The following is a 72,089-nucleotide window of genomic DNA, read 5'->3' on the forward strand; positions in this document are numbered from 1 at the left end:
GAATCACTTGGATCATTTCAGCCCTGGAATTCCCAATCTAAAAATAAAAGGTAGCTGTTAAGTTGAAAACTACAGCTTTGGAGATGTAGACAGGGTAATAACAAGATTACTCAATGTATGAATAAAAACAAAACACAACTCCAGGTATGTTTTTGATGGCTTTAATGAACATGTTTTGAACATGGCTTTAATCTCACAGAAGTCAATTTTTGCGACATTCAACTGTATTGTAATATAGTTAACCTTGCTCAAGTCAATGCTCGCGCTGACGTCTGGTACAGAAGAATGAGGCCTAAGGCAAGAGGTATTAGCTCATTGTTAGCTCATTGTTAGCTAATACAAGGAGTACTATGGTTTCAGATTACCAAAAACACAAACACGTGGTTATGTCATTATGTGTCAGGGCGCTGGGAACTTCAGAGCAACCACCATACCAAAAACAACAGTCCACACGTATGCTATGGTCTTAAATACAGTTGTAGGTCAGTAGTATGTCTCTACTGTAGGATCCAGTGGGGACACAGTACCACAGTGAAGTGTTTCAACTGCCCAAACAAAGCATATCTAACGGTGCTACTTTTGGCACTTATAGGGATGGGATGGTGTTGGTACAAAATTGAGCACAGAAAATACATTTATAAAATATCTCTGTGATTACTATGTGGGTTTAAAGAAGATTTGTTTTGTTTTGGGGGATATTCAATATGGATGTATAATATATGAATCATCATTTCACATTTTGTTCATTGTAAATTGTCACATTGATCTAAAATGGATTAACACCAGAAACAGGTCCATCCACCGATTTTGAGGGAACTTCATTATATCGTGATTAAAAGCTCATAAAAGCTTACACTGTATATTTTTGGTTCCCTTTTGAAAAAGCAAACTGCTCTGTACACTTTGTTCTCTTTTCTTTTTTTATTCATGATGATACAAGTGGGATTCATCAGGGCCAGGTTGCCTTTTTGGCTCAAATGAATGATCTTGCTTAGCCAGGCTGGCGCCACCTAGTGCCTCCGCTCAATTTCATTTTTCTCTAGCGACTAGGTCAGAAATCAGAATACACTAGACAGTTTGCAAGAACCCTGGAAGTTGTAGACCATGTACCAGCCAATCAGCAAAGAGCTGTGAAGCCATGACGTCACACTCAAGCGTCTGTCTGGGTCCTATTGTGATGCAGCACAACAGTAAACCAAGCGGTCGAGATGGATGTAGACAAAACCATACATTCTGCGGCAACGATTCCCAAAATCGAGGATTTAAAGCTGAAACATTGAGAATGTTTGGTGAATTTTATCAAGGGCAAAGATGTTATTGCCTTTTTTCCTACAAGATTTGGCACATTACATACATGACCAAACAGTAGCGATTGGTTAAATAAAAAAAAAAGGTACCTGCCTACCGTCAAGCTAATTAATCCTAATGTAGACCGACGGTTTCCACAAAGTGAAACCGGCTGATGTTCCGGCTGATGATGATCAGGCTAGATCTTGTTACCATGAATGTATTAAATAACAGAAATCAGCATGAGGCCCCATCCACACTAGTATGTATTTGAGTTGGTTTCGTTGTGGGTGCAGTGTTCGTCCACACTAATTCGATGGAAAATGGCTCCAGAGACGGAACAATCTGGTGCCGCCAGCTCCCACGAATTCATCTGAGTACAGATCTGATCCAGCACTGACACCCGAAAACATTGATACACTGACATAGGTCTATGCGCTGGAAAGTAATTCTCCACCAAAATGCTAAGAAGCTAGAATATATGTCCATTCATATATATGGTCTATGTGTATGTGTATGATAATTTCTGAAAAGTTTAATATGAACCATCTCCAATGTGATGAAAGCACAGAACAGACTCACCATTAGCAGAACACACCTCTGTCACAGGAAGAACGCATATATTCCATATATATTCCTTTAGTTCGACAGAAGCTGATAGCGCACAATAGCGAACTGTTTTTTGAGCGCTCAGTTTATGCAGATTAGCTAGTTTTAAGTTTTGTTTCTGTAAATGTAAACAAATAAGCTCAAAGCTGTGTGGATAGGGAAGGCTTGCAGACACAGAAATGATGTGTCTGGACACAAATAGTTTCTGAGACGGTGATATGGTGATTTGTTTCAGTGTAACCTAAGTTTAGAGACAATTGTGCATTAGTGCTAAAACTTTGGAACTGTAATTGCTATTAAAAAGGCTAGAGTTATTGTAACAATGTTTTTTGCAAATCTAGGCAGCACTCTAATAAAAATAATTTTTAGACAAATAAGTAAATGCATTGCTGACAAACAATTTACTTAAGCTCCAGTCATTTTTATTTAAACCTTTTTACATAGACCAAAACAATGAAACAACACAGGGTAGTCCACGGAAAAGAACAAAATTTATGTCACCAACTCACAAAGCCACCTCCCAAAGTAAACACATCCATTTGGCTGAGGGCTCCCTGCTGTTGATCTCCATCCACCCCCACGCCACCCCACCCCTCTCCCGGTGCATTGTGGGAGGACAAATAAACAGTTGAAGGCAGAGGAACAAGAGCTATCATGAGTCAGAGTGAATCGGAACAGCCTGTCGCTTTAAACATCTGTGTGTCCAAGCAACCCCTCGTCACCATGTGCACTGTATACTGTATACTTAAGAGTCCAACAGCCCGAAGGCTTCAGGAGAATGGGGTCGGCTCTGAACACGGGGTACTGTAAGGGTCAAGGGGTGTGCTTTAAGAGACTGTATTTTACTTTTTTGGGCTATTAACTGCTGACATATAACATTTAGATCACCTTTTCTGTTTTGCAAAAGCTATTCACAGAAAACAATGTATTAACATGTTTCGTAAGTCCTCACACATGCCAGATCAGTAAATATTCACGTCCACATGACAACGGAGCACTGAGTGAAAACGATGTAATACATATGCCACACCTGTATGTGGTGCTGTTAACAATGATAATATTTAATAATGCATATATCATCACCCTTTTTTAAACTTAAAGGTAATTTAGCCTATTTTAGATGTATCCCTGAAATATAGTCATTTTGTTTTGCAAAACCATATGCCATATGATCCACTGAGTCGTGTCCTTTAGTCCAACAGAAGCTGAACAGCATCAGCGCACAATAGCGAGCTGTTTTTTGAGGGCTTAGTTTATGCTAATTAGCCATACGGTTTTAAGTTTTGTTTCTGTAAAACGTAAACAAATACGCACACAGCTGTGTGGATAGGGAAGACTTGCGGACACAGAAACGACATGTCTGGACGCAGATCGTTTCTGATACAGTGATGTGGTGATACGTGGATTTGTTTCAGTGTAAACATAGTCTTTGTTATTGATCCGTGTGCGTAATCTGTGGTGCATGTTGTTAGTATTGGCGCTAACAGCGTGTCTCGGTTGCTGCTCCTTAGGCTACACCTGTCCCATTTCGGCAATGCTGTTGCGGTCTGTGCAGGCTAGTTAGAGGGCTGCAGGCTTTGCTGCATCAGAGGACCCTGGGGATGACGGGATCGTGATGTCATCGTTTTCCAAAAGCTGCGGTTTGCTCCACTCTGGAACCCGTTCTCAAAAAACTCCATTTTCGCTCACCCGAAACGCCGGCTCCGTGTGGATGAAAGGCTAAAATGAATACAAACTTCTCCATTTTGACCAAAAAACATTGTCGTGTGGACGGCCCCTAAGTCACTCTTCCTTCAGAGCACTATCACAACATAATCAGCATCCCACTAAGCAAACTACAGCACATCACATCAGGTTTGTCATGTTATGTTTGGTCCCACAATAAAGCAAAGTTCTGCAATAGCAGGAGAATAAAAAGCATGCAATAAAAATCAAGATAGATAAGTATTGAAAGACATAACAACAAACATAAAATCTAACACAACACCCTTGTCAGAGTAAATCTAAAAGGCTACAAAACTGCTGTGTATAAGAAGTGGCTACTATAATTATTTCGATGCTATTGGTTATGTACAGTGCAGCATATGGACAGAATAAGGACAGATGACTCTTTTTACTGACTTTACTGACTCAAAGATGCACAAAGTAGTCAAACCTTTTGGTAGGAAGTCCATCACCCTTGTCCCTAGAATGTTTCAAAGTATGGAATTAAACTTGTCTATGTTGCAATTATCCAATTACAGCCATGCTAATTGCAGAAAAGCAATTTGAAAACAGGAGTTGATACTCATCTCCTAGTTAGCCAAAGTGTTGAGACGTGTGGAGACACTTTTAAAAATATTTCATCCAGTCCTTGTATTTGCAGAGGTCACTGGTGCTAGGCTAGTGCATGTCAATGGCCATAGTTAGACTGTCACTAGAAACAGTTTTATTCACTCCACAAAACACCCGAAGCAAAACTATTATAACAGCAGAGTGTCGATGTGAATGTCTGTGTCGATAGAATAATAAGAAATAAAAAATAATAATAAAACCAACCTTGCAGTTGAAGGATTTATGTCTGAGCAGCAGTAGCGGGTTGTACTTCCTGATAGAAAGCTTGGCAGCGGCAGACTGATATCACCTAGCACCTATCTTACCTGCAAAGTAAAATTCCGCTGCTGCTCAGAAAATAGTCCCTCAACATGCGACGATTCATGTGATGCAAGGTTAGTTTGATTTCAAATATTATTCACCTCGACAGTCTGGCGTAATAATTGTTTTGCCCTCTGGTGCTTTGTGGAGTGGGTGTTTTTTAGTGGCAGGCTAACTATGGCCATTGACATGCGCTAGCGTAGCACCAGTGACCTCTGCAAATACAAGGACTGGATGGAGTATTTTTTAAAAAGTGTCTCCACACATCTCCAACACTCTGGCTCACTAGGAAATAAGGTCCTATGTCCAAAATTCCAGACTGTCCCTTTAATTAACCTATTAATTAACCAAAGAGCTGTTAACATTATAGTTTGTTAGTGAAGTCAGTCACAATGACTCCAGTGAGGGTGAATGGACTTTAAAAACATGAAGAACCACTTCATGGATTACCACCTGATGACATCATGCTGTAGGATAAAGTGTTTTAACCTCTGAGGATAATAGACTCCCAAAGGAAGAAGTTACAACCTTACAACCTTTTCTGTATAAAGAATTTACCATTAAAATATAATCTAGATAAAACTCTAAATGTCCACAGGACGTTTAACCTGCGTTCTTAATCTTTACCTTTAAAATGACCTGTAACATCACAAACATGTTTACCTCGACCTCATGCTGCTCCCCGTATCTCCGGCTCAGATCTGCGCCTGGCCGTACAGTGGAGCTGACAGTTGTTGTGCTGAATTCCCAGAACGTTAGCCGTGCGTCCCGCTGCTCTGGCGCACCGTCGCCATGGAGACCCCCGGGGAAAGGTCAAGAGGCACCCGCTCATGTTTACAGGTCTGCACACGGCCCATTCAGGCTCATGATTCCAGACTGCTCAGCCAGTTTTGGAACAAAAAAAAAAAGCAAAAAAAACAGTGTTACGTACAAGAGGCTAATCGCACAGTTTCAGAAAGGTTGGCAAATGGACAGTGAAGAATGGGTCAAATACAACACAAAACATTTGAGTTGAGTTATTCATAAGTATTCTTGAATGTAAGTCTGATTATGCAAAAATGGTGTTAACAATTCACCTTAGGGTAGTTTAGCTGACTTATTCTTAGTTCAGTTGACCTAGAGTGTTTTTCAGTCCAGCTAGATCATCCCTCTGGCGAGCAGTCATGTACCAGAACTCTGTCAGAACTGGAGAAGCCTCTTGGATGACTGGCAAAATATAGTCTTTCTTAAAACACACACACACACTTTTGTCTAGTTGACAGAATTCAGTTTTCTTTTGAGGCATAATCTACCTGGACAACTGAGGGACTACAGATATATTCTTGAATATAAATGTACACAGTATTATAAGTGTGGTGATTTTATTCTTTGTAGTTTTCATGATTTAAAAAAAAAATAATAATATATATATATATATATATATATATATATATATATATATATATATATATATATATATATTTCCCCAAAATGGGCATATTATCTGCTAAACTAAGAATCACATGCATTGTAGAACTGTTTGTAGGGAGGCTAAACTACAGGGTTAGTATGTTGCATAATAAGTCCCAAAGGAGAAAGGCTATTAAAACGACATTGTTGTATGACCTATTTTGCCTTTGCAGTTTGCTATTTACGATCACTCAAACTGCTATTTTGATTCTGTGATAGTGACAGTTCAGCTTGCATGGATGGTTCACTGGTGACGTACAATGGGCTCATATTACCTGCTTTTGTCTTCTTCAGAACAGATACTATTAAAACAAAGTGATTTTCAAAGAATTCTATTAGGCACAGGGACAGGATTTCAGGACTCTCATGGGGGAATCGTATGTGGAGCTCCAGTCATCCGAAGGGCACTCACGCTCTTTTAAAAACTACTTCACACTCTTACTGTTCAGGCAAAAGCACTTTTCCAAAAAGGCTCCATTTAACCATGAGTTATTAGTTTTTGGTGTTTTTTTTTTTTTTTTTCTGCTTGTTGCTAATGTTTTTTTTTTTTTTTTTTTTTTTTTCTGCTAGTTGCTTATATCATCTCTTCATCTTGACTTTTTAAATTGTGCAGATATATTCTTTGCAGTGCAATCATAACTAAACCTGGGATAAAATTATCTTTGACATACAAAGGACACATCATATCATATGTTGTTCTGAATGGGAACTGAATGCAAATTTGCAGGGCAATACCAAGTATCGATCAAATACCAAGTTAAAATGATTTTACCTTGTGTGATATATATATTTTTGCCCAATTCCAGTTTTAACACATTTTAAAACTAAATGTATGTGCAGATAAACTGAGGTTACGTTTACACTGAAACAAACGACCATATCACCATGTCAGAAACAATTTGCGTCCAGGCATGATCCACACAGTAATGCAAAACAGCTTGAAACACTAGTCATGACATCACGTCATGTGGGTGGTAAAAACAAGGAAGTGGAGCCTCCTGTCTGACGTTGCAGCAGCCAATTTCGAGCCAAGGAAGATGTGAAGTGTGAAAACAGTCTTTTCTACTAGCAAGCAGTTCTAGCTACGCTATTTCCCGTTTGTCTATGGTCTGTTTAAACTGTTTTCCGGAATTGCGTCACATGATCAATGTCACAACCCCAGAGAATCAGGAAGGCGCAAGTCACAGTGATGTGGTCCAATAAAGACGGCAACTAGAGCTCCTACGTCAGCGTATCAGCATTTTCAGGTGTCCACACAGTTCAAATCCATACACATGAATGAATTCGTGGGAGCTGGCTGCACCAGATCATAATGTCTCTGGAGCCATTTTCCATCGGATTAGTGTGGATGAACACTGCATCCACAATGAAAACGACTCAAATATGTACTAATGTGGATGGGGCCTGAATTATAAATAATATATTATTTATTAAAAAAGGTTAGTGTATTTAAATACATTTTAAGAATGGATTTATTTTATTTTTTTTGTATGAGAACCACTACTTTTTGTTACCCCAGTTAATATCAATATATCAATATTTTTTGTGTCCACAGTACAGTTTTAGGCTGTTACTGATAAAGAAACAACTGGGTTATTAGGTTATTTTAGTCTGGGGATGACTCAGTTCAGAATATGCTCTAAAAAACTACTACATCCTATTATGAATCATGAAGTAGGTCTAAACAAAGAATCACTGCAAGAATAAAAATACTAACTAGCGATCTCAGTTAGATGGATAATAAAGATGTAAAAATATGACTCTAATATACTGTATTTTGTAAGAATGACTTTGCTTGAACCAGAATATTAAGCAGCAGTGATCATGCAGTGGCTTTGGGGCTGGTCAAAGTCTATGAGCAGTTTGTTGATGTTTTACAGAATACAGCTGTCTCTGTGTGCGTATGGGTGGGTGTGTATGGATTGTGAAATGTGTGAAATACAAAGTCCTGAATCAGCACATGAGGAGATGCCTGTTTCGTCAATGGAACCTTTTAAATGGCCTGTGTATTCCACAACAAAATTCTTCCAGGGTTGGGAATCAAATAGCAATGGACAGTAAAATTTTCACCTGATATGATGCCAGTCAATACAGCCGCTGCTATCCACTGTACAGATTCAAATACCACATCTACAATGCATTTCACTATTTTATTGTTACTTCATAATTTCTGGAATAACTTCAAATGTGTCCTTTATATTTTAGGCATGAGAATACATTATATTTCAAATGCATGTAGAAGTGCATACTCTGGTAAACAGGAAACAGATGTTGCAAATGTGCACTAGTTTTGATTTGGTAAGCATGTCAGCTCAACACTTAAGTTACCATCCCTTGAAATACAGAGGCTTATCACAAGATCAAGTCTTCTTAATGCGCTGTTTGTTGTCCAAGTGAAATGTTAACACCCCCAAAACAGGCTGATACAATTGATTTAAAGGCCTGTTTACACACAAATGCTTGCAGGTAAAAACAACTAAATATTTTATCGGAAGTGCCTTTTGTTTAGACGGTGGTGGCGTTTTGGGGGCTCAAAAATGCAAAAATCTGAAACCCCCCTCCAGAGTTGAAAAGTTGAATATGCTCTGCCGTGAAATTTCTGTCTACACTGCCCAAGATGCAAAACTCTGGTCAGATCTGCTCACGTCACATACGCGTTTACATCACATACATCACCACCTAGTGTCACCACTGCCTGGCGTGCATACGCAGTCGAATTCCACACACTTTTGCATCACCGTATGCATGTATATTTCCTCCCAAAAATGCTTGTGTAAAAGCGAATTAAAAAGTGAAGAAGCGGCGCCACTTTTGCGTCTTCTGTTCAGACCGTCATCATATAAACATAGCCTAAGACAAAACAACAATACCAAACTGTGCCAAAGTGAACCAATCGAAAGATGACACACACATTTTTTCAATACTTTACAAAAATGTGACTGACAGGTGAATTAGCCAATCAGGGACACTCATGAAAAAAAATATTACTGAAAAAAACATTACAGATTTCTGCTGAATCAATGAGTGAAAAACGTAGTAGTAGTAACAACATAAGTCTTACAGAGCTATTTTCTAGATGCATTATTCATTCACTCTGTAGTTGGGGTAGTAAACTGCTAGCCAGGCTGGCGCTACCTAGTGCCTCCACTCAGTTTCATTTCCTTTCAGTGACTAGGTCAAGAATTGGAATATACTGGACGGTTTGCAAGAACCCCAGAAGTGCGAGTGCAGGCACCAGCCAATCAGCGAAGAGCCAGACATTCTGTATTGGCAACGATTCCCGAGATTGAGGATTTAAAGCCGAAACAAAGAGAATGTTTGGTGAATTTCATCAAGGGGAAAGACGTTATTGCCTTTCTTCCTACGGGAGTTGGGAAAAGATTAATATACCAGTTAGCCCCATTAGTGGCACATTACATACATCACAACCAAATAGCAGTGATTGGTTAATTTTTTTTTTTTTTAATACCTGCCTACCATTGAGCAAACACATTCTACTGCTGCAAGGTCAGACAGTTTCCATAAAGTGAAACCAGCTGATGAATCAGGCTAGTAAGCTCCTACTGTAGCCACAGCTGCCCTGGGGTACAGACGGAAACCACCAATCTGCACCATCGGCCCCTCCAACCACCACTAATCACTCACACACCACATGCATACTATAGGGAAAATGGGTGAAGTGTCTTGCCTAAGGACACAGCAACAGTCAGAATCACTGCTCCTCCACCGTGCACCCTGTCTTCCTGGCGGTCTCCCATTCAAGTACTAACCAGACCCAGCCTTGCTTAGCTTCCCAGATTAGAAAAAAATCTGAATATAAGATACCTTTTCAGTCAATTTATTTTCAAACACTTGGACTATAAAATCCGCATGCAGAAAATCAGAATAGACTTGAATATCCCATGTTGTCACCACACCAAAGCAGGCCCGTCAGCTCTCATTAGGACCTCTATACGCTTGTCACATAGAAGAGGAATCCACATTATAATCACTCATACATTTACGTGGCTTTGTGCTGCTCCCCCACATCAGCTGTCAGAACACACTCCATCCTGTTTACATCACGTCCCCGGTTTCTGACAGGTGCCACAACAAGGTAAGGACCCTGCACCTGACAGCCTGCCATTGAGTGGAGGCATAGTCAATATATTTATTTACTGGGTATAAAAAAACAAAAAAAACAAAACAAGATAGGCACAATTTAGAACAGGCATGTGTACCTCAACGGTGCAAAATCTCATATGTTTTTATCGCAGCCTGCTTACCTCTATGGAGATGTTGTTGCTTAGCCTGAAATATTCCACAAATTTGTACTAAACTTTAAAAACATTTATTATTCTGTAAATTCTTAATAATCTGAGCCACTAAATTTAAGAAGAGCCATATATAGGTTTATTTTAAATTACATAAATCTAAAATTCTTATCTCAATCTCCTCACTACGATCATGATTCAGTGCTAGTGCAGCCTCTGCAGCTCAGTGAGTGAATTCTGGAGGTTCTAAACTCTTTTCATGTGATTCATGACCTGTGTATATACTGAGAAAAACGTACATGTGTCCTCTATCTCCAGGTTAAAGTTTAAATTGTGATTGTAGTACCTGTTTTAAAACTGTTCCTTTAAGTTAGAGTTTAAGAGTTTATCATTTTTTGATAAAAGCAATTCCTTTTTCCTGGAACTCACTTATGATCCACAGGCTGCATGTGTGTTGTTTGTGCCTGACCCACTTCCATCTCCATCTCTAAGCACTTGTAATGTAGGGCAGCAGTCATGCAGCTCCCTCTCCTCAGGGGCGAAAGCTTTAGCACGGTGAAAAGATCACTTCTCTGTACATGCATATGCACACTCATACATGCACGCTCCCACATACACACTCATACATGCACGCTCCCACATACACACTCATACATGCACGTTCACATGCACACTCATACATGCACGTTTCACATGCACACTCATGCATGCCCACATACACACTCATACATGCACGTTCCATATGCACACTCATACATGCACACTCATACATGCACGTTTCACATGCACACTCATTCATGCACGCTCCCACATGCACACTCTTACAGTTATATTCATGTGATGTGTACATACTCAACTGATCCAAACTATTTATGTGTGCTTGTTACTTACCAGACCAGTGGCTAATGCACTTGTTAATGTTAAAGTTTAGCATTTTTACTGAGCTGGCCCCGGTTGTGAGCAGAATATTTTCAGATACACGCTTTAGCATTTATTTGCAGGGCTGATTGCTTACTTACTCCCCAAACAGTAAATACCACATCACTACATTACTCATGGCATGAGTAATAATAACACATCTATTTTTATAGGCCTCTTAGCCCCTCGTTTGTACCTATCCTGTTCTTTGACCTGCTGTAGGCTGCTGTAGAGTGGTCTGAAGTTTTGGGGTGAAGCTGATTTGAATTTGGTTCTTAATACTCACCGGGACTTGTAAACGTAGCACACTCTGTGTGCAGTCATGTGAGCTGGCTTTAGCATTTGTTTCTCTTTTCCACTCTTTTGAGTTTTGACCTTTCTTACCTCCATGATGCCAGCTCCACTCGTCCGCCTGTACAAAGCCTGGTCTCTCCATCTGTGTGCTCCCTCCAGGCTCCTGTACCTGCTGTACCAGCAGAGTTCTCCTCTGATTTACACTACAGGTGAACTAAGTAGGGAATGTTCAAATAACTAAAAACATTAAATTGTCTAGCTATTCCAGAATGACATTTCTGTGGATTTTTTTTTTTTATACAGAAGGGTATTCTAGTTCCTGCTTGAGCCAGAATTTGTATGTAGTGACACGTGAAACAAATGAGCCCACTGGTCACTCATCATTTTGAATACAATTACATTTCTCTCACCATAGACTTTAATGCTTTGCTCAATGATTCTGCAGAAATCCAAATGTTTTTTTCAGTCAATCTGTGATATCTTTCTTTCTAAAATATTTCAGTAGTGCAAAGAAAATGTACAAATGATAAATATTGCCCCCCCAAAAATATAGTTCCAGCTTTCATATACTGAACGAAAGTCAATATGGTAATTATTGTCACAGGCCTATTTAGATCCCCTTTTACAACTAGGCATACACTTTTATTAGATAGTTTTGAATGTGTTGCTTTTCCTCAGACAGAGCAGAGCCTGTAGTGAGCATCACACCCTTGGGGGATGTTGATGTTATCAGGTGCAAAGTATCAATAGGGAAAGTAGGTGTCTTGCCTAAGGACACGGCACCAGTATGCCGTAGTACTAATCAGGCCCAACCTTGTTCAGCTTCCAAGATTAAACATAAACAAATGAATATACAATACTCCTACCATTTTTATCACACCAATGCTTAGACAATAGAACATGCAGAATGTTCACATTTAGCTGTGCATATACTTTTTTTTTATTATCTAGACTTTTATGTGCTACTTTTGTTCCACTCACCTCCTACAGAAACTATCTATACTATGTTTAAAAATATGCACATATTCACTACAGCCTATGCATTTGAGCCCTGTTCACCATTTTAATTGTGTAAGTACTTATAGCTGGACCTGAGTGGAAAATGGTTGTGAAGTGCCTTATATTTTGCGTTCAGCCGGCCATCAGGTGAATATGTTAGAGTAGCCCCAACTACTTCACTGAATAGCATGCGAGATTGGAAGATGTTGCTATAGTAACAATGAGCAAGTGTTCACAAATATAAGCATTATGTACAATAGGCTGATGTTGTTTACACATGAGCAAGCTGGGCCAGTCTCCTATACAAATACATGTAACTAATTGTGTTGACTTAATATTCAGAGCACAGTGTGAGTTTATATTCAAAGCAGCAAGCTAATAAAGTGTTGTTACAGAAGTTATGTTGGACCATCTCTTCTCTGCATTCCTTGTATTAATTATTAAAACTTTAATTTAAAAATGTATCTTTGTCAATGTTGTGCCCAACCACTAATCACACTGACACGTTCCTACATAGTCAAGGTAAGTTCAAGGAGCACTATGTAGCTTTTCTGATGGTAGGTTTGTTACCTGAGTGCCTCCAAGGAGATGTTATTGCTTTGTCAGGGAATATTCCACAGTATAGGAATGAACTTGTCTTTTAATAATAAATACAAAAGACTTCAAATACTTCAAGTAAGATATATCGAATTATGTAGCAAAGAAAAAAAATGTAAATAACTTATTGTGTATGTTTTTTAGTGCATGTGTCTGGTTTTTCTTGTCTTGGCTTATCCAATCTACTTTTAAAAATACTTTGAAACATGAATTCTTACTGTGAGTTCCCTCTCCTTAGCCAGGCTGGTGCTACCTAATGCCTCTGCTCAATTTTATTTCTCTTCAGCGACTCGGTCAAGAATCGGAATACACTAGACAGTTTGCAAGAACCCCGGAAGTTGTAGACCGCGCATCGGCCAATCAGCAAAGAGCTGTGAAGCCATGACATCAAACACAAGCGCCTGTCTGGGTCTTTTTTGTGGTACAGCACAACAGTAAACAAAGCGGTCAAGATGGATGTAGACCAGGGGTGCGCAATACGTCGATCCCGATCTACCAGTCGATCGCCAAGGTTGTGTGGGTAGATCGTCGTGTCTCGTCTCGGACTCGATCGCGTTTGGACTCAGTCTTGTCTCTCACTCAAGGTCTGACACTCAACAAGTGCGATCATATTTCATCACAGCCGCTGCTGTTGGCAGTAAACGTGTACCGGGGTGCAGGAGTGTGTGGGGTGTCTCAGTGCAGCCTGTGCGCTCAGTGCAGCCCGCGGAGACTCTACGGCACATCACAAATACACACGTTCCCTATGCACGACTCGTCTGCAACAGCGTGTGCCCTCGTGTACCAGCGTGCATCACAGGGCAGGTTAAACTTCCTAAACATCCTACCTGTCCATCTGCCTCACGTCAGCACTCCGCCCTTTGCCTTTTCATGCTCTCGCTCCTTCCTGCGTACAGCAAACACAAGCCCCTCCCACAGTGCGCTGATTAGAAGAGCAAGACCAAACGTGAAGCAAAAACCAGTCTAAATTTGTGTTACAGTGTTGGCACAAAGCAGGTCTACAGCATAGAGCAGATCTACAGAACAGACCTACTGCCACATTTGGCTGAAGTTTGTCTAACAAAAGTGCACAAATGCATCTGTGTTTGTCACGATGTGCGTTTGGTTTGGTAAATGTGCAGAGGCTGGTAAATATCACTGCAAAACCAGAAAAGAATGAAACTCCAGTTTGGAACTTTAAAAAACAGGTTTAAAAATCTTCCTTCACTTTTTTCACAGTTTTGTGTAAAGTGCCAGAGGAAGTTCTCTTAAAGAAGGGGTTCTCAAACTGTGGGTGAGGGTCCAAAAAAGGGGCACAGAGTGTTTCAGTGCAGTTTGCTTGGCTTTGTATTAAGGTAGATCATTTTGACTTGGTCATTTTGTAAGTAGCTCGCATGAAAAAGTGTGAGCACCCCTGATGTAGACGAAGCCATAAATTCTGTGTTGGCAACGATTCCCAAGATAGAGGATTTAAAACTGGAACAAAGAGCATGTTTGGTGAATTTTATCAAGGGGAAAGATGTTATTGCCCTTCTTCCTACAGGATTTGACGCATTACATACGTCATGACCAAACAGCAAAAAAAAAATACCCATCTACCATCGAGCGAACAAATTCTAATGTTGCGAGGACGGTTTCCGCGAAGTGAAACCGTCTGATGAGTCAGACTAGGCTCTCGTCTCCATAGATACAATATGTAACTTTCTAGAGGTGATATGCAACCTGTGTGATTCCATGGAAATAGAGTTATTATTAATTAGAGTTAGTTAGAGTTATAAGTTAAAGCCATACTTTGGAACATTCTCCATGGAAATAGCTATAGTTTTATGCTATACTGTGGAAGATTATAGCTGAAGTTTTACCATGGAAACAAGCAGGGAGCTAAACGAGAGTCAGGTTTGTGGAGATGCAAGAATTGATGCAAAACAGTTAACAAAACACTCTTATATTTTAGTATATTTTTAGGCTTAAAAGTTACATACTGTGGCTTTAAAGGTCCTATATTCCACAAAATTGACTCCTGTGAGCTTTAAGTCATGTTATAATGTTGTTACCTCTTCAAAAACATACCTGGAGTTGTGTTTTGTTTCATTCACACATGTTTGATTAACCTTTATTATTAGTCTGTCTATATCTTCAAAGATCTAAATGCTCTCTTCCACCTTGTGATGTAATGCAGTGGTCATTTTCAAACTATCAGCTACCTTATACCTTTAGTTCAGTAGAATGGGGCACAGCTGAACGATACAAATGATTCTAGTGAAGGTATATGGAGTTTAAAACCACAGTGGAGCACTTCTTGTATTACCACATGACACCACAAAACTTAATTTGCAGGGTTCGTGTGTTAAACATGTGTGAAAGAAACAAAACACAACTCTAGGTCTGTTTGTGACGAGGAAACATCATAACATAGATCAGAACGTGGTATAATACGGGCCCTTTAATTGCCTTCAATACCCCGAATACCTCACATCTACCAGCTGTTGTTTTGACTTCAACTGCTTCACTCCTCAACACATCTTTTTTGTAAACCCCCGGAACGCTTCGGTTTAATCATGTCTCCGTATCCAGTGGCTGTGTCTGACCATACTGGGAGACACACGTACACAGCTCATTTGGCTAAGGAGCAGAAGCAGTCTGACGGGGGGCTGGATTTGAATAGAGTGAACTTAAATGACACCAAACAACTCCTTAGATAAACTTGAGCGCGAGAAGGCAGCCACAGGGGAGTGCTCACTGTCATTACCAAATACAACAGAGGAACAAGCAGGGCATACTAATGGGCTACGGAGCTGTTGTGTTTGCTTTCAAGTGGAAAGACAGGTTTTTGTGTAATATTCCACGTTGCGTTCAAATCATGTATAGGAGATGCATAATTTGAGATGATGGTATAAGCAAGGATATAGAATTATGTTCATGTTACCAGTCAGCTGTAATATTCAATTTACTCTTTTGAGCTTTAAGCCGTGTTTTAATGTAGTTATCTCATCAAAAAACATACCCGGACTTGTGCTTTGTTTCATTCACGTCCATTCATGTTTGAGTAATCCTTTATTTTGAGATTATCTACATCTCCAAAGATTAAAACGTTCTGTTCCACCTTGTGATGCCATGGAGCGATAGTTTTCAGGTTAACAGTTAACAGGTTACCTTTTGTTCAGTAAAGATTGCCAGTTCCAGGGCTGAAATGATCCAAATGGTTCAGTGTATGTGTTTGAAATTTAAAAACACAGTGCAGTACTTTTATTATCACATGACGTCAGGAGAGTGTTTTCAGTTTGAGAGAAGAACTCAGCCCAAATATGCAGAGTTTGGTTATAAAACGTGAATAAAACAAAACAACTCCAGGTACGTGTTGGATGAGGAAACATTATAACATAGATCAGAAAATAGAATAATATGAGCCCTTTAAATAATTAAAGGTGCACATTTGAGCAAATTTTGTCTTGCCCCAGTACAGACATTTTGTATAAGCAGCTCTTGAGGTCAAAATACATCCACTGTGTACTGTCTGCATCTAACCATAAAGTGTTTTATTGCCCGATAATCAGGAATTATGCTGTTAGTCTGCCATCTTTTAGCATTACCATAACACTTTGGTCACTGAAAGTTACAAAATGTGCTTATAACTTGCGAAAAATGCTCAAAATAAGAGTAAGTGAGGAATAACTTTGAACCACTAATCCATTTTTTTCCCCACGTTTTAAAAAATTAGGTAGAGCAAGGCCCTGATAAAAGCAACCAGTTAAACAAACACTAATGAGGTGTTTTATTAGAACATTTAACCAGTGGTGGAAGAAGTACTTGATTTTGTTACTTAAGTAAAAGTACAGATACCAGAGCAAAAAAACAACAAAAAAAACTCAGGTAAAAGTAAAAATATCACATGAAAAAATCTACTTAAGTAAAATGATTAAATATGTGTTTAAAAACGTACTTTAAGAGTAAAAAGTATTTCATGCAGATTTTGAGATCGAATAAAATTTCAAATGTAGTGATTTTCGAAAAGATTTGTGCTGAATTTTGTTCAACAGAAAAAACTGAATTGATTTTTTTTTTGTGGCTGTTTTTATTTGAATATATTAGTTTGCACAAATTCTGAACATGTTAAAAATAAACTCTCTGGCTTTTCAGCAGGTCACAGATAATAAAAAAAAATACTTTTGCTTCTCAGTCCTGCTCAAAAATGTAGCGGAGTAGAAAGTATAGATACCTGCTCTCGAAGTCAAAGTAAAACATATCCACTTTAAAATGTACTCAAGTAAAGTACAAACACCGACCTGCATACCTACACACAGCTTGTAATTTCTCTATATGGACATTACGGAAACAGAGCAGGAAAAAAAAAGGATAAAAATGACCTTTTTTATAACGTGAAAGTCCCACTCAGAAATCAGTACAGCATTAAACAAATAGATCTTGTATTTATTCAATTACACTTGTTTGTATTTCTTATTAGATATTGTATCGATTCAAAAGCCCGTATCAGACCAGCTGTACCTGCGATTCTCAATATTTCCAAGCGTCTTTCCAAAACAAAAAGTCAAAAATCTCTATAAAGAAGCAGACTTGGCAACTATGATAAGGGCCACTGCTCCTCTCTCCTCTGGTGCTTGTTTTGTCAGGGTCAAAGCTCATTGAACTCTAAAGGACTGTACTGTGTGTGCCTGGAGAGTGGAGAGTCTGGGCCTGCATCCAAGTGGACTGAAGTGGGGTTTGTATGACTGAAAATCAACAGGATTGCATCTTAAGCACCATCTTTGTGGATGACTGTGTGCTGTGAGCAAAATAAGAATAGGGTGCTCTAAAATATAGAGTTTTACGGGATTGGGGAATTTAAAGATATCATTCATTTGACATTATAATAAGTCACTTCCTTTTGCTTGCTTGTGTTAGATGCATGTCTCTCTCCAAGTACAAAGTGGAACATGTTCAAATGGCTTATTAGTGGCATAGTTATTAGCACGATCAGAAATATTATATTATTAATACTAGTCAAGTCATATTCAGGTGCATAATGTATGTAATAATGCATTTAGCCAAACCCACTCCAGTACATAGAGAGAGGTTAAGAAGTGAAATAAATGCAGAAAAAACTGATGACAAACAATAGGGATGGACAAAAAATGTATTAAATCGATTAATCAAATTTGAAGTTCAAATCTATTTACTTGGAAGAAAATCAGCTTTAAAACTGCCTGCTTTGAATTCAGTGATTCTGATTTAATGCAATAGTTTGTTTTCGTCTCATTAAACAATTTCTCCTGCAGCCAATGGGTTAAACATGATCAGTGAATACAATCTTTTCAGTTTGAACATTGTCTGTAGTTTGCAGAATGTTTTTAGTGGATTGGGGAAAACAAATAAAAAATCAAAGCAAAAATTGAAAATTTTGAGAAAAAGTCAACAATTTTATTTTCAGGCAAAATCACCAAGCAATACAAACTATAAGTAGTGTCCTGTTAACTGTAACTTTATCCATGTCTCACAGCACCACAAACTTGGAATTACTAAACATATTTTGGAGAATTGCAGAACCCTGCCCCTGGACCTGATGCCCTGCCGAAGCATGGACATGAGAACTGTACCAAAGAGCTCCGAGGAGACCTACTAAAGCTAGAGCTTCTCAGTTCTGTCATTTGAAACAGGAATCCTATTTTGATTATTAAGACATTTTAGGTGAATGTTGTGAACAAATGAAAAACTATTATCTATGTATATAATGTATTACAATGTACTGGGAAAAACATAATAGTATGTCTCCTTTAACTACTTAAAATCTCCACTGATTGAATATACTAATATGCAGTGTTGGGGAGTAACGGATTACATGTATAGGGATTACGTAATCAGAGTACAATTTATGAGTAACTGTATTCAGTTACAGTTACTGTTTCAGTGAGTGGTAATTGGATTACAGTTACTTTGTTGAAATAAATGGATTACACAGTGGTATTTTCCTGTTTTCACATTTTGGGCTAAACCAGGACTAAACCAGGTCTAAACTAGGACTAAACCAGGACTAAACCAGGTCTAAAACCAGGATTAAACTAGGACTAAAACCAGGAATAAACCAGGACTAAAACAGGACTAAACCAGGATTAAACCAGGACTAAAAACCAGGAATAAACCAGGACTAAAACAGGACTAAACCAGGTCTAAACTAGGACTAAACCAGGTTTAAATCCAGGACTAAACTAGGACTAAACCAGGACTAAACTAGGACTAAAACCAGGAATAAACCAGGACTAAACCAGGACTAAACCAGGTCTAAAACAAGGACTAAACCAGGACTAAACCAGGACTAAACTAGGACTAAAACCAGGAATAAACCAGGAATAAAACAGGACTAAACCAGGACTAAACCAGGACTGAACAATATGACACTAACAGTAGAGTGAACATCATTTAAAGCAGCAGTGGTTTCATATAGAAATAATTTCTCTATCAATAAAATTTTTAATATGTTTAAGTAAAGTCTGGGCTTTTTATTTTCTTTAAGCAGACAAAACAAATATCTCATGTTAAGATTTCCTGGTCTTTGCTTCTCTACAGCAAACAGTTGTCTGTTCATGGAGACTTGGGCTCAACAGAGTTGGTACATTCATGTTGTTTTAAAAAAACATGACAATACAAGTAATCCAAAGTATTCAGATTACGTTACTCACTTTAAGTAATTTAATGGATTACGTTACAAACTACATTTTGGGGTATGTAATCTGTAATCTGTAGGGGAATACATTTTAAAAGTAACCTTCCCAACACTGCTAATATGATAAGATAACTTGAATGAATTTATTAATGAATGAAATGAGGTGTAACAAGCCATCCAGATCATTATAAATTCCATGTAACAAACTACTTGTAGAACAGAACTAGTACTTGTTAGTTTGTTTAAGCTGCATGCCCTCCCTTAAGTGGCCTCAAGGTGCAGGCAGGATCTCCTAATGCCTGTGTGTTCAGTGGAGGAGGGGTCAGACCTTTATGTTCCAAATGGGCCCATGCTGAGGAATGTGAGCTGTGAAGGGCACCAGAACAAAAACAAAACAAAAAAAGAGTTTGAACCCATGGATTAACTGGTGCCACTTCACAAGATCACTGGTGTGTGTCATGTTTTATTCATTGTTCTTTTAATCACGGCTAACTGAAGTCTTTGTATTCTGAGGTGCCAGTCGCTCACACTCAAAAGGAAAGTTTACATGCATCTGGGAATTGGGATTAGAGAAGGTGCTAACATCCTACACCGATACGATTTACAATTCTGGTAAATTACACCTGTATAATGAGTCTGGAATGGGGAAGAGCAGGTTAGAATAACATTTGTAATAGCCTTAAACTTGGTGTCCACTGCACAGTTTTCTCGTCTTATCGGATTTTTGGATGTCACATTATACAATCTGAGGAATTTAAATACTAAGACAGTTAGCTGAGGCTTGTGCTAGATGCTGGCTGTGTTTCCGCATTAATAAAGTTTGTAAATGAAAGGGAAAAGGGGGAGAGACTTCGGCAGAGCTCTTCTGCTGTGACTTTGATGGTGCACTTGTGTTTACTGTTCACGTTTGACAAAGATTATTCGTAGACTCGGTGATTGGAGGGCTCACTCCGCAACCAAGATTCCAAATTATCAGAGATGCTTGATATCAATCACAGCTTGTCTTAAGTGGTGTGACTGTTTAATCTTCATCCCTGTCCCACTGTGAGATCTACAACCCACGATTTTGAGCCAAGATTTTTTTTTCCATGATCAGAAATCTTTCACCACAGACGGCCAAAATCATGCAGTGGACAGAAAGCTTTGTAAAAATAGGCTATGAAGAAAGACTTAATACTCAATGAACAAATGATTTATTAAGATCAGGATTAGAAAGTACTTCATTAATAACCTAACCATAACTCCTTAATTCAGTAACAGCTAGACCTGGCTACGTCCACATGACAACACTCCTGAATATGTTATTAGGTTCTTTTTTCAGACCAAGAGTTTGTTTTCATACCTGACAGTTTCGACTGCTCACTAGCGGCCTTCTTCAGAGTGGTCACGTGATGTTGCTGTGACGTGTCCGGTCAGCTGATTTAAACAGGTTTTGGCGCTGTCTTCCTACCGGTGGAGGCAGGACGACAGCGCCATCTGCAGTCCAACTTCCTCAAGACAGTATCCCAGGTGTGTGAGAGTAAAAAAGCCCCCTCGTCCCGGTTTATAGTCCCATGGGCACGTTTCCATATCTTGACTGGATTAAAGAGGCAATCGAGGCATCTGACCGACACGTCACAGCAACATCACATGACCACTCTGAAGAAGAACGCTAGTGAGCAGTCGAAACTGTCAGGTATAAAAACAAACTCTTGGTTTGTAAAAAGAACCTAATAACATGAAATATCTGAAGACCAAATGAATCTCATTGGATTATAACGCTCCTGGATTTTTATTTTTTATTTTTTGGCAGTTGAAAAAAAATTGGCGTCCACACATGTCGGAGCACTAAGTGAAAACGATGTAATACATATGTCACACCTATATGCAGTGCTGTTAACAATGATAATAATATTTAATAATGCATATCTCATCACAGTTTTTTTAAACTTTAAGGTAATTTAGCCTAGTTTAGATGTATCCCAGAAATATAACCATGTTGCAAAAGTTAAACATACATTTTGTTTTTATCTGTAAGATTTGGATGAGAATTATTAGAATAACTTGGTCTCAAAATCCAACAGTTTAATTACCTGTGCATAATCGTTGTTATTGATCTGTGTGCGTAATCTGCGTGTGCATAATCTGTGGCGTGGTGCTTTGTGGTCAGCGGAGGATAGTTTGAGGGCTGCAACGTCATCGTTTTCCAAAAGTTGCGGTTTGCTTGTCCAGACGACAACGCAACGCCGGTGTTCTCAGATTTCTCCAATCTGGAACCCGTTCTCAAAAAATACCGTTTTCACCCACACAATACGCCGGCTCTGTGTGGACGAAAGGCCAATACGAAAACAAACTTTACTGTTTCGACCAAAGAACGTTGTCATGTGGACAGGCCCTGAGTGATTCTTAATAATTTTTAGTTCATCTTCGTTCATCCTTTATCAAGGCTAATTAAGATATAGTTATTATAAAGTGGTGTCAAACTTGCCTTTTAACTCTAGGAAACTGGCACAGACTTCAATGGTTTCACTTTCCTCACAAACAAACTAGTGATAAGTGAGAAGTGGTTGCAAAATTCAGCCACTCAACCATGTATATGTTCAGTTCAAATGATTTAAATGGGCACTTTGTAACTTTTATGGTGGAAGGTCTGTCATAGATAAACTTAGACAAACTTTATCTTCATCTTTAACTTCATCTGCTTGTCTGTTTGATTGAGATATGGTTGTTTTACTTACAATGTCCCAAACTGGTATAAACTCACCTATCATCTACTCTTCTCCATTGACAGAGATAGGTTTTATTTCATATGAAACACTCCAGGCAAAACAATAATATCTCCAGGGAGACAAGAAGATGGCAAAAGCTACACAAAAAGATAGAGTATCTTAACATTTGTATCTCTAACAAATTACCAATTATTTTGAGCATGAGTGGATTTTGTTTGCTTCAAAAATAGTGGATTTCCAATTTAGTCAACTATATTTCCCAGGCTGATTCAGAACAGTTTCTTATTGATTACTGCATAGCTGTACAACATTTCTGGTCTGAATATTTCCTGTTCTTTGACGCCCAAATTTTGCAAAACAACACTTCTGTATATCGGCTATGTCAATGAACCACTAAAGCCGTTAGGTTCGGGAAAATGAAATATTGTTTTGCTGGTAAACAATAAAATACTTCCTCACCTGCACAAACATTTATTTTGGTGCAATTGACAGTAAAAATATGTGTTTGAAACGACGGATGAGTGCTGGCCACTGGGGTTATCGAGCAGCTCATATAAAAGGGTCCATTAGCGACTGAGAGCTGCTGTAATTACCGCACTGTCTCTGCTCTGGTAGTGTAAAAACGCATATTTGTTCAGGCAGTGGGCTACGCTGTGTTTCGAAATGTCTTTTGGCTGAATACAGGATTGTTTACATGATTACACAGCAGAAATATAACAGTCCTCTTTTGGTCTGTTTTCAGTGATAGTGTTTTGTGAAAAAAGACATCAGAAGCAAAAGCTCAGTCTGGTACCATTTCTTGTCTCCCTGATTTCAAAGTATGTGACTGAAAGGCGGATTAACCAATCAGAAGTTAAGAAATTATATATTTTGTTCTGAATGTTATGAGAATTTTCCAGAGATGTCTTATACATTTGAGAGACACTTGATACAAATTAGCGGCTGAGGTTGGACTGCTCCATAATCTGATTCACACAAAATGCAGAAGAGACTGAAGAAGAAAATGTGCTACAGATACACAAATCTTTTTTCTGTAAATTTCCACGTTTGTTCTGATCGGAATAGACCATGTGTGTCTGTAAGTCAAGGAGTATTAATATAACAAAAGCACCACAGTTCAACAGTCCACTGTATTTTTGAGTGTCCAGAAATAAGGTCATTTTGGGAAGTGAAATGCTTAGTCTGCAGTTTGAAACATTTCTCGTTTTCAGTTTGTGGCTTTAGGGGAATATTTATGGGTTGTGTAAAATTAGCAAATCTGTGACTGGCCACAAATGAAGCAAGTATTGAAGTAGAAACTCTTAATGTTGAGATCTACATGCCAAAGTTTGATACTTAAATAGCATTCACTAGATCTCAATGAGATGTCATTAACAAGTTGTAGCTGTACCATCTTGACTATGCCCAGTACAGTCTGAGCTTGGAAGTTAATCAGGGTTGGACCTAGCTAGAACTTGGATAGGAGATTGGTGGGAAACCCAAGTGCTACAGTGGGGTTAGCAAAGACTCTTTAGGCTTGTCATGAAACAACAAAAACTGAACCATGTTCTTCCTTCATGGTTCAAAACAAACCAAGTCAAGTTTATTTTACAGTGTAGATCTCAAACTTGAAGTAGCCTTCTACTATGAGTATCAGCAGGGATTTACTCCAATGACCAGACTTCAGTTCATTTTCCATCCATCCATCCACTCATCCATTTTCTTCTGCTTATCCGGGGCCAGGATGTTGGGGCAACAGTCTAAGCAGAGGGGCCCAGACTTCACTCTCCACACACACACTTCTTCCAGCTCTTCCAGAAGGACCTCTAGGCGTTCCCAGGCCACCCGAGAGACATAGTCCCTCCGGTGTGTCCTGGGTCTTCCCTGGGGCCTCCTCCTGGTGGTACATGCCTGGAACACTTCTCCAGGGAGGCGTCCAGGAGGCATCTGAAACAGATGCTCGAGCCACCTCAGCTGCTCTTTTCGACGTAGAGGAGCAGCGTCTTTACTCCGAGCTCCTCCCGTGTGACAGAGCTCCCCCCCCATAAATCTAAAGAAGCACCCAGCCACCAAATGTGGAAACTCATTTCATACGCTTGTATCCACAATCTCGTCATTTCAGTCATTACCCAAAGCTCATGACCATAGCTGAGGGTAGGAATGTAGATTGATGGTAAATCGAGAGCTTCGTCTTTCGGCTCAGCTCTATCCTCACCACAACAATCCGATACAGCGACTGCATCACTGCACGCTGCACCAATCCACCGTCAATCTCACGCTCCATCCTCCCCTCACTCGTGAACAAGACCCCGAGATACTTCTCACTTCAGCTCATTTTCAGTTCTTTTTATTGATGCGTTGAGTCATCTTTGCAGAAAAAAACAAACAAAACAAAAAAACTCAAAATAAGAAGAAATACAAACACATCTTAATATATTACAAATACATCTTTACATTATATAAGTTACGCAACAATGGGCCTGACAACCTGGATGACTTTGCTGCTCTAATTGGCAGGAGGAGGCATGGGGAGCTCAGCAGTAGAGACCCTTTAAAGACACCATCTATAACTGGACTGTCCAACCCACCCCTGTTGTATTCTCACATATTCTCACAAGTTGGTCACAGGCTTGTAAATCAGCTCTGAGGCCTGTAGAATCATTATATAAAAGCGCTCTAAAGACCCATGACAAGAAAAGTCGGCTATTCCACCGCTGTCATATTCTTGTGAAACAGCATTTGAAGCTTTGAAAACCTGATAATGTATGCAAATGTTTGTCTGCTGTATAAGATCATTCGTGATACTGCTGCTCCTCCGCTGAAACAGTTTGTTTCTCTGAGCTCTGAAAACACCTCCCGAGCTGCTTGATTCACTGTACACGGCGAGTGCAGGATCCCCAAACGCAGGACAGCATTTGGGAAGTCAACCTTTTCATGCAGGGCCATTCATCAGTGGAACATGTTACCAACAGAGCTGATCACATGGACAAACTATGGCACTTTCTCACGCCTGGGCGAAACAGTGGCTCCTTTGAAACCTGCACCCATAATGTGGACTGATGTCAGGAGTGAATGAACTGAATAATGATTTTGATAAGGATGTTTTTAAAGTGCTGAGATTACTGGGAGTGAATGATGATACAGAATTGTTATGATGCTCCGGTCAATATAAAGACATTCTTTTTGTATGTTACATATAACATCAACCTGCCCAGGGACTACAGGCAGAAATTAGCACTGGCGCTACACCTTGGTACAATGCATCTTTCCTGTTAAGGGTCATGTACCGTATTTTCCGCACTATAGGGCGCTCTGGATTATAAGGCGCACTGTCATTGAATGGTCTATTTTCAAACTTTTTTCACAAATAAACTATATATAAGGCGCATTAAACAAAACACAACAGTTAGATGGGTCAGTCGGACTTTGTTTGGCGCGTTCACGGTGACTCTCAGCTTTGTTCAGTTGTGGCGCGTAGGGAGGGTGCTGTCTGGGATTGTTGGCGTGTTCGCAGTGACTCAGTTGTTCAGTTTTGGCTAGAAGTGTCACATTGCATTCTCTTTTTCGGTTCGTTCCTCCGTTCCATTCCTCGTCCTCGTGGAGTGATGAGTGTGACTGCGGGTGTTTGTCGCTGCGCGGTCGCTGTTTGCTCTGTGCGTGTTTGCATGCACTGTGGGTGGTGCGGCTTTGTAGTTTACTGAAATCGTGCTGGGACACCCAAGTGGATTTGTGTCTTGGGCGCTCTGGATTGCGGGGCGCTCAGTCATTTTTTGATGGGGTTGGAGGCTTATGAGCGCGCCCTATGGTGTGAAAAACACTCTAACCCACTTTAAAGTCCATAAACGAGAGGTCTCCAACTTGTAGCTCGGGAGCCACCAGTAGCTCTCCATGCCTTTGCAAGTAGGTCGCCAAAGGATTTCTGAATCATATGTAATGTACTGAATAACTCAAATTTGGTTAATTAACACTGTAAATGTGTTATTTTGAACTTTGTGCACTAATAAATGGATAATGTTTTAAAGTTTTATAGACATCTAACTGTATAACATCTAAGGCTTGCCCTCTTATATCGACTCTAAAATGAGTAGCTCTCCGGCATTTTCATTTTGTAAAGGTAGCTAGTTCAGTGGACACAAAAGGTTGGAGATCCCTGCTATAAACTTTCACTGGTCTAATTTCAGCATCACAACTTCCTGCTAGAGGCTATTGTTTTAACCTTATTTTAAGTGCTTCACTCCATAGTTTATAAGAGAGTCTGCATGGTATATTGTGCACTGACCCTGTCTCGTGAAATAAATAAATTAAACTAAACATATCAGCACTAGGCGCTATCTACGTTACTGTTGTATGATCGTGTGGCAGCTCTGACTGAAGAAGACCAGAGAGCACAGGTGAGACTGAACAAAGGCCAGGTGAGGGGAGGGAGAAAAGGTTTCTGACATCTAATGGTGAAAAAAAAAAAGAATAAACTTACAGATGCAAGCTTTATTTATTAACTTTTTTCTTTAAGACAACTGAAAACGTAGCACCTAAACCAAAATAAGCATGTCTACCTTTTATTGACATGATACATATTGGCTATAATGTAAATGTCTGGAGCTATGAATGTCATTTCCATATTCGTCGCGTCAACCTTTTTATGTATTCTTTGTTTGAAGCATTGCCAAGTTAACTCTGGCTAGTCACAATGGGATTGACATATGCCAGAATCTCCTTCGAATCCCAGTTCATCTCATTACCATGGAACAGTCCTCACCTTTTCTGTTAGATCTCTTTGAGTGAGCGCTCGATGGCTGGATGAAAACGTAACAGGCTATGCTAACACTAAAACATCTGGCGCTCTGCTGAAAACCATGCAGCTAATCAAGTGTAATCTGGTACATTTGGCGTATGTTGTCAGTGAGCACAGATTGGTACAGGTGCCAAGGTGCATGCATAATTTTGTAGTGTTTTACCATTAAATATAATTACAGGCATAATTTGCAACATTTGCAAAATTGCCGTAAGCTCAAAGTACCACTTTATTTTGTTATTTTACATGTTTGCTTAATCAAAACAAGCTGCAATTTTCTCTAAATGGGATCTGAAGTAATGGTGTGCCCAAGACTTTTGTAACCAGGTTTTAAAGGAGTACAATTTGACTAAACAAGGGTTGGTTAAGAAAAGTAATCCTAACTAAAACAAAGCCTCGTATTCTTCTCCCACCTGTAATCATGCAAGATACTAGGTCTGAGTTTTCAAATACTGTAGTGCTATTGTAGATAAAATAATTCTGTTTAACTTTTCGGCTGTTAATACATTTAGGACAAAAATAATTGGAAAATCTTCAGACCTTCAGTGCTTTCCGTTTCTTTGTTATTTTGTTGTTTACCAAATCAAAACATGATGCGATTTTCTCCAAATGGGATATGAAGTAATGGTGCTTTACAATTTGCAGACTAAACAGATCGGTTCAAGAGGGGGTATTATGTAAACTACATTTTTTGAGCTTTCTACCATGTTATAATGCTGTTCCCTCATCAAAAACATGCCTGAGGTTTTATCTGTCAGCGATACATGTTTCAGTAATTTAGCGTAATTCTATTTATTTCTCTCAGGCTGTATTTGAACCCTCCTTACGGTTAAACTGTAAGATTCTGTGCAATAACAAGTCCCACAAGCCTACGTCACCCATGCTCCCACATGACAATTCTCCATAAATATACAAATGCATGATACAAAAGCATTTTCAAAAGAATAAAAGTTAATGTGGGGATCTAGATATGTTATGTGTGAGTAATTAATACCCCATAAAAATAAAATACCCTCTCTTTAAAATGCTAAAAACATCCTAAAAGGTATTCAGTTTTTCTTTAATACTTTACGAAGATGTGAGTCTAGTCACTGTTGAATCTCTCTGACTTCTGATGGGCATGATTGACAGATCGATTAACCAATCAGGGACATGCATGGTCTGTTAGTATCAAAACTAATATGGGAGCTTATGAAATAAGAAAGTAAAAACAAAATAAAACAGGAGACTGAAAAACACTGCAGATTTCTATAGAATTAATGAGCAAAATCTGAAGTGAGACAAATATTGTTTTCAAAATGATAGATGACCAGTCAACTCCTTCGTTTCACATGCATTACAAGTAAAAACAAAAACAAATAAAAAACAAAAACATAGCTGAGTTTCCAGGCTCAAGATACAAAGAAAGGTGTGAGGACTGTCCTGATACATTGCTTTATAAAAAAAGTATATAGTATATTCTAAACTTAGCAGGTGACATTCTATTGAGTCCGATTATTTTTCTATTAAACACATCTCATTCTAAAATGTTCCTTAATCTATCTGTAAACCTGTCACTCAGCAGCATGCAGAATACTGTATAATGGATGTAATACATTGTTTACATTTCACTCCTATTATGGGTGTTTTCTATTCGCCTGTCATCTGGATTTCCTTCAAGTGAGACTCATTGTTGTTATACAATGCAAATCATCATGTATTAGGATTCCTGGAGCGAGCTTGAGTTTTGAAGTGTTTTCTTTTCTGTCCATCATGTCATTATTATAAAGTCAAGGTTTGATCATTCATACTCCATTTTTAAGATGTTGCCACATTGTGAGTGTCTGTCATTCAAAATAAGCTTTTAAATGAGAGTAATAAGAGAATTCATTTGGAACGTCTAAATATAGAGACGATACATTGACAGATTACTAACATCTATATTCACAATGACATTTTAAAGGTGCTGTACTCTGTGTTGGGAAAGTTAATTTCCTACATGAACTAGTTCAAAGTTCAGTTCACAAATTTCAAAAGGAACTAGTTTGTTCATAGTTCATAATTGTTTATAGTTAATAGTTTTTTTCATAGTTCCAAAAAATGTATTTTCGCTCTTATCATTGTTCTTTTTTTTTTTTTTTTCTAATACTTTGCTGTTATTTTTCAGTATTATTGCCAAAGCCAATCTAGAACCACAGACAGCAATTATTTTATTAGTTTTAACAATGAAACTATGTGTGTTTCACCTTCACTTTATCCAACCAGGGTTCACATGAGCATTTAGGGAACAGCATTTCAGTGTTGCTGTCCGTTCAGTCCACACTAGTCCACCCTACAGCATAGGATTATTTATTTATCAACACAGCAGATGCGGCACAGTCTGAGTGCAGACAGTGCCGCTGCCTGTGCGATTAACATGAAGTTGCAGCATTAGCTATCTAATCTAGAACTAAATCAGTTTATGACATAATAAATGCAGGTGGGTGCATAAATGCTGAGAAAAAATGTTTCAAACTTCAGTAGTCAAACATCCACTCATACCTGATCGATACAACTAGCCCCATCCCGAGGAGAGCCTGAAATGTGCTGAAATCCTACAAGACACTGACATGATACCAGACAGAACAGCAGCTCTTTCTGCAGGAGACATGCCCAGTACAGCTTGAAGTGGCATAGTCTGATAATCCCTCTATATTCTTTTTTGTTTTGCCTTGTTTCAATGACACATGCAGCGATGTGATGCTGGTGGCTAGTGTTGTTGTCAGATTAAATGTTTTTCCACTACATATTAAGGGCTCTTTACGATGTGTTTAGCTGGGTTTTCATTCTATTTATTCCCCTTTATGAGTTTATAAGGGCTTTTCACAACTTTGAGAGACGAGAGTGGAGTTTACAGTAGCGGTTAAGTTAGCAACAATGAGCATGCCAGCACCGCACTTCCTGATTGTCAGACAATAACACACATTATAATAACATGCAGACTGCAGCGGTCTAGTTTTGACCCCACATACTCCGTTTGTAATACATCTGTGCTGGGGCAAAACGATTTACGCTCAGTTACTAAATTGGGTACAACCACTTTACGCCATTTTCTGATCTGTTATGATGTTGTTTCTTCATCACAAATATGCCTGGAGTTGTGTTTTGTTTCATTCACACATGTTTAACACCCTGCATATTTAGGCTAAGTTCTTCTCTTGAACAGAAAACATTCTTTTTCACCTCATGATGTCATGTAATATAGAAAATATGCTACTGTGTTTTTAAACGCCATACACCTTCACTAGAATCATTTGTATAATATCAGCCCTGGAACTGTCAATCTTGACAGTGCAAAAAGTAAAAGGTAGCTGTTAACTTAACACCTATACCACTGCATGACATCACAAGGTGGGACCATAGACTGTATAAAGACGTGGACCAAGGCTTCAGTCAAATGTAGCTTGTGATGCTAGCGGTTACAGGTGCAAATTTTTTAAATGGACAATATAGCGAAATTAAAACTCCAGGATCATTTAGAGCAGGTTGATAAGAACTTTACAAAACCAAAATGACGAGGCTCACTGCAGCAGTTATAGAGAGAGGGGTGACAATATTCCAGTGTACGTCAATGGGAGCCAGGGTCCGAAGGTGCTATGGGCAAAACAAAGCTGAACTTTGGAGATACACAGGTAGACGTGTAAATGAAACAAAACACAACTCCAGGTATATTTTTGAGGAGGTAACAACATTATAATATGTCTTAAAGCTCACAAGAGTCATTTCTGTGTAATGTTGGGATCTTTAAGTGTGACTGAAGTCTAATGGAATTATATGTATCCTCCTCTCCACCTATCTACAAAGAACGCACATCTTAAGAAAAAGCGAGTTGGAAGTAGCCCTGGTTGTCCTTTGTGGGCTTGACTCAGACAGATATATTTAGCCATACTTCGTCTTCGGCATTCCCCCTCTCTGTCAGAGCTTCTGTGTTCCAACCGGCACAGCGACAAGGGGTCTTCCAAACTATCAGGGTCTTTGTTGAAAGAACAGCGGCTCTGAATCGCTCCCTTATGTAGTGGACACAGGAGCTGATTCACTAGCTTAGGTTGTTGGTGGGCGCTCCGTGTGTCCGTACAAAGGCCACTGTTGTTGGCGATAGGAGCCTCGCTGTCTTCCCATGACCAGTATGGACAGCCCATGTCTAAAGCCGAGTCAGGCCAGGGCGAGGGGAGCGGTCACGGGCAGGAGTCACGGGTGGACACTGGTCTCCTGGAGCATAGAGAGGGGCTTGTACCTAAAGGGATACTTGATAATGGGGGTGAAGACACAGGCGGATTCAGAAAGCAGGATGTTGGAGAGATCAATACATTGGCCTATCACGATAACACATTTTGAAGCGTAATACATTGTTGAAATAAATATAGATATAAAAGGTAATATTGAAACTAATTTATACTTCTTAATTATTAATCATTTAATTTATACAACACCTTTCAAGACAGCCAAAGCGCTTTACAGTATATTTATTCATTCACAACATACTTGGTGGCGGTAAGATGTCAAAAGTGCAATCTGCGCTGTTGGCCCCTTTCACGTTCACGTACACACGACTTTCATAGTAGCAAATGTGGGTGACGTGCCTTGCCTAAGGACACAATGACAGTTTTAGCCACTGGTGCCGCACTGTGACAGCTTGAATTCCCAGGGGTCCCCATCCAAGTACTAACCAGGCCCTGACTTGCTTAGCTCCTGAGATGTGACGCGATCAGGCTCTGAACCCCCCAAAAAAGGTACAAAATGTTAAAAAAAAAAAAAAAAAAATGTATGAGCTGCAATAAATAACTACCAGAATGAAACACTGTAGAATTTAGTTTGAATCTATAATGAGTCATAGACGTTATTTATTCAAGCCTCTACAGTTCAAACTCATTGTATTCCAAATGAATAAATAACCAAAAAGTTCTCAAAGTTCTCACTATAACAAAATATTATTCCATCTATTATGCATTGAATGATTAGTCAATATAGTAATTATCATGACAGGCCTATCAACACAAAAGAAGTTGTAATGGTAGTGTAAGAGGAAAATGTGTATGTGATACTACTAGAAACTTAATGTTAGCAGTTGATCTATTTTGTGAAGGCGTGGGCTTTTTTCCCACTCTACGTAAAGCACCATGAACAAGAATCAACTCTCTGGGAATTCTCAGGCAGTTGGTTTCCCATGATTCTTGGCAAATAATGTGCATGTTTGGGCGACAACTGGTGTTGCTGTTTGTAGCTTCTCTATTAGTTATAACCCAAACAAATGCTTTGAAAATGCATAAGGTATGTATTTCAGTCTCATTGTTCTTCATTTTCTACATTTATATAAGGTCAAGGTTCACTGTTTAATCCCCATAAGGAACTTTGTCCTCTGCATTTGACCCATCCGTCAATGCTGCTGGGGCAACCTATAGTTAGGCTTGGTGAGAACTACTTTAGCTGGAGTATTTTTACTATGGTGCATGTTTTGTGTTTATGAGAGAAACCAGAGTGACCAGAAGAACCCACCCAGACATGGAGAGACATTTCTAAACCAGAAGCATCTTGCTGTGAAACGTGAGTACTAGCCACTCAGCCATTGTGTTGTCATAAAGGAAAATGATCTTATCCAGAAGAAACGAAAATCAGTCATTTTATTTAGCATCTTTGACATGTGGGCGAAGGACGGCTGATTGAACATCTCAAACCTGCTTTCTTGGATAGGTGGGAATTAGAGTGAAAAGACTCCCATCTAGCAGCAAATAGTATCTTTAATAAATCTTAGATATTCAAAAATGTTATATATTATTATTCCTAATTTAGACTCCAAAAGTATATTAATTATTTATGATTATAGTAATTATTAATATTATAGTCAATTTTGTATAGTCATAGCTGTGATGGCCTCCATTTTCCCCCAGTTTCACAACAACCAATCAAAATGTCAGTGTAATCTTTCAGTCATCAAGGAGCAATCCATAGCAAAACAAAACAAAACAAAACCTAAAAATAATTGTCAACTGGATCTTGGACACAGTGTTTGGTTTCTCTATTTTCTACATTACACTGAACAGATACTAGTGGTAAGTGATGGGGGTCAAAATGTGGACACCCTGTTAACTCAATACACTCTGTCAGTGGTAGTGATGATGGGTGTTGACTGTTGACTAGCTAAGGTGAATCAGTCTGACAGCCGGAACCATATTTCAACATTGTGCGGGCTTTTGTCACTGCGGGGGAAGTCCTTAAGCCCCTCACCACTACCACACCTCTCAGGCCAAAAGACACACGGACTAACTATACAAACTACTGTTGACAAAAGGAGACTTAGGACAGAAGTGAGACAGGGGACAAGTTTGTTAAAGATAGCAGGGTACATTAACATGACTAGGCGCCCGCTCAGTAGGGGCCTTTCACACGGACACTGCCCTTATTAAGCAAGATGAGATGGAACTGATAGAACTGATAGATGAGTCTGCAATTGACAGGCTAGTGTCAGGGAAGCAATCATAAATATATTGGCTTAACACCAAGTGCAAATGTACTTTGAGTTTTCTGTGTCATTGATCACCAGGGCAACCAGATGTTATGAGTAAAACAACTAATGATTGATGTATTGACCTATCAGTATTCTAATGATTGTTAACTACTGTATTTTCAGTAAGATAAACTATTAGCTATGGCAGCTCATTGCATTAACTTGAATAAAAAAGATTTCTATTTTCATGAGAAATTATTCTCTTTTAACAAGAAAAAAATCTGATATTATGGTAAAACAACCCTATAGATATGTTTTTACAAGTAAAATAAGTTTTTATAAAAACAGCGAAGAGTAAACTTATCTTGGGTGTAAGCTTATGTTTGGTGGGTATTAATGTAAGCTATTTATTTTACAATCAAGTTGATTTCTAAATAAAGTCTTTCTTTTGGAGTCAGTGAAAAGAGTCTGGCTGTAGACCTCCGTCCAGAGGACCCTACCCCCCAACATTCAGTATCAGGCATGATTCATTGAGCCAAACAGACACTTTCTCTAAACTCTGGGTTAATTTGGTATTGATGGCAGCAGGGGTTTTACTGGACACATCTGAAGGCTCACATCAGGACACACTTCAGGCAGATCGTTCACGTAAAGGCAGAAAAGAATAGGCTCCAGGATCGTTCCCTGGGGGATGCCCGTCTTAATTTTTATGTATTTATTTATTTATTTTTGTTTGTTTTTTTGTTTTTTTTACATTTTCAATTACCAAACACTCTCTGTAGATATAATTCAAAACCAAGAACTGAAAAATTAAAAGATGATCATTTTGAGAGAATAAGATCAAAATGTACAGTATCGAATGCCCTCTTTAAGTCCAGGAACACTGTGCCCACCAAGTTTCATTTATCCATGGGATGAATGATGTTTTCCATCAGGGCACAGATGGCCGATTCAGTGGAATAATTCTGTCTAAAGCCGTACTGTTGTGTTAATTTCCAAATGTTTAGTGAATTGCTTCTCTTAGACATCACAGGAACTAAGCTTATTGGGTGGTAATTACTGGCATCTGCAGTGCTCCCAGACTTAAAGATAGACATCATTCAAGTTTTTTTCAGGTGTCTGGAAGTTTTCCAATTCTGATTTAGACACTGACAATGTGGGTCAAAGGCTGAACCAATATGTCAGTGTATTGTTTAATAAAAGCTACATCCATGTTAAAGAAGTCTCTAGATGGTGTGGGTGTTTAGATCAGTAACTGCTTTTAATACAAAATAATAAAATTAAATAGTAAAATAATTCTTGTTATTTGTAAGGATTGAATTTACATGATTTTTGGCTACATCATCAGGAAATTTAGAAGATCCTGTACTGACTGACTAAATAAAAAAATAAAAAAATGTTGAATCAAACTGCAATTTGAACATGATCTGAAATGTGACATTAAAGGCAATAGCAAGAGGAACACGAAGCCCAACCAACCTTGCATCATTTTGCCTTACAGATATATTCACAGCATGAATTTCCAAATACATTTTCTTAATTTGGACTAACTGCTACAGAAGTATCAGAGAAGATTTTGCTTTTATTTCATCAATCACAAAAAGTCCTACTTAAACAGTTATCTTTTGAAAATGGATTTGCAATTTCAGTGAAATACCTTTTATGACTTGAACCATTTTTTCCCAAGAGTGTAACAAATAGCTCAGTTGATATTATAAAAGTAATCAACCTACATTAAAGCACTCTACAGTATGAGCTGCACAGTTATTTAACACTGTAATGGGCCTGATCGGGCTAAGAGAATAACTGCTGAAATAATTAAAGTCTTCCAGAGTCTAGCTGTAGCCTGTACATTAACATCTGGAATCAAACAAGATACACAACGTGCAATCCTTCATGCTTAATCTACATCGATTATACAGCGCATCAAAATGTAAATATCCCTATAGTCTGACTGGGCCTTTGAAATGCAAGGAAATGCATAAAGTGCTCAAATGTGATTCAGTTGGCGTATTACTGTGTCTTGTTTATTTTATCATTATCCTTGCATTGGTCTACACATGGAATTATAAACAATTTATACTGTGTGAGGCTGTGGGAGATTTTTCATAATTGACAAAACTACTGAAATATGAACTGAAACTAATACAACAATCACATTTCAAAACATGTTTGTACAGATCCGCCTGCATTCAAATTGCAATTTCTACATTACCGGCAGCCCTACTTAAAAAAAACATGTGTACTACTGTGTGTAGATGTTCTAGCAGAGGAGGCCCCTCAGGGCCTTCAAGGTATTCAGTGAAGGCTCAAGAAAAAATATTGAAAGAATTTTTGTAATACTAATATATTTTTTTCAATATTTTTTATTCAGTGAGTAATAAACACTACACTAGTAATAATTTCTAGATCATTGTTATAAACTTGGACTAATATTTCTTTGGAAACAAAGGGTTAACATAATGGGATGGCAATGGACCAATCACAGTTTTTCTTCCAATGGTATCTGGGTAAAACAATGACTGCCCCTGCAGACAGTGAACTAAAAAACACCTGCAGGGCCTTCGGTGGTTGAAACGAAGGCCCGTGTAATACAAGTCAATGTGGGTATGAATTTGAGATTGACAGTTGTCTTAGCCAATCATATTTCATTGAGTTATAGGTGGGATCATATCATGATATCTTCTGGGCCTTCGCGAATACCCTGTGAAAGCATATATAAGCGAGACCGCAGAGTCAAAAAATGCACTGGGCGCGTCTATTTGGACACCTCAGGGATTTCAGAAAGAAGGAACAACCCGGGAACCGGAGCTCAGAGCCCGCAGCCAGTTAAAAAGTAACAAATGATTATTATTAAGAAATATATGAAGTAAGCTTCATTTAGCTTCATTTTTTTTTTAAATAAATGATTTCATGATAGCCAACAATTGATCCTAGTGAAGGCCCAGGGTCCAGGTCCACGGTTCGCCACTGAGTTCTAGTACAGGTATTCTGGTACTAGAGGTTGCCAGATCTGATTGGTTTAAACTATTTTGTTATAGTAGTTTTATTCTTATAGTTAAGAAGTTTGAAGGTTCATTTCTCAGACAGGAACAATACAATTCTTGCCCAACCCTTTAGCTGGAATTAACATGACATTGTATGGGGAAGTGACTTGTAGAGCAGCATAAGTATTAGTATTTTGTTTGGTCTATAAAAAAAGACTTATTATAATATTGAATCAAAATGAGTTGTAGAGGATCTTCTCTTTCAAATGGGTCAGTTCCTCCTATTTCAAGTAAATGGCTCATATTATGCTCTGTACTGACCTTTGTTATAATGTTGTTTCCTCATCACAAACATGTTGTGTTATGTTTCATTCACACATATTTAACACACAAACCTCACATATTTAGGCTGAGTTCTTCCCTCAGACAAAAAACACTGCATTCCACCTTGTGCTCCACTATGTTTTTAAACTTCACACACCTTTATTTTTACTGCCCTGGAACTGTCAATCTCTACTGAACTAAAAGTAGAAGGTAGCAGTTATCTTTAAAACTACCACTACATGACATCACAAGGTGGAACAGAGTATTTTGATCTTTGGAGATGTAGACAGAAAAAATAAAAAGGCTACTTAAACGTGTGTAAATGAAGTGAAACTCCAGGATTTTTTTGGAAGTGGTAACAGGTGGTTTAAAGCTCACAGTCATGAGTTTTGCATAATATAGGATCTTTAAATCTATTAAACAGCACTAAACAATAAGTGAGAATAGCGTGACTAAACTAAATCTTACATTTTAGCTGCTGATTGAACTTGTTAATGGCTTAAGATGAAGTAGACACATTTTGATACTATAGTGTGTAGATTCTGACTGCTTCTGTCAGAGCTGGTTTTACAGGTGAAGATGCTTTTATCTCTGCAGTGACACAAACAGTCATCTGGATTAAGGACATGTTAAAACTATTGTTCTGAAAGAAACCCACAGAAACCCACTGTTACCAAAAGTGTAGGAAAATTGTATTCAAAATGTCAAACTAATGATGGGACGATACCATATTTAAAACATCAGATTTGATGTGATCTGAAAACATTTGACTAGTGGTATGTATTAGTATAAATAGTAATTTTAAGATGTTAATTACATAAAACAATATTTCCATAAACAACAAGAGTTTCAATAGAGCTAAATAGCAGTATACCTGACAAAGATGGAACACTCTGATAAGATGTTTCTATGCCCATGTTTAATGTTTAATATACTTAAAATCCCTATTTCAAACTCATAACAGATCAACAACAGTAAAATATGTTACAACTATGGTGTTGTAAAGACAGAAAAATAGTAACAAGTTTAAACTCCCACAAGTGGCAAGATAAATATTCATATTCAAACAAAAGGCAAATACACATTTCATTTTCTTTTTTTCCTTTTTTTATTGTTTGTTTCAATTGTGCTCTGTCGTGATGGATACTTTTAAACACACACACAGGTAAAAATCCAACAACAATTTAAAATAAGCAGAAAGAAGAAATAATCTTATAAGCCCTTTTAATAATACACACATGCTAATGGTGGTTTGAAGTTGTTTCTTAAACATGTGGATGTTAGAGGATGTCTTTAAAATATATTCCACAGTTTTACTAGCCAGGATGGCGCCACCTAGTGCCTCCACTCAATTTCATTTCTCTTCAGCGACAAGGTCAGGAATCAGAATACACTAGATGGTTTAGAAAAGCCCCAGAAGTGCAAGTTCGGGCACCAGCCAATCAGCAAAGAGCCATATCTTCTGTGTTGGCAACGATTCCTGAGATCGAGGTTTTAAAGCCGGAACAAAGAGAATGTTTGGTGAATTTTATCAAGGGGAAAGACGTTATTGCCCTTCTTCCTATGGGATTTGGGAAAAGCTTAATATACCATTTAGCCCCATTAACAGTGCATTACATACATCACGACCAAATAACAATGATTTGTTAAATGAAAAAAGTACCTGCCTACCGTCGAGCGAACGAATTCTAATGCTGCGAAGTCAGACGGTTTCTATGAAGTGAAACCGGCTGATGAATCAGGCTACAGTTTTACACCAGCCACAGACATTCCCATTTGTTTCTTTGAGGTTCTGGCAAAGAAGAGAGAGAAGCGAAGCTTCCGTCTGCTGTCATGATCAGATCGAAGGGAAAACAAGGTTTGTACAGCTGAAGGCAACACTCACTTCCTTGCTTTATATCACCATGAGTGTTTGTAATTTAACGAGACCTGGCAATTTAACATCTCTTCTCAGTGTGAGTGTACTTTATGTCTAGAGCTTCGGTGCATGTGTAGTTATGACACTTTTAAAAACAGACATTTGCGTTTCTATTCACATATAACTGATCCCATTATTTTATGAGCAAAGTGCTGTTTGTATTAGAAGACATGGGATAGGGCTGAGGTTGCGTGTTAGTCTTTGTGGGAGGATGGTAGTTGCTGTTTATGTACACACTGGCTGAAACTTGATCTGATCTGTCACTGCCTTCCCAGCCTGACCAGTCTGTCAGACTCACTGTACTGGTGGTTGCTTCTGTGTTGTCAGCACTATTGTTGTCACGATACTAATTCCATATTTAAACAAAATAGTTCAATTCCTATTTCTAAATAAATGGTTCTGTTTAGTTCTATTTATATGATTTATTACAGTATTGTTTAAATCAATATCTAGTTTGACACTAGTTTTAGTATAATTTGTTGACAGCCCTAGACAGCATATAGCTCTTGCTGATGTAGGAAAGGGTGTATGTCCCTTTTACACGATTACAAATTTCTATCCGATGACTTTCTCCTTTTAAAACTGCAAAACCAAAAAGAGTAAATTTCTCACATTGTTCATTTTGCTTTCTTCAAAATTAAATACAGTTAGAAACTTGTTATAGATTTATGGTAAAGGGTATGGCCAGTTCAAACTCTCCGCAGGTACAAATAAGAACACAATACAAATGCGTTTTTTATTTTAGCTATTTACAATTTAATCAGCTACAGCTACAGTTATTTACAATTTAATCAGCTCCAGCTATTGGTCAATGTGATTCTACTGGCTGAAAGCTGATCTAGCAGAGTGTCACTGTCCGTCCAGCCTGACCAGCCTCTCAGTTAGACTCTCCCCTCCCCCCACCCGGCCGCTGCCTGTTGCCCTGTTAGCCGCCGCTCTCTTCCCATGCAGCCCTATTATGTAAGCTGTTATCCAATCGAAGCTTTACTGGATCACCCAGTCCTCTGCGAGCATGTTTGTTTGCATAGTTTGGAGCTGACAGCAGTACAAAGAAACCTGGATGTTTCAAAGGGCTTTATGTAACTAAAACATACATCTCTACCTGAACTGTAGATAGATACAGACAATTTATAGTGTGGTGTACAAATGATCCATGTGCGGGTGATGTTACATTTCTGAAGTAATTACATTTTGTCATACACAAGGAAAAGTACCTATAGTGGACCTTGTATTTAAAAACATTGCTGTGTTTAGCAGTGTTCAGCCATTTGATTTGATGTCACTATTGGATGCAACATGTTTTAGAGAGCATATACTAGGGGTGTAATGATATCCAAGTCTCACGATACAATATCGTCACGGTATGAACCTCGTGGAATGATATTTATTGTGATATCATGGGAAAGCTCACGATATGGTGGGAAGGCTCACAATTAGGGATGTAACGATATCCAAACTTCTTGGTATGATGTTTTTACAATATACATTTCGCGGTATGATATTTTTTGAGATATTTCGTAGAGGCTAACAAAACTGTGAATATGCAACTTTTTTCCTGTTAAAATGCCTTAACAAGACTTAATCCAAACAACTAAAACTTAAAAGTGCTTAAAACTGTTATTTCTTCATGTAGTCTGCACTGGCATGGAGCAAAGGATCATGGTCTATGTCAGGGGTCGGCAACCCGCGGCTCCGGAGCCACATGCGGCTCTTTAGCATTCCCTTTAGTGGCTCCCTGGAGCTTTTTCAAAAATGAGTGAAAATGGAAAAGGAATGATTTTTTTGGTTGTTGTTTTAATCTGGTTTGTTTAGGGGTAAAACCCTCGTTCATCTCTGGTCATGGATTGATCCATCAACTGTGTGCAAATGCAAAGACATTAAAAGTGTTTCAGCAGAACAGGTGAGCTGAAGCGGGGGGTGGTGTCCACCTCCACCTGAGAAGCGCTTTCCCCGAAAAAACAAACAAACAAACAAAAAAAAAACACTTGCGCAGACGGACGCTCAGAACAACATATAATGAACCAAACGGGATTCACGCTTCTGTTCGGATGCTGCACCACATCGGAACCAGCCGCGGCCGAGCGCGGAGGACCGGAGCAGCCCGGACCTGTAGTCCACAGCGCATTCTCGCTTTTCCCGCACAGAGGATGACACGGAACCGTTCGAACCCAGTTCTTTGCGCGCTAGTCTTGCTCGCCCCCGTCTGGAACCAGGACACGGAGGACGAAGCCTCAGGACAATCTGACCAAATCTTGAGGAGCTGCGCTGACTGCTCACGTGTGTTTTGCGCTGCTGCCCGAGCTCAGAGCTTCTCCGGGCTGATGTTTCGTACAAAGTTCTACATGCTGCTGTTTTCTGAGTGCTCCTATGCACGATCAGAAGAAATGCCACTGCTGCTCTGAATACTTCCATCATCGTCGTCAAAGCAACAGGTAAACGTCGGTCGCACTTTCAGCGCGTCAGCTCCTAAAACTCCGTTTATCTCAGTTTACACGCAAACGTGAAACCGGAGTTTTTAGAAAGATTCATTTTCAGAGGCGAATTCCCCGTTTGCGAGTGAACGATGTGAACAAATGAAGGGAAATGTCTCCGTTTTTAAAAATACCCATGTACGTGTAAACGGGGCCTAAATGACAAAGGAATAAACACTAACCACCATGATTTCAGTGGCTACAGACGGCGCACCGAGTATGAGAGGGTCGCAAAAGGGGTTTGTGTCATCATGATGCTCATTTTGTATTTGTAGCCGACTTAGTCATTTTAATAGTCGGTTTATACAGCTCATATACTGACAGCCTTTGTTGCCTTCATATTAGGCTTATATAAGACTTTTAATTTTTTGCGGCTCCAGGCAGGTATGGTTTTTGTTTTTTTGGGCCAATATGGCTCTTTGAACATTTTGGGTTGTTGACCCCTGGTCTATGTGGTTTCCTCTGTCTTTTTTTCACTATTGCTGCACCATAACTCTTAATTTAAGCATAGAGACTTGTAATTCAAAATTTTGTGATGGTCCACGATACTATTGTGAGAACTTTGACGATATGATATGACAATATTTCGGCTATTGTTACATCGCAACATATACATGTACACAGACAATAAAATAAGAATTATGATGTTCTGAATGCATGAGGTAAGTGAGGAATAACTTTAGCTGCAAACTGTGTAGAATAAATGTTTTTAAAGGGCTCCTATTATGTTATTTTCTGATCTATGCTATAATGTTGTAGCCAGGCTGGTGCCACCTAGTGCCTCCGCTTGATTTCACTTCTCTCCAGCAACTAGGTCAGGAAATGAAATATACTAGACGGTTTGCAAGAAGTTGTAGACTTGCTGTGGTACAGCAAAATGGTAAATAAAGCAGTCGAGATGGATGTAATCAATACAAACTTAGCATTTTTAGTGCACTTTTAATTTGCAAGTTCACCTCGCAGAAACAACAATGATCGTTGACAGACATGTTCACCTCTCTGCTTTGTTTGCTGTTGTGTCAGCAATTACTTGGACACCACTGAGCGTTCTGGCACATTACATACGTCACGACCAAAAAGCAGCGATTGGTTAAATAAAAAAAGCACCTGCTTATTACTGTCAAGCGAACGAATCAGAAGGTCAAACGGTTTCCACGAAGTGAAACTGGCTGATGAATCAGACTAATAATGTTGTGTCTTCATCAAACATACCAGGAGTTGTGTTTTGTTTCTTTCACAGATGTTTTGGTTAACTTCATCTCTCAGACGGAAAAATCATTGTGATGTCATGAAGTGGTAGTTTTCAAGTTAACAGCTATCCTTTGTAGAGCGAGGCGATTCCAGAGCTGAAATTATCCACATGAAATCACAAGGTAACAAAGTGTTTTCTGTTTTGAGAGAGGAACTCAGCCTAAATTGTGTGTTAAACATGTGTGAATTAAACAAAACACAACTCCAGGTGTGTTTGTGATGAGGAAACAGCAGAGTAACAATGATCAGAAAATAAGGCATGATACAGAAAAGTCCTTTATGTAACCAAAACGCCCATCGCTACCTGCACTGCAAATAGAATGTATGTGTACATGCGGCAGTATGGGGTATACAAATGATCCGAGTGGGCGGTTTTCTATTGACTGAGCTTTTATTCCGAAACGCATCCGCTGCTCGTCTCCATCCGTAGTCATAGCAGTGGCTGAAGAGGGATTTATGCCAATTAGACTGCAAAGAGGGAGCAGTGGGTTCAGTCTCAAAGCAGAGACAGAGTTTAGTACAACAAAAAGGAGGACAGAAAATATCAAATGGTTTCAACATCCAGGTACGGGTGTTTATGAGTGCGCAATAGCAGATAAATAGGTAATGAGCAAATCAGGAGGTTTTAGAACAGAACAAAATGTGGTTGTACAGAACATGCATGGGAGGTCAATGTCAAGAGGGGATTTCATGAAAGATATTGATCTTTTAGCAACCGAATCATTTGAATGCTTCCGTCGCAACTAACATGCTGTAAATGCCATAATAATCTACTCTCTATGGAAGATTTTAAAGGTCCTATATGACACAAAATTGATTCTTGTGAGCTTTGAGCCATGTTAGAATGTTGTTACCACATCAAAAACATACCCAAAGTAGTGTTATGTTTCATTCACACGTCTGAGTAATTCTTCATCTCCAAAGCTCAAATGCATGTAGTGGTCGTTTTCAAGTTAAGAGCTTTTTTTTTTTACCTTTAGTTCAGAAGAGACGGGCAATCCCAGGTCTAAAATGAGCAATTAGAGTGTTTTCTGTTTGAGAGATGAACTCAGTCTGAATTTGCTGTATGTTAAACATGTATGTATGAAACAAAATACAATATTTTTTGGTGAGGAAAACACATTATAAAATAGATCATGAAATATGGGCCCTTTAATTATTTTTTCGGCACATACTCTTTCTGTTTCTAATTGAAATGTTCACTGGTGGAACACAATGGCAAAGAGGTTAGTACTTATGTAACAGTTTGGCCCATTAACCGAAAACATGCACAAAAGGCTAATCCTCCAGGTAAGTACTCTAGTGTGGGATTTTGGCTAGAATGATTCTCCGAGCAATGTGTGGAAATTGTCCACTGTTCCTGATGAAAGGTACATGCAGAGGGCAGATGTATGAGTAATGTAATGGTACAAGTAATGTACCGAACATAGTCATAGTTTTTTGCTCACTGATGCTTTCTTTTAGACCTTTTGTTTTTCTTCTGAGTATGGCAGGAACACCTTACATCATGTTGCATCACTGACATCTTGTGCCATTCAAGAATATTTTTTTTTTCTTTTTAGGCTTCAAATAAATCCCCAAGGGTCCCAGCCGAAGGAGCGATGTGTTGCTGTCCTCCCGTGGGCCCATCCCCGGTGAGGATCTGTAAGGGCCTGGTGCAGAGATCTACCCCGCGACTCGGCCCCACATAAGATGAAGACAATGAATAGATGGACAGATAAAAGTAAATGTGCTGTACCTGATTTTTACTGTCTTAAAGTTTTGAAAAACAGAACTAAGTTATAGGTCAAGTTATTCCTCACTTAGCCTGCCTTATGCGTTCAAAACCTTTAGGTTTAGTAAGTTTCGTAGCTCATCCAAGCTACTTCTTCAGTTCTGGCCAGACGCTGGTGAACACTTCTATATATATCTGCCTGCAGGGAGGAGGTAACTACACTGAAACTACTCTGAAACTAACACTACTTGTTTACAGTTTCTGTTTGTTAGTTAAGCCTATTCATCTGTCCTGAGTGAGGGGACATATTAGCATAATCATTCTGGTGCAAAATGAGTGTTTTCACACCTATTGCCCTGACCTGGTTAGCCCAAGGAGAAAATGTCTGAGCCCTCCATTTCTGTCCAAGGAACAGAAATGTAGGGCTTTCCTCAGGAGGCTACAACTACAACTCCATCCTCAAACCTAAAACCTAGAGTGTGTAAACCCCTCAGTCATCCAGGTAGAATTCATGGCAAAAGGAGAAATTCAATTTGTCAACTGGACAAAAGTTTATTTGGTCAAATACGTTTCACAGCTCATCCAAGCTGTCTAAGGTGGTGTCCACACGACAAAATTTTTGGTCAAAACAGTGAAGTTTGTCGCATTGTCGTGTGGACAAGCAAACCTCAGCTTTTGGAAAACGATGATTTCACGACCCCGTCATCACCACACGACCAGAAGAGAACCCCCCGTAACAACCGGTAACAACCATAATAACAACCATGGGGGACAACAGAGTTGAGTGTGTGCTCTCAGTTTATTTGCACTGTTGCATCAAAACCTCTTTATCTTTATTATTTAGACTATATGAACATGTTTTCTTTGTAGTATTGTGTGTCCTGTGGCTCTGGCTGTATCCTGTTCACAGCATCATATATAGGTGTGGCATATGTATTACATCATTTTCATTCAGGGCACCGTTGTTGTCTAGATGTGGATATTTATTGATCTAACACGTGTGTGTACACACATTTTTTTCAACCTGCAAAAAAAATAAAAAAAATCCAGGAGGGTTGTTGTGTGGACGTAGCTTTAAACAAAGGGCCAGACGTGTGAAAACCCTCATTTTGGCCTGAATGATTATGCTACATTATGCTGCTATTGGACAATAAAACACTTCATAATTAAATGCAGCTAGTACACAGCAGATTTATTTTTGACCTCTAGAGCTGTTTATACAATACATCTGGACTGGGGCAGATGGATTGTTTTTTAATCTAGCTAATAGTCCCTGTCCAGCCCTTTGTAAAATAAGTAACTCTTACATTTACCAGCTCTAAAGACCCTGTGAGGGTGTAAGCACGTGTCCTTGTGACCGCAGACTGTGTCATTGCTAAACACAGCCTTTGCTCTGCTGCCGCCAACGTTAAAATGCTGTTCTGCGTTAACTTTTACAAAACCTGCGCTCACCTTTGCTCTCTGAATCAGTGGAGCATGGTGTGAACAGTCATCCTCAGTGTGCCTGCAAAGCCTGACACTCTCTTCTCCTTCTGTGTCCCTTTAACATGTGATGATGGCTGTGCTCATTTAGTCAGGAGGCGAGGAGAGCGGGGGCTGATTCAGTAATGGAGTCACAGAGAGGCTAATCGATATATGCCGGCAAACTGTGAGTGTGCTGGATATACGGTATAGCCATGCATCATCTATCCGAGGGATATATTCCTGGATTTTTGAAATGGCATGTATGGGAAACTTGTTAGTATTAGCAAAGGTTTAAAAAAAAATTCTGAGCTCTTTTTTCTTCCAGTTCAACACCTAACTATCTATTATTTTATTTTAGCATTCCTTTTTATTATTGGTATGAATAAATTGCTGTAGAGCTGATATCTCCAAAGATAGATCCAACTGTATGGGGTTTTTGAGTAAGCAGTGATGGAGAAATTGCATAACAAACAATCAATTGATCAATCAATAACTCAGGAAGACAGAAGATTTAGACTTAGACGAACTTTATTGATCCACAAGGGAAATTATTTGGACACAGTAGTTCAAACATCACAATATATTATAACAAGAGCAACAATACAAATGGTATTAAATTCTAAATAAATAGAAAAAAAAAAATTACAAGCGACTGGTGTTAAATTAGACACAATTATAAAAATGTGTATGTGCTAGTAAAAAAGAAAAAAGAAGATATAGTAATACAAATAGATCTCAGCTATATACAAAAGGTCATAAGGTGCAAATACTGTATGAAACAGTGATTGGTGTGACATAGGGTTATCTATTACATAAGAGTGAGTTGTACAGTTGTATGGATTATGGTATGAATGTAGTCCTGCACATCACACTGTTTGAAAGGAGCTGAAAGAGCCTCTTTTGTGACATGCAGCCAATGTCCAGTTGGAAGGCAGATGAATTCTATAAACATGGAGTCTAATGTCTTGACGGTTCTGAACCAATTTATTCAATTATTGCATCAAACTTAACACCTTTTAAATCAGGAGTGCCCAATATGTTGATTGCCAAGGTCGTGTGGGGAGATTTTTGTAGTACTCAAGCCTCAAGACAGTTTTTTTTTTTATGGTCTTGGTCTTGTCTTGGACTTGACTGCATTTGGACTCGGTCTTGTCGAGTGTGATCATATTTCATTACAGCCACTGCTGTCGGCAATAAACTTGTACCGGTGTGCAGGAGCACGTGAGGCTTCTCTCTGCAGCCTGTGCGCTTGTCTGGAGCCCGTGGACACTGCGTGGCACGTCACAAACACACATGCCCCTAGTGCGCGCAACTGGTCCGCAACAGCACGTACAAGTGTGTATCACAGGACAGGTTCAATTTTTTAAAACATACCCGTCCGTCTGCCTCATGTCAGTGCACTGATCCGCGTCTTTTTGTGCTCTCACTCCTCCCTGCATATAGCGCGCACAGGCTCCCTCTTCATTGCGAGCTGATTAGAAAAGCAAGATGAAATTCGAAGCAAAATCTAATCTAAATTTATGTTACAGTGCTGGCACATAGTAGCCCTACAGCACACAGCAGGCCTACCACGACCGCAGTTGAAGTTTGCCTAAACAAAGTGCACAAATGCAATAAACTTTTGTCCAGATGACAAACTGAATTTCTTCTTTTGCCACAAATGCATCTGTGTTTGTCACGACGTGCATTTGGTAGAGGCTGGTAGAGGCTGCCAAATACCACTGCAAAACACTAAGAGAATGTAACTCCAGTTAGAAACTTGGAGAAAAAAAAAAAAAAAAAAAAACAGGTTTAAAACTCGTACTCACTTCACTTCTTCAATTTTCTATAAAGTGCCAGTGTGAAGTGATCTTTAAGAAGGGGTTCTCAAACTGCGGGTGACGGTCCATAAAAGGGGTGCAGTGTGTTTAAGTGCCATACAATTTGCTTGGCTTAGTAGTAGGTAGATCATTTTGACTTGGTCATTTTATAAGTAGCTTGCATGCTGAAAAAGTGTGGGCTCCCCTGTTTTAAGTAGTTTTGAAAGCATGGTTGTTTACCATCTCTACCTTTTTAATTGTATACTGTATGCATGTCATTTAAACTTTAATTCTTACATTTTAGGGAGCTCAGCAAGACTTGTAACCACGTGGTGAAAACAAAGGGGAATCATAATAAATAATTAAGTGTCTTGCTGCTTGACCGACTAGATTTTCTATTATTTTAAACTTAAACACACTGCTAACATAATTCATCTGAAAGACTGCCACAGCTCAAAAACAACCTCAAAAAAGATTGTAGGGTTTAACATAGAGGATCAGAGACAAAGAATAAAAATTGAACCATCTTGCGCCCAAAGGCAAGCTGTGACTTAGATCAAGCAGTGTTTTTGGGATCTTGGTTGCAGACTGAGCCGTTCCCTCACAGCGCAATCTCTGCTACAATCTGACCCATATAAAAGCCCCAGTTCATAGCGCACAGTCAGACTTTCCTTCAATTTTTGTGGAAACTGCTAGTGACGCTCCCCTCTGCTCTGCACTGCGATGTAAACAAAATTTCACTCTGAATTGCGAAGGCCTCTTGGGTGAGATGAAAAACTGGTAAGTATATTTTACATTTTTGTAAGCATACACAAGAATACGCAGAAGTAGCTAAAGGCAGCACTACCCTAGAGTGATTAAAGCTGAAAGACTGTGTTCCCAATTTTTATCCTGTAAAAGTAAAAATCTGTTTTGCTCCAGTATTAAATAAAGGTCCAAATCCAGCAACAATGCTTTGTCTGCATCTAATATCAAGCCTGTTTATTGACTGCACACCCAGCAGGCTAGTAGTTGTTAGTGGTCCCCTACCTGCAGTCTTGGTGAAGAATTGGGATGTTTGGATTGCTTTGGAAGAGTGAAGAATGAGTTTGGACCACTACAACAACTACATTTTACATGGTTTGAAAATGGGAGTCAAGTCTTGGGCATAACATACTACAGAATATATGGCACTGAAACCTGTTCTAAATATATATATATATATAGATATATACCACATTGTGATGTAAACACTTGTCATCCTTAGATGTCCAGTTTCACTCCAAATTGAGAAAACTTCTTAAATAAATAAAAAAAAATAAATAAAAAATCCAATCGAATACATTTGAAACAGCATATACAAGGATTTAAAGAGTCTATGACAGGCTAGACTTTTTTACTCAAACACAGGTAACATCATTAGGTTTAAGGGTTAGGGCTCGAGCATACAAGCGATCGAAATGAGTTTCCTCCGCACTGGCTGGGTGAGGAGCTCAGTCACACAGGAGGAGCTCGGAGTAGAGCTGCTGCTCCTCCACATCTAGAGGAGCCCGCTGAGGTGGTTCTGGATGCCTCCTGGGCATGTCCCACTGGAAGGAGGTCCCGGGGAAGAACCAGGACACGCTGGAGGGACTATGTCTCTCAGCTCGCCTGGGAACGCCTTGGGGTCCCCCTGGAGGAGCTGGAGGAAGTGTCCAGGGTGAAGGAAGTCTGGGAGTCTCGACTTAGACTGCTGCTGAAGAAAATTGATTTTTACAAAAACTTTCACCTTTGTTTTCTGAATTTGGCCTTTTTTAGGTTTAAAATTTGACTTTCTGGTTGGAAATCATAACATCACACTTGGGAATACCATAACTGTTACCTAGCAAAACCCCTCTAATGTACACAGAAATTATTCTCTGTCAAATACAAATATAAGAAACCACCTTTATTTGGCTGAAATAATGTTTAAAGGATCAGATATATATATATATATATATATATATATATATATATATATATATATATATATATATATATATATATATATATATAATTTACGTACATTGTGTTGAACTTTTGGACAGAATTCTCCCAACTCTGCTTTGTGATCAATATGTTTGAACTCTATACTTCCTGTAATTTTCAACATATTTTTCAACTTTTCTTTGCAAACTCCTTCTTAATTGGTGTCAAAGGATCATTTATATTTTCAATAGTTTTAATCCCATCATCATACTAATCATAAAAATCTGCCATACACACTTTAAGCATATACAGCTAACAGCAGTTTTAGATCGGCATCGCAAGACATTAAAGTTTGAAGTTTCAATTTTCATCCTGCACAGTGGAATCTGTTTTGCCCTACTACAGTTTTTGAGTAAAGGTAACTCCTGAGGTCAAAATCCGTCAACTTTGCGCTGTCTGCATTTAATATCAAGCCTTTTTATTGATCGCGCACTCAGAACTGTTAGCAGGATCTTTGTTATCTGTCCCCCAGCTCTCAGTGAAAAATCGGAATGTTTGGATTGCTTTAGGAAAGTGAGGAAGAAGTTTGGTCAACAACTTAAAAGAAATTATTTACAGTTAGAAAAAGGCAAAACGAGAAATGCTAATAATTTAAGGGTAATTTGGGGACATTTTGTTCCATTCATAGATTTGTATAACTCTACAGATGTGTAATTACTTGAGTGAATGTGCTTGATTACTGACTTTGTTTTGTTTTATGACGTTTGGTGCTTTTTGTTTTGGTCATCTGTATTGCATTGTACTGTTGCTATATGGTTTATGGAAAGAAAAAATAAATAAAGAGAATACACACATTTTAAATGAATACAGGGCCTTTATTAAGGGTCAAGTTTTAGGCATAACACAGTACAGAGTATTGTACACATTAACCATTTCACTGAAACTTAAAGCCATACCTTTTTAATAAAGTGTTGATACCTTGGAGACAACTTCAATGGCAGCCAATCATTTTTAGCTTTTCACATCTCCCGTGTGAAGTGGACATAAAATAATCATGTGAAGATACCTGCATCAAAAGTCTGAAAAAGCCGAGTCAAATGGAGCGCGACGGCACAAGAAAAGGCCAGTTGCAGCGGGGCTGGTGCATCCTGGCAGCTCCTCTCTCTGGTCTGCGCCTCCTCAGTCAGCTGTGATTTCCATATCAATATTTGAGTGACACTGAATAATTTAGAGTCGTGCGGTGACACAACAGGACGCGAGGCTGAGCGGCGCCCTGCCTCCGCTCCGCATTGTTTGTGTGTACGCGTCGTGCCATTTGCATTCGGAATATATATCTCTGAGTAAACTGACAGAATTGAAAAAGCAATCATGTACGTGAATGTCAGGAATGGGAATGGGAAATTCAAATAGGCTGCCACTTGCCTCCCTGAAAAGACTCATATAAGTTACGCTAAGCAGCCCTGAAAGGCAACACTTAGAGCACACACACTCGCATTATATGACTGATGGCATCTGAAGCAAACCTATCTGTCTGAGATGGGATATTCATAAGACTGCAATGGAGGCATCTTTTAGGTAGACAGTCTAGATAAATAAGTGTTGAATTGTATCTGGGATTGGATTTCAGATATCCATATTTCTATGAAAAAAGTCATATTGGGCCACCTGAGTTTTGTTTGATGATTTTTTATTTATTTTTAATTTTTTTCCCAACTTTCAATGATAAGCCCAAAGGCCAAATCAAAATGGAATTTTTGAAAACATTTAATACTATATTGCATGCATGGTTAACAAAATGTCAAGAGCTGTAGTATAAATTCTATGCTTTTTGTGGTGGTATTTATCCTTAACATAATGTTGGAACATGGAAAAACTGCTTTCCTAATCATTTTCACTGGTCACGCCCTCTGTTGGCAACAATGTGTGCACCTTGTTCAACCTACAAAATAAATATCCAGTTTTAGCTGTCGACAAACTAACACATCAATGCCAATATAGGGAACCACACACTTCCTCTGACATCACAATCCTGAGAAAATTCAATATACATGCTTGGTGATGTCTTATATAGGCAAAAACGTTTTACAGACGACTACTGAAACCCCTGTAAATGACACGGAATACAACGCCAGATAAAACTGGAACAATATTATAACATGGTTAAAAGCTCAAAAAAGTGCATGAACATGTGCTCTTTATTTTGAACAAATAATTTAACGCCTTAACAGACAACTGATCCAACTGTTCAACTAACCACTGAACCAAACCAAACAAAGCTTTTCAAACATAAATGTCCTAACCTTTGTTTTAACGCATTGTCCTCGTTCTTTTGACAGAACTCTAGCAACTGGGTCAAGTGTGCACCATGCTGCGCTGTCAGAGCCACGGCTATGTACTAATGGATTAAGGTCAGACCATTCAAATAGTGTTTTTTTTCCCAAATTGCTTTCTCTCTGCCTCCATAAACCTTGCGCTTAAGTTTTTGTACTCCTGCATTTTGAGGATATTAACATAATTACAGTGTGCTGATTTAATTATTAGCTTGTGCGTCACCATAAATAAAAAATGTGGAATTTTTCAGTTTGTTTGTGGGCATGGCAATCGCAGCTAATTACAACTCAGTGGCATATTTGCTGGGTCATAATTGAAAAAGCTTTAGCCTAGCAAATTGAGAACGATTTTCTCAGTGTTTATCAATGCCACAGCTGCTTCTAGGTCAAATGAGGAAAAGCTAATAGGAGGCAGCCCTAATTTGGAGAGAGAGAAGACAAGCTGTTCGAATAGCTTGACATCCATTGTACAGGCTAAGCAACAGAACAAGACAGCCCTGTATGAAGAGACTGGAGCCAAAGATTCTGTCTGGATGTGTCAGAGATAGTCTTTGTTTAGGAGAGGCTTTGTTTAGGAGTGCACTCTTTTAGCAATATTAAAGGTACACTATTTTATTTTTCTGGTAGAGGGTCTGTCGCCATCATGTCTCCATGGAGATGATTTACCCCAGAATGTTCCTTAACAATTGTTAATTCAACAGATTCTGTCTTATTTGTATTTATTTATTTATCATTTATTAAAGTTACTAAATCAAAGCAATGTATAGAAAAGGTACAGTGTAAGTTTTTAGGTGCAAGAAGTTCTAAATTTTGGTACAGATACAGGAAAAAACAATAGAACAAAAGTAAAAGTGCTAAATCTACTCAAGTAAAAGTATTAAAAAGTACAAAGCACTGTATTTTATGCTGAGTTTGAGATTTAATAAAGCTTCAAATACAGTATAATGAGTTTAATCATGGGTGGTGCTGAATTGTTTAACAGAAACAGTGTCATTATTATTTATAAATGACACTATCTTTTGAATGGTCATCAGACAGAACGTCAAAACCCATAAACAGCATTCATTTGCCTAATTTGGAAAACATGCAATCTTATCAGCGTAGTGCCTCTCAAATGACACGGCCTGTAACCCAAAACATGTAAAATCCTCAAGATCCAGAGGTGGGTCCCTTATCTTTAATTTGCCCGTACTGTGGAACATTCTAGATAACCTGCATGAAGAAAACAGGTGGCATACCCTCCACCAGGTAAGTTACATAGTGCACAATAAAACTTGCCTGGTAAATGCTCAGATTAACATAGTTTAGAATCTGCCCGTTTTTCACTTCCCTGTTATATATATATTTTTTTCAGGTTAATATAAATATATTCTGGTCTGGTTAAATGTGTAAACAATTATTGACATAACTATGACTACAAATTAAGTCATTCAGAATGATTTCATATAAACCTGATTGATAAAGAAGAACTATGCCACTTTTGTTATGATAATAATGAATTGTATTTGTTTGGTGCTTTTCTTGACACTCAAGGTCACCTTACAACAATAAACACCTACAAAATGGTCATAAACATTCAAAATGTAAAACATACAGATACAAACTTTTTCCAGCGTATCCAGAAAACCTTACCTGACTTGCTGATTCTGTACCTTCACAAAACAAAGTTCTCTTTTCACAGTCAGACACCAAATATATTTGCAGCAGCAGAATCATCAGCCTCCTCAGCCTCTCTCTCTGGACATTTGAGACAATACAGGCTTTTTACACCATATGTGGCAGCAAATGTGACAGAAGACCTTCCAGAAGAAATACTACAAGACTTTCCAGAGGAAACACAGAGGGAATGGACCGTTTCATCACCAACCAAAATAGCAGAGTGGAGTAAGAAGGAGGTTTTTGCTGTTGTGTTCACCTGGTTCCTCTGGACACTGCTGTGATGCTAAGGGACATAGATCTGCTGACCGTACCCGACCAGTCCCCCTGTTAAACTGCACTGAGACCTTTGACTGAGACACAAAGGCGACTGTGAAGTGTAGAGTAAATGTTGCAGCTTGCTGAAGCAAAGCTTGATTTTCCCATGGGATCAATAAAGTCTCTTTCTCCCTCTCTCTTATTACATCTCCATTTAGGTATCTAGCTCACAATGGCCAGCTGGACTAAAAATCCAAACAAACTGTGCAACATTTTCTGTGGAACTTAAAAAGTGGTTTTGGAATCATTCACGCGTTTGCGTAATCCTATAATTATTAATCTGTCGACATTTCCAAAGCTCAAAATGCTCTGTTTCACCTTGTGATGTCATGAAATGGTGGTTTTCAAGTTAACAGCAGCCTTTTACCCTTTTACCTCCTTTTTACCCTTTGTTCGTAGAGATTTGTCAGTTCCAGAGCTGAAATTATCCAAATGATTCTAGTGAAGGTGTATGGAGTTTAAAAACACAGTGGAGCATTTTCAGTATTACCACCTGACTTCACAAGGTGGAACAGAATGTTTTCTGTTTGAGAGAAGAACTCAGCCTAAATATGAAGGATCTTTGTGTTAAACATCTCTGAATTAAATAAAACACAACTGTTGGTATATTTTTAATGAGGAACCAACATTATAATGTAGATCAAAAAATAGTGAACTAAAACTAAAGCCCCTTTAATGTCTCTGTATATGGTCCCTTCAAATAAAAAAACAAACCAAACTGCCTGATAGCTTAACTCCTCTGAAATTCCAAATGAATAAATACCACTATAAGTCAAAAAACAATAACTCTGTCATGTATGAAACAAAGCCCCCTTAACCATCTCATATCTAAGGCCACCTCAAATGCACTACTCCTGTGCCTCTGGTTTGTCCCCATACCACCACCCACCTGATATTTCTCCTCTTGGACTCAGGATTCTTCGCTCATTCCTCTCCCCATTTGTCTGCCTTGTCAATTCTGTGTCCCCAGGCATCAACAGAGAAGAACACCGCCACTGTTTTGCTGCACCAACTATTTCCTTTCCTTTATAGCTTACGGACACACGATGCTCAGCCCTTTTCCGCACACACCCTAGAGGAAATAAAAGAGAAAATTGGTAAGAGAGGCTAGCGGAGGCACGCCGGCGGCCATGTTTCCAATCTAATCCTGTGTTTGTCTTACAGGATCTCTGCTCTTAAAGGGCTTGACATCAAATTCAATAAAGGGGATTGGAGTGCGTTGCTCATTGGCTTGCTCGATGCATTCGTATTTGTGTGTATTGCGTCTCGGTCTCGTTTCTGCCGTGCCTGCCGGACCAGTCGATACGAAGGGTTTTTAGAGGTCATCTTGTGGAGGATTGTTGCGCGGTGATCTGATTGGAAAGGGCGCCATGATTCAACTCCAAAAGTTAACCAGAAATCTGCTCGCTGCTGCTCATAGAAGCGTTTACAGACTGACCTCTCTGTCTCTTTTTTAACAACTGGTGTTGAAGGAGGTTTGTGTTGAAATTATATTTAGGGCTGCATGGTTACATCCTTTGTAAAAAAAAATGTTTATAAAATATTCTTTTTGAAGTGCACATTGTCAACAATTTGGCATCTTACTTTCTCCAGCAACATCATCATTGTCGTCATTTAGGGACCTGCTAGAGATGAACAACAATAAAGTTGATAGCTGTATAATGGGACTCTCAGCCATCACATTTGCCAAAGAAGCCAAGCAAAGAAGTTGAATTTTCCACAAAGAAAAATATCAAACTTATAACTTGTGTAACTTTTCTCAGGATCCGTTACCTGCTTGTCTCCATGGAAATGTTATTGCTTTGACTAGAAAGCTCCACAGAGAGCAAGAAGAGTTGAGTTTGCTTACAAATACATTGAAAAACATATATTTTTGCTGTGAGCAATCTGACCTGTAACTTGGTTTTGTGGTGTCACCATGGAGATACATGTTTAATTAAAGGGCCCGTATTACACACGGGCTCTGTTATAATGTTGTTTTCTCATTAAACACATACCTGGAGTTATGTTTTGTTTCATTCACACGTTTAACTGAGTACAATATTTAATACAGTGCAATATCTTGACAGGGTTTTGTAGTCTTGGTTGTCTTGCACTAGTACTTACTTACGTACTTATTTATTTATTCTATTCTCCTTTTGTACTGTGTTGTACGTGTCCCACATGCATTTCTGCACTGGAAGGTGAGCTGCTTTTAATCTTAGGCTACGTTTACACATAGCCGGGTATGTTGAGAAACGAATATTTCCCTCCCCGCGTTTTCCAAAATTACATTGTGCACATAGCATTGTTTTCGTTTACATCAACTCGCATGACTTTCCAATTCGAATTCTGATGGATAAAATACACACAATACATCTTATCTATGACTGGACTCATTCAGGAGTTTACGAATATTTATTTTATGCTCAACTACAGTCAAATGTGCACTGAATTCTATCCTATTCATACAGATAATTCTGAAAACTTTCTTACTCCATAACATTTGGTCATATAAGTGCCATGTATTGTTGACTTTGTATCAGTTAATGTGCATTTGTGATAAAATGAATAATTCATCTTGAAGGAAATGATCACAATAGCTCCATAGCTTGTAAACATGCACAATAAGTACTGGTAAAAGGCAAAAATACAAAAAGTAGACAGAGAAGTCACATCACTCCTCTTCATATGCTACAACAATATGGCAATGGGGAAGTGAAATATAAACTGTGATTATATTTGGATAGGTTTACTACTGCAAATGTGCAGTAATAGCAACACATTTTCTTTTGTCCACTCTGTAAAGGCTGGACTGCAGGGACACCGGCATGAGCAACTGAAGCGGAAGCTGCCAGCTGAGGCCCAGTGGCTGAATGCCGCTGAGGAGAACAAAAATCTGAAGAAGAAACTTGTGGACATTATGGAGGTCTCTGAAAACAAAGCAGAGCTCTGACAATTTCTCCAAAATCACACACACCATGAATAGACTAACAGCATAATTTGCCGATGGCTTTGCTCTCCTGCGGTAAGTTGTGCAGCCACCACCTACACCACCACCGCCACAACCATGTTACATTATGCCATTTCAGGGAAGAGGTCCTTATGGACAAGTATATGCACATACACACACACCACCACCACCACTCACACACTCCTATGACAACAGACCACCCAATGTTGTGCCACTCAGCACAGTCAGTTCAGAAGATTCACCTGTTGAGGGCATGCAGGGTCAATTTTCATATCTCCAAGCCCTTAATAAAGATGCACGAAATTGATATACAAGTGCACTTGTTCATGACCTGTTCTGTTTAGGGTTAAATGTTGCCCACAATTTTTGTACCAACAGTTTGTGGTAATATATACATTTATATGGAGCCTTGAGTTCTGGCATTTTGTTAAGTCTTTTTACTTTAAGTTTTTTAATATATAGATTTCCTTGGAAAGTGCCTTTGCATGAAAATGAGGCAGCACGATGCACTATGTTTGCCATTTTGTGAATTCCTGAGTTTACTTGAAATGCCTTGAATTTTTATTTAACAAATGAACCACACTGCTTATTTGCGCTACTGTGCTTGTCTTTTCAATTTGATTTTGTGTATATCAAGTGTTAGATCTGTTCAAAAGTAAAGTGCTTGAAAAATGATGTGTATGTGATTCTTCAGTATGGGTCAAACCAGATGAACCTCCACTATTTTAGAACGTTTTCACACATTTCTCATTCTTTCTGTAGATAATGGCATTAAACCAAACAGGTAACATTTACACTGGCAATTTGAATACATTACATCCATGCGTTAACATGTTATAAATTTAAATGCTTAACATCTAAAAAGTTAACAAAAATTCTTTAACACAAGCATTACCCTCTACTAAAATGTTTCCATTTAAACCATGCAGGAACACACTTGAACACACGCTTGAGATTGCATCATGGACCCTTCAGCTGACATTCCCTCTTTGACTGTTGGTGGATTGTCAGGTTGGTTGTTCTGGTCATATTGAATAGCCTCTGTAACCCTGGCGTCATCCACAGTGTCCATAGCAGCCTCACAGTAATTATGTAGGTCGAAGCATGCATATATGACGAAGGGAAGGTCAACAAGATTAATGTCCATTGCTCTTTTCAGGGCTCCAAACCCGGCCTTTCAGCCTCCCAAAAGCGAACTGAAAAACCATCCGTGTGAGACATAAAGATAGTCCAAAAACACTGCTTCTGAGCATTACTGCCCCATTCACATATTCTTTTATGAGGTATAGCAGCAGAGGGTATGCAGGATCTCCAGTTAAGTATGATGGTATGGCCTCTTCATCCTCAAATATTTGTTTAGGACATGGTGGGATTTTTTAAGGTTTCAGATAGTTAAGTGTGAAATTTGCAAAAATGTGTGCATCGTGAACACTCCCAGGCCATTTAACTACCACACCAATGAAAGAACATTTATAGTCACAGGAAGCCTGAATGTTCAAACTGTACCTCCTTTTTCTATTGATATAATCTGTGGTGGTTGCTTTATTTCCACGTGTGCCATCCACAGCACCTATGCACTGAGGGAGTACTTCTTCAAATTTCTCAATTAGTTGCTGCAGAGACTCTTCAGATGTGGACAGCTGTATGTACATGGAACCTAAGTGGACAGTTATTGCCTCACACACTTTCCTTACTATTTTTGACACAGTCGATCGAGCAAGATGAGCAAGGAAAGCGTTGGCTGTCTTGAGCAGTCTACCCACGTCGGACAGGTAATACAACGTGGAGGCAACTTTTTTTATGACACAGACAGGAGACAGTGTGACGGTCATCTCGCCCTCGATGTAAGGACGCAACAAATCGGAGAGTAACAGCAGTGATGACCGCGACATCCTAACATTTTCAGGCCACTCCACTGGGACAACCACTTCATTTTCAAAATTATCGCACCAGACATCAATTCACCCAGGTCAAACCCAAAACCGGCGACGTTGGAGGTGACAGCGACTGGGTCTTTCAGTAGGAGAGGGAAGTGGCAAAATCACTTACCTCCGAGCCCTGATTCATCTCTAGTCATGGATATGATACATCAATGCAAATGCAAACACATGAAAAGGATTTGCACCAGAAGAAATGTGACTGCTACTCTGAATGCTTCCATGATCATCATCATAGCAAAAGATAGGTCGCAAACATAAACATTGGTTGCACTTTGGCGCGTCAGCTGTCTAAAACGGTTTATCCCACTTTACACTCAAACGCGAAACTGTAGTTTTCCAGAGTCTCCACTCTAGCTGGAGTTTTTAGATTCATTTTCAGAGATTAATTGGCTGTTTGCCTGTAAAAGATAGGTACATATTAAGGGATATGTCTCCTTTTTAAAAAAAACACCCTTGTACATGTAAACAGAGCCTCATTGTGCATGTGTATAATGTGGATTGTACATGTGTATAGTGACAATAAAAGGCAAACTATTCTATTTAACAAACAAATCCTGTATATTTAGGCTAAGAGTTATTCTCTCAAACAGAAAACACTGGCAATACAGAACATGCTCACTGTGGCTGCAGACTCCATAGTCATAGAATCATTTGGATAATTTCAGCTCTGGAATTGCCAGTCTCAACTGACCAAAAAGTAAAGGGTAGCTGTTAACTTGTAAACTACCACAACATGACATCACAAGGTAGAACAGAGCATTTTGGTTGTTGGAGATGTAGACAGACTAATAACAAAGTATTACTCAAACATAAATGAATTAAACAAAACAGTGCAGGTATGTTTTTGAGGAGGTAACATGTAACAATTATAACATGGCTTATAACTCACAAGAATCCATTTTCTGTAATACAGGAGCTTTAAATAGAATACTATTAATTTCCTTTCATCATTCTGAGAACAAATGATGTCCAAAGACTATATTATCTCTATGTGTCATACGTTGCTCTTTTCCTCGCCGTTTGCTAGCATGTGTATATGTCAGATATCCTTTTACCATCACGTCAGCGCTCCATGGTTCTCTGAATGCCAGGGCTGACAATATGTTTGTGATAATGGATTAGTTCCAGGAATCAGGGCGCTGTTTGCACTTCCGACTGTAGGTGTGAGAAGCCCAGGAAATTGCTTTTTATGTTTCACTGACAGTTCACCACCGGGATCAAATATTAATACCAGACAAGACATGTTCAGCCTCACAAGGGTCAAGAATGGGTTTAATTGTAATTTCATGTGATATATAGCGGTTAAACACGCTAATAAATTAATAGGGAGCACAGTGGCTCAATGATGGGCACTCTCACCTCACCGTAAGAAGGTTCCGGGTTTGATTACCAAGGCAGCTGCATTTTCACCCATTCTGTTGTGCATGTTTTGGATTGATGGGGGTAAACTGGAGGAACTCAACCCAGACACAAAGAAAAACAGGCAGACTTCACACAGAAAGGCTTTGGCAGTACCACTAATTCACTGTTGTGGAGGAAATATCCCCCCCTTGAACCGCCACCTTACCGTGGTGGGGGAGTTTGCGTACCCGAATGAACCTAGGAGCTATGTTGCCCGGGGCTTTATGCCCCTGGTAGGGTCTCCCATGGCAAACAGGTCCTAGGTGACAGGGCAGACTAAGAGCAGTTCATAGAACCCATATGAACAGTGTAATATCGAGGACCGTGACGTCGCCCGGTATGGCGCAGCCGGGGCCCCACCCTGGAGCCAGGCCTGGGGTTGGGGCTTGAATGCGAGCGCCTGGTGGCCGGGCCTTTGCCCACGGGGCCCGGCCGGGCTCAGCCCGAAAGGACGACGTGGGTCCACCCTCCTGTGGTCTCACCACCCGCAGAGGGGTTCATAGGGGTCGGGTGCATAGAGGACTGGGCGGCGGTCAGGGACGGGTGTCCCGACGGCCTGGTCCACACACACAGCATCTGGCTGTGGCGACGTGGAATGTCACCTCGCTGGGGGGAAGGAGCCCGAGCTTGTGCGGGAGGTTGAGAGATACCGGCTAGATATAGTCGGGCTCACTTCTACGCACAGCTTGGGCTCTGGTACCCAACTCCTTGAAGGGGTTTGGACCCTCCATTTCTCTGGCGTTGCCCACAGGGAGCGGCGGCGGGCTGGTGTGGGCTTGCTTATAGCCCCACAGCTCAGCCGCCACGTGTTAGAGTTCACCCCGGTGAACGAGAGGGTCATGTCCCTGCGCCTTCGGGTCGGGGACAGTTCTCTCACTGTGGTGTCAGCCTACGGGCCAAACAGCAGTGTAGAGTACCCGGCCTTCTTGGAGTCCCTGGGAGGGGTACTGGACAGTGCACCGACTGGGGACTCCGTTGTTCTACTGGGGGACTTCAACGCCCACGTGGGCAACGCCAGTGACACCTGGAGAGGGGTGATCGGGAGGAACGGCCTCCCCGATCTGAACCCGAGCGGTGTTTTGTTATTGGACTTATAACGAACACCATGTTCTTGGACATGTTGTCTTGGACACTCGGGTGAAGAGAGGGGCTGAGCTGTCAACTGATCACCACCTGGTTGTGAGTTGGATCCGCTGGCAGAGGAGGAAGCCGGAGGGACCTGGCAGGCCCAAGCGTGTAGTGAGGGTCTGTTGGCAACGTCTGGTGGAGCCCTCTGTCAGAGGGACTTTCAACTTGCACCTCCGGGAGGACTTCTCCCGGATTCCGGGGGAGGCTGGAGATATGGAGTCTGAGTGGGCTTCATTCTCGGCCTCTATTGTCAATGTGGCTGCTTGGAGCTGTGGGCGTAAGGTCTGTGGTGCCTGTCGCAGCGGCAACCCCAGAACCCGGTGGTGGACACCTGGAAGTAAGGGATGCCATCAAGCTGAAGAAGGAGTCCTATCGGGCCTTGCTGGCTCGGGGGACTCCTGAAGCAGCTGACGGGTACCGGCGGGCCAAGCGTGCTGCAGCCCGTGTGGTCGCGGAGGCAAAAACTCTGAGCTGGGAGGTGTTCGGGGAGGCCATGGAGGAGGACTATCGGACGGCCTCAAAGAAATTCTGGCAAACCGTCCGGCGCCTCAGGAGAGGGAAGCAGTTCTTCACCAACACTGTTTACAGTGCGGCGGGAGAGCTGTTGACCTCAACTGGGGACGTTGTCCGGCGGTGGAAGGAATACTTTGAGGATCTCCTCAATCCCACCTCTTCCGAGGAGGAAGCAGAGGCTGGAGACTCAGAGGTGGACTCATCCATCAAACTGGCTGAAGTCACTGAGGTGGTTGGCAAGCTCCTTGGTGGCAAGGCTCCGGGGTTGGATGAGATCCGTCCTGAGTACCTTAAGTCTCTGGATGTTGTGGGGCTGTCTTGGCTGACACGCCTCTTCAACATCGCGTGGCGGTCGGGAACAGTACCTCTGGACTGGCAAACCGGGGTGGTGGTCCCTCTGTATAAGAAGGGGGACCGGAGGGTGTGTTCCAATTACAGGGGAATCACACTCCTCAGCCTTCCCGGTAAGGTCTATGCCAGGGTACTGGAGAGGAGAATCCGGCCGATAGTCAAACCTCGGATTCAGGAGGAGCAGTGTGGTTTTCGTCCTGGCTGTGGAACACTGGACCAGCTCTACACTCTCCATAGGGTGCTCGAGGGTTCATGGGAGTTTTCCCAACCAGTCCACATGTGCTTTGTGGACTTGGAGAAGGCATTCGACCGTGTCCCTCGTGGTGTCCTGTGGGGGGTGCTCTGGGAGTATGGGGTCTGGGGCCCTTTGCTAAGGGCTGTCCGGTCCCTGTATGACCGGAGCAGGAGCTGTGTTCGCATTGCCGGCAGTAAGTCAGACCTGTTCCCGGTGCATGTTGGACTCCGCCAGGGCTGCCCTTTGTCACCGGTTCTGTTCATTGTATTTATGGACAGAATTTCTAGGCGCAGTCAGGGGCCGGAGGGGGTCCGGTTTGGGGACCACAGGATCTCATCTCTGCTGTTCGCCGATGATGTTGTCCTGATGGCTCCATCAAACCAGGACCTGCAATGTGCACTGGGGCGGTTTGCAGCCGAGTGTGAAGCGGCTGGGATGAAGATCAGCTCTTCCAAATCCGAGGCCATGGCCCTCGACCAGAAAAAGGTGGCTTGCCCTCTCCGGGTGGGTAGAGAGTCCTTGCCTCAAGTGGAGGAGTTCAAGTATCTCGGGGTCTTGTTCACGAGTGAGGGGAGGATGGAGCGTGAGATTGACAGGCGGATCGGTGCAGCGTCGGCAGTGATGCGGTCGCTGTATCGGACCGTTGTGGTGAAGAGGAGCTGAGTCGAAAGGCGAAGCTCTCAATTTACCGGTCAATCTACGTTCCTACTCTCACCTATGGTCATGAGCTCTGGGTAATGACCGAAAGGACAAGATCGCGGATACAAGCGCTCTAAATGAGTTTCCTCCGCAGGGTGGCTGGGCGCTCCCTTAGAGATAGGGTGAGGAGCTCAGTCACACGGGAGGAGCTCGGAGTAGAGCCGCTGCTCCTCCACGTTGAGAGGAGCCAGTTGAGGTGGCTCGGGCATCTGTTTCGGATGCCTCCTGGACGCCTCCCTCGGGAGGTTCTGGGCATGTCCCACTGGGAGGAGGCCACGGGGAAGACCCAGGACACGCTGGAGGGACTATGTCTCTCGGCTGGCCTGGGAAAGTCTCGGGATCCCCCTGGAAGAGCTGGAGGAAGTGTGTGTGGAGAGGGAAGTCTGGGAGGCCCTCCTCAGACTGTTGCCCCCGCGACCTGACCTTGGATAAGCGGAAGAAAATGGATGGATGGAGGAAATATTGTTGGAAGAATTTGACACATTTTTTCATTACACCTAAAATCAAAAGTAGACAGACCTCCACCCCGAAAGAGTGCTGGAGGTTGTGTGGAGAAATGGACGCTCATCACACACATGTGTTTTGGAGTTGCCTGAAAATTAGGGTATATTGGGAACAACTGAACACAACTTTAATGACTATTCTGGGATATGGAATTCCGAACACATGTCTGGTGATGTATCTGGGAAATATATCTGATGCAAGGAACGAGGACATGTATTTGGCAAAAATTATTTTAGCTGCTTCTAAAAAGGTAATTACAAAGATTTTTTTACAACCAGATCCACCTGCACAATGAGACTTGATCAGGATTGTGAAGAATATTTCAATGATGGAAGGAATAACATACAGTCTTAAACTTAAAGGGTACAAATACAATGAGCAATGGGGAAAATGGAATGTATTCATCAATGACACCAGAAAAACAACATAGTGCACACAAATGTCAAATACAAGTTTAAATACAAATCTGTAACTCCAGACTGTTGTTTCATTGTTTTTTTTAAAACCAATAAAAACATAGTTATAAAAAAGAAAGGCTTTGGCAGGATGGGAGAGGGGATCCAGAACCTTCTTGCTGTGAGGTGAGAGCCTTAGCCACATAGTCAGTTTTTTCTAGGTACTCCAGTTTACCTCATCAACTTTAAACATGCACAAAAGGTAAATTCCTCCATCTAACATAATTCTAAGATGTGGCCCCTCAAAATTAAAGGTGCACCACGTAACTTTCTGGTAGTGGGTCCACCACCACCTTGTCGTCATGGAATTGTTATTGCTTTGGCTAGAAAGTCGCACAATTTCTTTGGCATTATGCTTATCTGGTTCCATCGAGACAAGCCTGCAACGCCTCCAGGCCAAGTTACAGGTCAGATCTGTGGAGAGGCGAGCTCAGTCACTGTAGGAAGGCATGTTTTTTGTAGTCTTTTTGAGCAGTAATAGAATAAATGTAACATAGATTGGTTTAATGAAATACTGTGAAACCTTTCAGGCAAAGCAATAATATCTGCATGGAACCAAGTTTGTGGTGGGTGCCTCCCAGAAAAGTTACACAGTGCAGTTGCATAATGTACAGGTCAAATGCAAAGGACAAATTACCCTACAGTAAATTACAAGCAGAAAAAAAAAGCCCAGCTGACCGTGCATTATTTGTGTAAAAAAATCTATAATATCAATAATGAATCAATATTATCTCCTTACTGTCCCCCCAACCAACAAATGCTGTTTCTCTTCCATCTAACATACCATTTGTAGTTATTGATTTCTGGAGAGAGTGTCCAAGCAGTCGCCCTTCTTTTTGGCCCTATATGTTCTGTTCTGGAGAATAATCAATATGGAGGGATTCTTGCTACTTGTTTGCCCAGTGCTCTTCCTGTTCACAGTGCTTAGCCTTATTGCACCTGACACATGTGGCAGCCAAGACGACAATTGTCCCAGACACTGTACAATGGATGATCACAGCCCGGCCTGTAATGTTAGAGCACAGAGGAGAGATGTTGTTAGGGACACAAAGAAGCCGCCTGCGCACCAGCTGCTGCCAGAACACATTACGAGGAACATGCTACAGAAATGTGACAGAGGAACAGAATAGTTAGCAGTGTGGAGAAGGTATGATTCTATTATACTGCTTGGAGATGATGTATGAAATGGTCAGGGTTACATGGCAAAATGTTTTTGAACGTGAAAATGGTGACTCTGGTCAAGACCGAAAATCTATTTCAGACAAAGTATGTCTAGTGTTAGTACTGTAAGCCTTTCGTCAATTAATCGGTTGTTCCAGTCAACCAAAATATATATTAGTCAGCTGATGATTTTATTATTTAGATAATAGAGTTTTTACAACAACAGAAACGAGAAGTTAAAGAGTTAGTTTATTAGTGTTCGGTATTTATATGTAAAAAGGCATATTAAACTTATTATTTAATTTTTTTAAAAGTTGAATGTGTTTTGTTTTTTTGTTTTTTGAAATGCTAGTACTTTTTTAAACTAACTTAAGTCAGTTTGGGTCAGAAACATTGAGATGCTTTACAGTTTTGAAAGGTTTTATAACTCCTTTTCTGATTGATCAATTGATCTGCAGATCTGACTTGTAAAGTAAGTCTTTATTTACGTAAGTCTTTATTTATATATAGCGCTTTCACAGACATTTTCTGTCCCCAAAGACGCTTTACAGAGCATTATTCAGCATTATTCATTCAGCATTCATTCATACAGTATTATTCATTCACTCTATACCCTGGTGATGGTAAGCTACTATTGTAGCCACAGCTGCCCAGGGGCACACTGACAGAAGCGCAGCTGCCATGCCACTCGGCGCCATCGGTCCCTCGGACCACCACCATCACTCCCACACACACCACTTTCATACTAGGCAATGTGGGTGAAGTGTCTTGCCTAAGGACACAATGATTGAATTGACTGTATTTAACAGACCTTGACTGACAACTGTTCATGGAGACCTATGTAGCATGTTTTGGGTAAAGGTGGCATCTCATGCCTGAATCTGTATGCTTAAATAATGTTTATATCATACTGTGGAACATTTCAGACAAAGCAATAAAATCTCAATGGAGATATGGCAGAAAGGTTACACAGTACACATTATGCTGGTAACAACAACAACAACAACAATAACACTGGCTGTATTGCTACATGAGGAGCAAAAATTTCAGTTTCCAATACTTAATACTTGACTAGTATCATGATATCAAAACTGTGGTTATTGAACCATTTTCATCCTTGTGGTCAAACATGACCAAAAGTCTAACATTGCCATAAGTGCAAACACCAAACAACCATTTTCTCTTTGTCCATGAGATGTTTTCTGATATTTGACTCTTATATCTTCCCATTTATCCCCTCCAGCCTTTTCTGCCTTGAACAACAATCTCTCCTTCAAACGCACTATGTTGTAACCATCACCATGAGTCCAATGTACTCACACACAGTCAGCAGCTTTTGAAGGAGCCCATTGACTGTGTGATAAAGGCTTGGCTTGTTTTCTCTGAGAGGCTCTCCACTTCTTTGACTCGCACACAGTGGTGAAGGGGCAGATGTCTGTCAGGAGCAGCAGTACTGGACAGGCACTTCTTTCTTTCTCTTTCTATCTGCCCCTCTCAGAGTCATGTGGCAGTGACAGCATACGGCATAAGGGAGGCAAAGGGGAGGCAGGTGGTCTGGAGGGACACTCCACTCACCATTACTTGACAGATTCACCTTTTAAAGAGATTTGACATTTGAATGGAATGAATGTATAGAAAAGTTGATAATGTTATATAATTTTTTAAATTATGGTGAAGGAAGCTGCTAAAGTGGCTCAGTGGTTGGAGCATTCATCCACCAACACAAAGGATCGTTTCCCATTCCCAAGTTCTGTTATTGTGTCCTTAAGCAAGACACTTCACCTACATTGCCTAATATGATTGTGGTGCATGTCTGAGTGTTGGTTGTGGTTGGAGGGGCCGATGACACAGATTGGCTGCTTCATTTCTATCAGTTTACCCCAGGGCAGCTGTGGCCACAATAGTAGTTTACCACAACCGAGTGTGGAGTGAATGAATAATGCTCTGTAAAGTGCTGTGGGTGTCTTGAATGGCACTATAAAAATCCAGTGCATTATTATTATTGCAGTGAAGAAGACTTTATTGTTCATGTTGGTGAGTTGAGTCTTATGCATTTGACCCCATCGCAAGGCAACCTGTCAAAAGCAGTGGGCAACTCCAGTACAGCTCCTGACACAGCGATGATTGTCCAGAGGTCTTATAAACCATGTGTACGTACAAAGTTACATATGCAAATTTTCATGTTAAGCTTGTAATTTATAAAGGGACAGCTTGATGTGGAAATCAGCAGTCCTATCTGAAAACTCTAAATGTTGTGCACTGGGGCTTTCAGAGATAAAGTCAAATGAGATCAGTGCAGATATGAGAACTGAAGTTTGAGGAATGTTTGATGTGGATGTTTGTGTTTTGTCTGTATGGACTTTTAGGAAGAACGTCATGTTAAGTTGTTTTGATCCCTGATCTTGAGTTAAGTTCATGGTCAGGACTTTGATAAGGAGCCAGGACCAGGAAGGCAAACCAAGCATCCACTGAAGAGAATTTTGCAATTGACTGACAATAAGTGATGTCAAATATGGCTTTCTACTTTTTTTTTTTTTTTTTTGCCTTATTGTATTGCATTATTGTATTTGCATTTCTTCCAAATGTAGTCCATAGTGATTCCAAGTAATCCAAGCTGTCAAATATAAAACTCCATTTCCACTTTTCCATGTATTTGCCAGTGATCCAGTGTCTTGCCCAAGAAACATTCAATATGCAATAGTCGCGTATTGGGTTTGAACTTCCAACCATTAAGTGGAGAAATAACTTTAACAATTGAATGAATGCTGCTCAAGTTGTTTAATAATAATGCATTAATATGTGCTTTTCCAAATGCTCAAAGACACTTTACAAGTTTGTACATGATTCATTCACTCATGATGGTGGTAAGCTGCTATTGTAGCCACAGCTGCCCTGGAGCAGACTGAGGGAAGCAAGGCAGCCGTCTGCGCCATCAGCTCCTCCGACCACGACCAACAGTCACGCTCATACCATTTTCATGCTAGGCAGTGTGGGTGTCTTGTGTGTCTTGCCTAAGGATACAACAATAGTTTTGTCACTGGCGCCCCGCTGTGGCACCTGGTATTCTCAGCAGTTTTTCATCCAAGTACTAACCAGGCCCAGACTTGCTTAGCTGCTGAGATCGAACCAGATCAGGCTTTGACAAGCAGGTTTTGACAACACTTTCAAAAGAACAGCAATTTTTCAAGTAAAAAGGTTAAGTTTATTAAACAGCTCACCTTGGTGCCATGCAAATGAGAACGAAGTTCACATATTCATTATGAGTTCAAAAACTAAAACTATTTACTGCAAAGACAAATATTTGACAACACACCTTGACATCGCTACTCAAACCTTGACATAGCTACTCAAACATTGCTCAACACTTACATGACCAACAGCATGAAACCACCTTACATCCTCTGTATCCTTCCGCATTTCTGGGCATACGTTTCTGACAACAGAAAGTCCCTAGCCTTCCAGTGCGACTGTGGACATTGACAGACGATGGAGTCAGACAATCTCCACGGGGCTGCACTTGGTTTAGAGTTTCACATGAAGAAGTTTCAGTTGTGTAACCATGCAGAACAACCACCTGGCCCAAGATGAGGCGGATTTTCATTTAGAGCCATATTCTACAACTGAGCTAAACAAGCAAGCTCCTGGGGTTAAGGCAGAACAGGCCTTGATGGAGTCCATTAAAAACAAACACTTGTTTCAGCTTTGCAGAACTGAACTGAAACTAAACTGAAAATGTTTTTTTCTGTGTTTTGTCTTTTGTGTTGATCTTAGAGGCTAGCTTAGTGATAGCGATGCAAGGTAATTTGTCATTGTTGTGGAACATGGGCTGCTCGGGGATAGTGCAGTAGTGCAGTTTGTTTGAAATATTCAGTTAGGAAAAAGTTAGATGACCAAAGAAAATAGTTTGGACTATTGATCAGTTTTCTTTCTCTATACAACACAAAACTGACGCTTTGGGTTATGTTATAATGCTCTTACTTCTTGTGGACACCCTGCGATGCGGGATCAGGGTTGTCTCTCTTGCTCTCAAGTCCAAGACTCCAAGTCCTGGTTCAGTCCTGGTTTAGACCTAGTTTAATCCTGATTTAGATCTGGTTTAGTCCTGGTGTAGACCTGGTGTAGACCTGGTTTAGTCCTGGGCATGTGTTGTAGCCTATGATTTATGTTCTGTAGGTGATTATGAACGGCATTAAAGTTAATAACATGATTCCTTATCATTCTGAGTAAAAAAAAAATCAAATATTACAGATTTTTACTGGGTTGGCACGTTTATGTTTGTTGTTATGTTAAATAAACCGTCTGTATGGCATGACTATGTTTCGGCATGTCAAGTTGAGTGCAGCTTTTGGGGTGGAAGTGAATGGGGGTGGGAGGTGAGTGGGGGGGATTCATCTCATCGATGACGTCTCGGATCGCGTACCCCCACTTAAAAAATCCCCACTACACTGCCTGGAGTTGTGTTTTGTTTCATTCACACATTTTTGAGTAACACTTTGTCATCTGCCTACGTGTCGAAAGCTCAACATTTCAAGTTAACACCTCTCTTTTACCTTTTGTTCAGTGGAGACTGGTAACTGAATCTAGTGAAGGTGTGTAGAGTTTAAAAACACATGAGCGTAATATGGACTCTTTAACAAATATCACTTAAAATCATAACCATACATGTAGTAGCAGCTATTTGTTTAAAAAAAAAAAAAAAAAAAAAAGACCACCTATGTACTGTTCTGAGTAACAAGAGAAGATACAACAGAAAATATTGTGCTAAAATAGTGTTTGTCATTTTGATGTGGTTTTGATTTGTGATTCTACATAATGAAGAGTACAGCAATCAGCCACAGGGGGGAAAAATGTTTTGGGTACCAGAAACCAGATATTGTTCAATTACTGTTAAAAAAAAAAAGAAAAAAAAGTGAAATTACACATGCATCTAAGGTCTAAATGTTTGAAGTTACATTATGAAGCGTTGAAGATATAAGAACATAGTAGCTTCTTTGACTTTTAAGGTCTCTTCACTCTCAAATAATAAACAAATAAGTCTGGTTACATAAAAGGCTCTTTCTCCACAATGTTATTACAGGCATAAGAGAGGAATATCTATTGAATATCTTTCCTGTAGTGCGCAGAGTAGGGATAAAATCAGATTGTGTTGAATATAAAAGCAGTGAAAGTAGAGACGGAAGGTAATAGTAAGGTCTAGGCCTAAAATCTCCACTATGCTGAGGAGGTGTGCAAGGTTTTTTTGGTCAGAAACTCAACCAAGAAATGTGATGGGGTTTTTTTGTTTTTTTTACAAGTTTAGATTTAGAGAAACCTGTTAAGTAGTTTGCCCATTAAAGGGTCCATATTATGTTATTGTCTGATCTATGTTATAGTGTTGTTTCCTCATCAGAAACATACCTGGATTTGGGTTTTGTTCCATTCTCTCAAACAGAAAACACGCTGTTCCACCTTGTGATGTCACGCGATCTCAGCTCCAATTATGAAGTGACACAAGTTTCAACTCTTTATGTAAGCAACGAAACCAGAAAAAGCTTCAGCCAAACACTCTATAAAGAAGTGACATCACCCACGGCGTTCAGCTCCAGCTCACGAGGCTAGCGGTTACACAAGCCAATTTGAAGTCAGGTCCATGTTAGGAAATTATTTATGTACAGAATATTGAAATAAAAATACCAGGATCATGTAGAGCGGGTTAGTACAAACATTTTAAAACCAAAATGACAAGGCTCACAGCTGTAGTTAGAGAGAGAGGGGAGGCAATTTATCAATATAAGTCGATGGGTGATCTACTGTAGGTCCATTTATATATACAGTTTATGTCTTCAACTTGTTTTTGAAGTCAAATTAGCTTTCTAGTAATTTCGGTTCAATATGTGTGATCTCTGTGGAGAAGCTGGCCAAAGTGGTCAAATTAGGAGGCAGATGCAACAAAAAAAAGTGTCCTTAACCAGACAACATTTATTTTAAAACAGACTTCTTTAGTTAACACCAATGGAAGTACAAATATACAGAAAATAAGTAACGCAATTCGAAAAACCCCAAACAATCTGCACAGAAGTCTCTCCCCTATCTCATGACACCTGCTTGCCTTTTATACTCCACCCAGCAGGAAGTACCTCCACCAGGTGAGTATCAGTTCCAGGTAAAGCAAAGCAAAATGTGTTTTAAAATTTATTTTAAAGTGAATTTAAAATGAGACAAACTCTCACTTTGTCACAATCTCTTAGCTATAACTTTAAATTGATAATTGCCACACTGCTACTTTCAAAAGCTTCACTTCCCAAATTGTAGCGTTTAAAAGTAAAGATGGTACCACTTTATATTAACACCTTAATTAGCATTAATAAGTGGGTGCTACGGAGCAGCTGAACAAGATGGCAGCCTAGCATGGGTTCTCCTAAACAACTCTGATAAAAGTGATAAAGTCCTTGAAACTAACACTTTTCAACATGTCTAAACAAACAACCATTAAGGATTGTGACATTAGCTCCAGGTCACTCAACGTTCAGAAAAAGCCCAAAACTACTGCACCTACCACACTAGCTGCTGATGCTACAAAAAGCATGGTTGATTCACAGAGCGAGCTAGTGTTCTGAAGTGCACCAAAATCAACTCGGTAGACGGCAAGATAAGTACCACTGACAGTTTTGGTGACAGGCTCAATAAAAGCATAATCGAGGTGAACAGGCCTGTCACTGCGGTGCAAGGAAGTATTACTGCTCTTAAAAGGTCATTGTCAACTTATTTTATATAGCATATTTCATTCACATACTATCATTAGCATTAGTGTTAATGAGGACGTGCATAACCTCTGAAAAACTTCACAAATGGTCCTGGACATTTCAGACATAAAATGTTCAACTGAGAAAGTCTAAATTCATTGTATATGGGAATGTTTTAAAATAGGTGTTTGGTAAAACTCTGCATCCAAGGAATATAATACCGTAAATTCCGCACTATAAGATGCTACTTTTTTTT

The sequence above is a fragment of the Boleophthalmus pectinirostris genome, unplaced genomic scaffold (assembly GCF_026225935.1).
Source record: "Boleophthalmus pectinirostris isolate CB_2022bp ecotype Guang Dong unplaced genomic scaffold, ASM2622593v1 HiC_scaffold_21, whole genome shotgun sequence".
NCBI classification, from domain to species: domain Eukaryota; kingdom Metazoa; phylum Chordata; class Actinopteri; order Gobiiformes; family Gobiidae; genus Boleophthalmus; species Boleophthalmus pectinirostris.